Here is a 72,089-nt window from a genome sequence, read left to right as displayed (position 1 = left end):
GTCAGCAGCGTAAACTTTTGGCCTTGCAGGTAATGGTTAAATTTCTTATCTCCCCACACGAGGCTGAGGGCCTCCCTATCTATCTGAGCATAGTTGCGCTCAGCGGAGGTCAATGATCTGGATGCGAACGCGACTGGCCTTTCCGAGCCATTTGGAAACTTATGTGAGAGCACTGCCCCGATACCATATGGAGAAGCATCACAAGCTAAGCGAATAGGCAGCGTTGGGTTAAAGTGAGCCAACACTTCCTTAGAAGTGATCAGTGCCTTGCTCTTTTGAAAGCCCTCTTACAATCATCGCTCCACTTCCATGGTATTCCCATTTGCAAAAGAGTGTTCAGCGGGTGTAACACCGTGGATAAATTTGGAAGAAACTTGTGGTAATAGTTAACCAACCCAAGGAACGACCTCAACTGGGATACATTTTCCGGAGCAGGAGCTTTCACAACAGCTTCGATCTTGTCAGGTGACTTATGGAGCCCCTCCTGGTCAATGACGTGGCCACAGTACGAGATTCGCTTTTGAAAGAACTCACATTTCTGGTGATTAACTCTGAGCCCATATTCTTTCAATCTGATGAGCACCTGCTCCAAATTCGCGAGGTGATCCTTATCGTCATCTCCTATAATCAGGATGTCGTCCAGGTAGCATTGTGTGCCTGGGATTCCCTGCAATACCTGCTCCATGGCCCTTTGCCAAATCGCTGGAGCCGATGCCACTCCAAAAACCAGTCTATTATACCGATATAAGCCCTTATGTGTGTTGATCGTGAGATACTGGCGCGACGCTTCATCAACTTCCATCTGTAGGTACGCCTGCGCAAGGTCTATCTTGGTGAAGTGTTTCCCGCCAGACAGCGAAGCGAAGATATCTTCAATCCGCGGAAGCGGATATTGCACCGTGTGAAGAACCGGATTAACAGTGATCTTGAAATCGCCACAGATGTGAACCTTCCCTGGTTCCCGCGGCTTGTTGCTCAACGAACGCTTCATGACAGGAACAATGGGTGTGGCCCACTCGCTCCAGTCCACCTTGGACAGTACCCCTGAACGTTCTAGCCCTTCCAGCTCTGCTTCCACGGCAGGTCGTATCGCATAAGGTACCGGTCTGGCTTTGAAAAATTTTGGGTTTGCATGTTCTTCAACTTTGATGTTTGCTGTAATTCCTTTCAGTGTTCCCAGTCCCTGTTGGAACACCTCCTTAGCATCGTCTAATATTTTGGACAGTCGTTTAGGTTTGACGTCGTCCTCCTTACAGGCATCTACAGTCAGTGCTTGTATGGAATGCCAGTCCACATTTATTCTCCGGATCCATTCCCGCCCCAGTAGTGGCGGACCTCCGTCAGGTAACACATACAAGTCCATTTTCTGACTTTCTTTACCATTGTAGACCACGTTTACTTTTATCTTTCCTTTGGGGTATACTATTTGCCCCGTGTATGTTTTCAATACAATCTCTGTATCCCTCAGGGGAATGTGTGAGAATAACCTTTTGTAATCATGCTTATTCATGACCGTTAATGCCGATCCAGTGTCCAATTCCATCTTCACTTGGACTCCTGCTATCCGAAGCATAACCCAGATAGTCTGGTGGTCTGCTGTGTTACCTACATTATGTTTTTTTAGACAACCCAATTCCTTACTGCTGGAGTCTGAATCCATCTTCTGTTCATCCGAACTGTTCTCTGTCACCTTGTGTACTTTTTTGTACTTCTCCTGCGGCGACTTTTTGCTGCTGGTCTTCTTTCCTGACCGGCATACTCTCGCTATGTGATCAAGTTTGCCACATTGCCTGCATTCTTTATCTTTGAACCAGCACTGGTTCTGGTCATGCGTTGTCCTTCCGCAACGATAGCACTTTACTATGCCCAATGCCATTTCATTGGTGCTGAATTCCAATGGCCTTTGCTGTATCTCTGCAGCGCCTCGTGCGATGCTGCAATGCTGAAAGCTTTGTCCAGCGTAAGATCCTTTTCCTCTCGCAGTCGCTTCTGGGTTCCTTCCCTTAGGAGCCCACACACAAACTTATCTCTCAGTGCGTCTGCTAGTCCTGTACCGAACTGACAGTACTTTGATAACTTGCGCAGTTCGGTTAAGAATTCAGCGTTGCTTTCTTCTTTAAGCTGAATTCTTTTGTAGAATTTAAATCGTTCCGCTATCAGCAGCGGCGTGGGGTTTAAATGCTCTTGCAGGATAGTAACAATATCCGCGAAACTCTTTTCTACTGGTTTATCTGGTGTTACAAGGTTCCTTAATAACCCGTACGTCTTCGCACCCATCGAGTTTAATAGGGTTAGTGCTTTCTTATCCTCCGGTACCTCATTCGTTGTACAGTAAACTTCGATGCGTTCCACATAAGTGGCCCAATCTTCCACATCGCTATCAAAAGCAGTGATGTTACCCGTTTTTGGCATCCTTGTTGAGTTTCCTTTCCTTCGGATATGATTATTATTTTATTTAATTTTTTTTTTCCAAAATGGCGGCTTCCCGCGCTTGGCGGCTTTTCCCGCGCTTGGCGGCTTTTCCCGCGCTTGTCTTCTTCCGCCGCCGACTCAAAATGGCGATTACCGCGCTGTTGCCATTCACTCCTCCCAGCGGTCCTTTATTTTCCCCTATGCTGCTGCTCTTGTTCCCCGCCGCTCCCGCGGTCCTTGTGGTAATAAACGCTTTTCTGGCTGCTGCGCGTCTCTGCCCCAATTGCAGTCCGGCCCCTGACACCGGCTGCGGTCGTGTTCTCCGCCCTTTTCGTCGTTTCCCTCCCCTTCTCTTACTGACAACTCGGCCGACTTCCCCCCCGTGCCGCTCGATTGGGCTTGCCCGCCGCTGTCGTCGAAGGGATGCTCACTGATGCTTGACTTCGTGGTCAGCAAACCAACCTGGGTTTCCGATGGCCTCCCGTGCGATGCAGGATGTTGAGGGCGGATGCCCTTTTTCGATGCCCGTTCCTGAGGACGAAGCTTCCTTTGATGCAAAACTGCCGCAAGGTAAGATCAGACTCGTCGCCACTGTTGAGTCTGTGTTTTCAAATGTAGTTATGCTGAATAACAGGACACAGACTACAGAAATAATTAAACAGGTCTTTAGTGAGTGAGGGTCAGGGCTGAACTGGGATACAATTTGCTCCGCAGGGTTTATATACCGGTGTGGTCACCACCGGTACTACAATGTACAGGAGCCATCAAAAGGGAGTCCATCACCTTAAGGTATCCTCTTAAGGTGGTACAGGTTACATACACTACACTAGGGTACTTAAGGAAGTGGCCCTAGAAATAGTAGATGCATTGCTGATCATCTTCCAACATTCGATGGAATCTGGAACAGTACCCATGGATTGGAGGGTAGCTAATGTTACCCCACTGTTCAAAAAAGGTGGTAGAGAGAAAACGGGGAATTACAGACTGGTAAGCCTGACATCGGTAGTGGGGAAAATGCTAGAGTCCACTATAAAAGATTTAATAGCAGAGCACTTGGAAAACAGTGACAGGATCGGACAAAGTCAACATGGATTTACAAAAGGTAAATCGTGCTTGACTAATCTACTGGAATTTTTTGAGGATGTAACTGGTAAAATAGATAAGGGAGAACCAGTGGATGTGGTGTATTTGGACTTTCAAAAGGCTTTCGATAAGGTCCCGCATAAGAGATTAGCGTGTAAAGTTAAGGCACGGGCAAGGTATTGACTTGGATAGAGAACTGGTTGGCAGACAGAAAGCAAAGAGTTGGAATAAAAGGGTCTTTTTCCGAGTGGCAGGCAGTGACTAGTGGGGTACCGCAGGGACTGGTCCTTGGACCCCAGCTATTCACAATATATATTAATGATCTAGACAAGGGAACTAGATGTAATGGCCCAGAAATTCGGGTTGGGGGCTGTAAAGTCTGTGGGTTGTTTAGTTAATTAATACACAGACTACCAGAGTAACTTAAAACAGGACTTTACTATTCGAAGGTCAGGGCGAATCTGCCCAATAAATCCTGACACAGCACTTATATACCGGTGTGGTCACCGTCGGTATTACAGTATACAGAAGCCAACAAAGTAGTGCAACACCTAAAGTAGTTCTCTTAAAGGTGGACGGTTACATACAATAGTTCTCTTAAAGGTAGACGGGTACATACACTACAATCCTCCCTTTTTAGCTTACAACATACTGATTCCCCATTAAACATACATTATAACATATATACAACTTTATGCAAGACAGTTCACAGATTCAGTCTCTCTGGAGGTTTCCGGACTCTGTCCGGATAACGCCTCGGTGGTGTCGTAACACCCGGCGGGGTAGTAGGTGCTTCTGGCAAGGTCGATTCGGCTTGAAGGACAGTGTCAGGTTCATCTGATTCCAGTATTACCAGATCGGAGGTAGGTGTTCTGGGTATCTCTGTCTCAACATTAACCGTGTAAGGTGGTGGAGTAGGTTGGCCATTTGTGGCTGACCCTATGATCTGGTCAACATGGCGCCTTATTATACTGTCCCCAATGTCCACCGTATACATCAACGGCCCTAGCCTTTTTCCAATAGTTCCAGGCTGCCATTTCTCGGTACGGTAGTCCCGGGCCAAAACTTGTTGACCTATCTGAAAAGATCTAGTTGGCCTTTCATTCATGCCCTGGAATTGCCGGTTCTCTACGTCCCTTCTGACGTTTGGCTTAAGCAAATCCAGCCGGCATCTTAGTCGTCTATTAAAAAACATCCTGACGGGAGTTTGATTTGTGACCGCATGTGTTACATTCCTGTACGCCAACAAGAAGCTATCCACCTTATGTTGTAAGTTAATGGCTTCATTACCCATGGCCTTTATGGCCTTCTTGAAGGTCTGGACAAACCTTTCAGCCAATCCATTGGAGGCGGGATGGTATGGGGCTGACGTGTAGTGCTTAACCCCATTGCTCTTTAAGAATTTCTTGAATTCTTCGGACACAAATTGCGGTCCATTATCAGAACAGATCTGTTCCGGCAGCCCATTCCTAGCAAACATGGTCCTTAACACTGTGATGGTTTTTTCCGTGGTGGTGGTGGACATCTTTATTACCTCCGGCCACTTGGAGTGTGCATCCACCGCTATTAGAAACATTGAGTCCATAAATGGACCAGCAAAGTCGATGTGTACCCTTTGCCAAGGAGATGAGGGCCACTCCCATGGATGCAGAGGAGCCTGTGGTGGCGCGTTTTGGACCTTCTGGCATCCTAGACAGCTCTTAGTGATTTCTTCGATGTCCCCATCAATGCCTGGCCACCACACGAACGCTCTTGCTAGGTTCTTCATTTTCACTCCACCCAGATGTCCCTCGTGCAGCTCCTTTAACACCTTCTGTTGAAGTTTGGGTGGAATCACCACTCTAGATCCACACATCAGGGTTCCTCGACACACTGACAGCTGTTCTTTTCTCTGCGAAAATGCTGGCAGCGTTGGTTCGCCCTGTGCTGGCCATCCCTCCACCGTTAAATCATAGACTCGTGAGAGAGTCGGGTCATTTCTTGTTTCGTTTTCGATCATCGAATTTGTTACTGGTAGACATTCCACTATGGATGAGTGGAACATCTCTACCGGGTCCACTGTAGTCGCTTCTTCTACTATCGGCAATGGCAAGCGCGATAACCCATCAGCATTTCCATGCTGTTTGGACCTTTTGTATTCGATGTCATATTGGTGTGCCCCAAGTAACACGGACCACCTCTGTAACCTTTGCGCTGTCATGGTGGAAACGGCCTTGTTAGGGTTGAATATGGACACCAACGGCTGGTGGTCTGTCAGTAATGTGAACTTCTTGCCCTGCAGGTAATGATTGAATTTCTTTACGCCCCACACAAGGCTGAGGGCCTCCCTATCTATTTGAGCATAATTTCGCTCCGCGGAGGTCAATGATCGGGACGCGAATGCCACTGGCCTTTCCGAGCCATTTGGTAACTTGTGTGAAAGTACTGCTCCAATCCCATAGGGGGAAGCATCACAAGCTAGACGAAGAGGTAACGTTGGGTTGAAATGAGCCAACACTTCTTCAGAGGTAATCAACGCCTTGCTTCTGCGAAAGGCCTTTTTACATTCCTCACTCCACTTCCATGGTACTTCTTTCCGCAACAGAGCATTCAGCGGATGCAGCACCGTGGATAGATTCGGCAGAAACTTGTGATAATAATTAATCAAACCCAAGAATGATCTTAACTGTGATACATTTTCTGGAGCGGGGGCCTTCACGACAGCTTCTATCTTGTCAGGTGACTTGTGCAGCCCCTCTCGGTCAATGACATGACCGCAGTACGAGATCCGTTTTTGGAAGAACTCACATTTCTTGCGATTAACTCGAAGGCCATATTCCTTCAACCTAGTGAGCACCAGTTTCAAATTTGTGAGGTGTTCTTCCTCGTCTTCTCCCGTAATCAGGATATCGTCTAAGTAACACTGCGTGCTTGGAATTCCTTGTAATACCTGCTCCATGGCCCTCTGCCAAATTACTGGAGCCGAAGCTACCCCAAAAACCAGTCTATTATAACGATACAAGCCTCTGTGTGTGTTGATGGTGAGGTACTGACGCGACTCTTCCTCGACTTCCATTTGTAAGTATGCCTGTGCCAGGTCTATCTTGGTGAAGTGTTTCCCTCCAGCCAACGAAGCAAAGATATCTTCAATCCGCGGAAGCGGGTATTGTACCGTGTGAAGCACCGGATTCACTGTGATCTTGAAGTCTCCGCAGATGCGGACCTTCCCCGGTCCCCCTGGCTTGTTACTTGGTGAAGACTTCATGACGGGAACAATGGGCGTGGCCCACTCACTCCAGTCCACTTTTGACAGTACCCCTGATCGTTCAAGTTCTTCCAGTTCTGCCTCCACAGCAGGTCGTATCGCGTAAGGTACCGATCTGGCTTTGAAAAATTTTGGGCTTGCATGTTCTGCAATCTTAACCTTTGCTTTAATTCCTCGCAGTGTTCCCAGTCCTTGCTGGAATACCTCTTTAGCTTCGTCTAATATTCTGGACAACCGTTCAGGTTTGACATCTTCCTTTCCGGAATCTACCGTCATGGTGTTTAGTGAATGCCAGTCTATCTTTATTTTCCTGATCCACTCCCGTCCCAGAAGTGGTGGACCTCCCTCAGGCAACACATACAGGTCCATCCTTTGGTGCTCTTTGTCCTTGTATCTCACCTTGACTTCTATCTTTCCGATGGGGTATACTTTGTGCCCCGTGTATGTCTTCAATACTAGTTCCGTATCCCGTAGGGGAATATGCTTGAATAACTTTTTATAATCATGCTTATTCATGACCGTCAACGCCGATCCGGTGTCCACTTCCATTTTCACTTGGACTTTTGCAATCTGTAGTGTGATCCAGATAGCTTGTCGGTCAGCTTCATTACTCACATTGTGAATTCTCAGACTATCCAGTTCCTTGCAGTTGGAGTGTGAGTCCGAATTCTGTTCTTCCGGACTCTTCCTAGTCACCTCATGTACCTTTCTGTACCTCTTTTGTGGTGACTCATTATTGTTGGTCTTCTTTCCTGACCGGCATACCTTAGCTATGTGACCGAGCTTGCCACATTTCCTACATTCCTGGTTTTTAAACCAGCATTGGTTCTGGTCGTGTGTTGTCTTCCCACAACGATAGCATTTCGTTGTACCCGAAGTAATTTGCTGCACCCTGAGTGCCGCTGCCTTTAGCTGCATTTCCGCCGTTCCTTTCGCTGCGGCTTCGTTCGATGCAGCAATAAGGACAGCCTTCTCAAGTGTAAGATCGTTCTCTTCGAGCAGTCGTTTTTGTGTTTCTTCCTTCGACATTCCGCACACGAATTTGTCTCGCAATGCCTCTGTCAGATTCCCTCCAAACTGGCAGTGTTTCGCTAGTCTACGCAGTTCGACCAAGTATTCTGCGTTGCTTTCGTCTTTCCTTTGCGTTCTCGCATAGAATTTGAATCGTTCCGCCAACATCAACGGTGTGGGGTTCAAGTGATCCTTCAGAACAGTCACAATATCATCGAAAGTCTGATCCGCCGGTTTAGCTGGTGCTAGTAGATGCTTCAAGAGCCCGTATGTCTTCGCGCCCATCGAGTTTAGCAAGGTTATAGCTTTGTCATCTTCTTCTATTTTATTGGCCTCACCATAGATCTCAATGCGTTCCACATACGTGGCCCAGTCTTCTACCTCGGAATTAAAATCGTTGATGTTACCACGCTTAGGCATCTTCCTCTCTTCCTGATAACACCACGGATTATTTCTTTAAATTTTCTTTTTTTTTCAAGATGGCGGTTCCCGCGAAAATGGCGGTTTCCCGCGCTTATCTTCTCTCCCCGCCCACTTCAATGGCGGTTCCCCGCTTCTGTCTTCTTCTCCGCCTAATGGCGGCTTCCCGCGTTTCTTCCCTAGCGGGAGGGGTACACTTTCCCCACGGGCGACGGCCGCTGGCTTTCAGGTTCACAGCCTGCGCGTCGGCTTCAGTGCTTTCCCTTTTCTCGGCAGGGCAACCGGCGCTGGGTACACCCCGTTGACGGCGAACAGTTTCAGCCGCTGGACTGGCTCTCGCTCAGTCTCCCTTGGTCGGCTCTGCCTCTCCCGCTCGCTCGGCTCCCAATCGCGCCTCCCAGCCCTCTCGCAGTCCGGAGCTTCCCTCCCCGGCTGCGGCTGAGTTTTTATATCTTCCCGCGCCTACGTTCCCGGTCGCAGCGCTTCGTGGCTTCGGTCGCTGCCCGGCCTTTTTCGCCGGTCACGGTCTAGCTGCCTCACGACGCCGTTGCGTCCCCAGCCTGTCTGTACCGCGGCTTCCTTGCTCCACGCTGCCCCAGTCTCAGCGCCTCTGGGCCCGACTTCTCTCCGGCTCCTTTCCCCCTCGACCGTGGTCGAGTGCACCGCCCTTATCCTCCGGTTATTCTTTTTACTTTTCCCTTACTCACAGTCACCGTGGCCGGCTTGCTTCTCGTGCTGATCGGCTCACTCCTCACCGTGGCAGAAGGGACAGTCAGTGCCTGTTGCTGATGGAAGTCTTTGTCTCTGAATTCTTCCTCCTTTCCAGCTCAGCAGACTCGAGTTTTCTCCCAGCAGAATGACGAGGGCGGTTGCCTCTTCTCGACGCTCGTTAACTGCTTCGGAAGTATTGTTGCCGCAGGGTACGATCGGACTCGTCGCCACTGTAAAGTCTGTGGGTTGTTTAGTTAATTAATACACAGACTACCAGAGTAACTTAAAACAGGACTTTACTATTCGAAGGTCAGGGCGAATCTGCCCAATAAATCCTGACACAGCACTTATATACCGGTGTGGTCACCGTCGGTATTACAGTATACAGAAGCCAACAAAGTAGTGCAACACCTAAAGTAGTTCTCTTAAAGGTGGACGGTTACATACAATAGTTCTCTTAAAGGTAGACGGGTACATACACTACAGGGGCTTCCCGCGGGTGCAAGCCCCCGACCTACACTTACATATCACGCTGACATTTGAAGACTGGGCCTGCTTGGATTTCCGGTCTGTGGCCCGGTTCAGCTCCCGGCGCGCTGTGCGTGCGTGATCCAGCGGCGTACTTAGTGCGATGAGCCGGCTGGGATCACGTGAGCACTGGGCAACCAATGGGAGTTTACAAAAGTCCATTCATGAGTTAGACACAAGACCTGTCAAACTCATGAAAAGTACGGGCGCCCAAAAAACTACTTAAACTTTAAATAAAAGTTAAAAAAAATTCCAATAATTAAATTAACTATTAATAACTTTAAAAAACTAATTTAAACAATTATTCAAATTTCTGCCAAAAAATTTTTTTCAATACATCGGGTCCAAAAATACACTTACCTTACTGTAAATTCTTTAAAAATAATAAACCTGTGGAAAAAAAATTTCTAACTTTAATTCTTAGACCACTTACCTTATAAAACTAAGTCCTTACGTCTGCTTTTTACATTCGTAAAAAGTGGAGGCCTTCACGCACAGAGAAACGTGTGAAAAAAACCGAAGTTCAACGCGTACGCGCTGCCTCCAACGTCGCAAGGGAACCGCCTCTTAACCCCTTGGTTCAGAGGAGAGGAAATGCCGGTTTTCCGCGCATGCGCTGCGCATGCTGAAATCCGGCACTTCCAATGGGCCCACGCGTGAGTACCCCGTCCGTACTCATGCGTTGGGACCGGAATTACTGGGCCAATATCTCCAAGTTTGCAGATGACACAAAGTTGGGTGGGCGTGTGTGCTGTGAGGAGGATGCCGAGAAACTCCAGGATGATTTGGACAGGTTGGGTGATTGGGCAGAAGCATGGCAGATGCATTATAATGTGGATAAATGCGCGGTTATCCACTTTGGTGTCAAAAAGAGGAAGGCAGATTACTTATCTGAATGGCAATAGATTGGGAGAAGGGGAAGTGCAACGAGACCTGGGTGTCCTTGTGCACCAGTCGCTGAAGGTAAGCATGCAGGTGCAGCAGGCGGTTAAGAAGGCAAATGGTATGTTGGCCTTCGTAGCGAGAGGGTTTGAGTACAGGAACAAGGATGTTTTGCTGCAGTTGTACAGGGCCTTGGTGAGACCACATCTTGAGTATTGTGTGCAGTTTTGGTCACCTTATCTGAGGAAGGATGTTCTTGCCATGGAGGGAGTTCAGCGAAGATTCACCAGACTGATACCTGGGATGGCAGGAATGACGTATGAGGAGAGATTGGGTCGATTGGGCTTATACTCGCTGGAGTTTAGAAGAATGAGAGGGGATCTCATTGGAACTTATAAAATTCTGACAGGACTGGACAGACTAGATGCAGGAAGGATGTTCCCGATGGTCGGGGAGTCCAGAAGCAGGGGTCACAGTCTAAGGATAAGGGGTAAGCCATTTAGGACAGAAATGAGGAGGAATTTCTTCACCCAGAGAGTGGTGAACCTGTGGAATTCTCTACCACAGAAGGCAGTAGAGGCCAATTCATTAAATATATTCAAGAAGGAGTTAGATATATTTCTTAAGGCTAAAGGGATCAACGGATATGGGGAGAAAGCAGGGACAGGGTACTGAGTTTGGATGATCAGCCATGATCGCATTGAATGGCGGAGCAGGCTCGAGGGGCCGAATGGCCTACTCCTGCTCCTATCTTCTATGTTTCTATGTTTCTATGAGAGGTGTCATGAGCCTAGCTAATAAAAATAAAGGGGATAGAAGGGATCTGAAGAATTGGAGGCCCATCACATTATTAAATGTGGATTATAAGATCTTGGCGAGGGTTATGGCAAATTGTATGAAGGAGGTGTTGCCGCAGATAGTTTGGTCCTCTCAGTCCTATGGAGTCATAGGCCGGGACATCGCAGACTCTGTGGTCTCAATCCAAGATGTGATAGAGCTGACGGAAGAGAGTGGGAGGGAGGCTTATGTATTTAAGATAGATCAAGAGAAAACCTTTGATAGGGTCTCTCATGAGTTTTTATTGAAGGTTTTGGAAGCATTTGGTTTTGGGAAAAATTTAATTGAGTGGATAAGGATTTTTTATTCAAACATATTTAGCTGTGTTAAATGTAATGTTTTTTTATCCAAGTATTTTCCGATACAGAGATCAGTGAGACAGGGTTGTCCCCTGTCCCCATTGTTGTACACATTGGTAGCAGAACCATTAGGTTACATGATGCAAAAGAAACAAGGTGTAGTTGGGATTGTGGTTCCCAGTTCCTGGCTGGTGTCGGTGATATACCAATATGCAGATGACACAACCTTAACAGTGAGAAATGGGGAGTCAGTGAGGAAAGCTATGGATGTAGTGGAGGAATATTGTAGAGCTTCAGGAGCCAGAGTGAATTATAGTAAGTCCCAATGCCTGGTTGCAGGAAGGGGTAGAGGGGAATGGTTGGAGGAAAGTCCCTTTAAGGTGGTGGAGGTTTTGGAAGTTCTGGGGGTGCATATGGGGTGCAAGAAAGACAGGGATGAAGTGGATCGATTAAATTGGGAATCGAAGGTTATGAAAATTAAAAAGATTTTGGGTAGATGGGAAAGCAGGTGGTTGAAAGTGCAAGGAAGAGCGACAGTGGTGTCTGCTCTCCTGCTATCTAAGCTATGGTACTTATTGACGGTGGAGGATATTCCTGAGTGTGCGGAAAAGTCCATCCGAGAGGCTTGTGTGAGGTTTTTAAGGGAAGGGAAACCAGCTTTGGTGGCTTACAATACCATCATTGGATGGAGAAATCAGGGAGGACTCAATTTCCCAGATATTGATTTGAAGAAAAAATCCTTTAGAATCAAATGGGTGAAGAGATTTCTTCAGAAGTCAAATACAAGTTTTTGGAAGATTTGTTTTGAGCATTTTTTTAAATGAAGTGGGATAGGAGGGCAGGGGATATTGTATATGGAATACAATAATATGTATTTGAAATCGATTAAACTTCTCCCTAGGTTTTATAAGGGGGTTGTAGAGACTAGGGCCCAATTTTTGAAAAGTGTGCAGTTTATGCCCAAGGGGGCTGAGGATTTTCTAGAACGGCCCTTATTTTTGAACAGGTGGGTCAACATCAAATGTGAGGTTTTATTTAATTAAGCTTTTATAAAAGCTGGGATTATATGTGTGAAAGATGTATTATATGAGGTAATTCCAGGTTGGTTGTCGGAAGTGATAGTGAGGGACATGGTGTGGGAGGAGGATCAGGAGGTCGAGGAAAAAGCAATAGGGATCATGTATGAGTAGATTGTGAGGGCAATGTCACAGGATTGGATGGAAGAAATAAATGTGGAAATCTCCAAAGGAAGTAAAATGCGTCCAGCTTTTCCAAGCTTTCTGCTGGAGAAAGGGGGAGAGTTGGTCCAATTTGACAACTGTAATACTCGAGATTTCTATGAGGTATTTAGAGAATGGAGATTCAAGACACCTGCTGGTCAGGAGTTTTGGCAGAGTATATACCTGTAGTGTATGTACCCGTCTACCTTTAAGGAAATTATTGTATGTAACCGTTCACCTTTAAGGGAACTACTTTAAGTGTGGCACTACTTGTTTGGCTTCTGTATACGGTAATACCGACAGTGACCACACCAGTATATAAGGGTTGTGACAGGATTACTCGGGCAGATTCGCCCTGACCTTCGAATAGTAAAGACCTGTTTGTTTGTTACTCCTGAAGTCTGTGTCGTTATTAACCGTACAACCCACAGACTTTACAGTGGCGACGAGTCCGATCGTACCCTGCGGCAAGACTACCAAAGCAACGAAGAGCGTCGAAGAGAGGCAACCGCGCTCGTCGTGCTGCTGAAAGAAAACACGAGGCTGCAGCAGGAGGAAGGAGGAAGACTTTAGCAATAAAAGCTTCCATCTGCAACAGGCACTGACTACCCTTCTACCACGGTGCGGAGTGAGCCGATCAGCTGGAAACAAGGCGGCCGCGGAGACTGTGAGTAGGGGAAGGTGTAGAGAATATCCGGAGGATAAGGGCTGTGCACTCGACCACGGTCGAGGGGGAACGGAGCCGGTCAGAAAGTCGGGTCCAATGGCGTCGTGAGACAGTCGGACCTCGATCGGCGGGAAAAGCCGGGCAGCGACCGCAGCCACGAAGCGCTGAGACTGGGAGTAGGCGCGGGAAGAGAAACCCAGCTGCAGCCGGGGAGGGAAACACCGGTCTGCGAGAGGGCTGGGAGGCGAACAGGAACCGTGCGGGTGGGAGAGAGAGACAGAGCCGAGCAAGGGGAGAGAGACTGTGCGAGAGCCAGTCCAGCGGCTGAACTGTTCTCCACCAACGGGGTACCCAGGGCCGGTAGAACCGAACGTGCGGGAGAGAGAGCGACAGAGCCGGGTACGGAGAGAGAGACTGCGCGAGAGCCAGTCCAGCGGCTGAACTGTCCTCCGTTAACGGGGTGTACCCAGCGCCAGGAGAGCCGTGCGGGCGGGAGGAAAAGACAGAGCCGAGTAAGGGGAGCTGGGCGAGAGCCAGCCCAGCGGCTGAACCTGTCCGCTGTGGGGAAAGCGTACCCCTTCCACCAGGAAGAAACGCGGGAAGCCGCCATTAGGCGGAGAAGACGACAGAAGCGGGAAACCGCCATTGAAGTGGGCGGGGAGAGAAGGAAAGAGCGGGAAACCGCCATTTTCGTGGGAAAAGCCGCCATTTTAGAGAAAGAAAAAAAAAATAATACATAAGAACTTAAAGAAATACTGGTGTTGTACCCAAGGAAAGGAAGATGCCTAAGAGTGGGGACATCAACGATTTTAATTCCGAGATAGAAGACTGGCCCACGTACGTGGAACGTATTGAGATACATTGTAAGGCTAACAAAATAGCTAAGGAGGAAAAAGCTGTAACCTTACTTAACATGATGGGTGCGAAAACATTCGGGTTGTTAAAACATCTTCTCTCTCCAGCTAAACCGGCGGATCAGACTTTCGATGATATTGTAGCAGTACTGAAGGATCACTTGAACCCCACACCGTTGAAGCTGGCTGAACGATTCAGATTCTATGCAAGAACGCAGAAGAAAGACGAAAGCAACGCGGAATACTTGGTCGAACTGCGGAGGCTAGCGAAACACTGCCAGTTCGGAGGGAATCTGACAGAAGCACTGCGGGACAAGTTCGTATGTGGATTGTCCAAAGAAGGGACGCAAAAACGACTACTGGAAGAGAACGACCTCACACTTGACAGGGCTGTCCTTATAGCCGCATCACACGAAGCCGCAGTGAAAGGAACGGCGGTAATGCAGCGGAAGGCGGTGGCACTAGGGGTGGACCACATCACCTCGAGGACAACAATATGCTATCGTTGTGGGAAGACAACACACGACCAGAAGCAATGCTGGGGAAAAAACCAAGAATGCAGGAAATGTGGCAAGATCGGGCACATAGCTAAAATGTGCCGGTCAGGAACGACGGACAACAATAACGAGTCCGCACAAAAATGGTACAGGAAGGTACAAGAGGTGACTAGGAAGAGTCTGAAGGAACAGAAGTCGGACTCACACTCCAAATACAAAGGACTGGACAGTCTAAGAATTCACAACGTGAGCAACGAAGCTGACCGACAAACTATTTGGATAACGCTACAGATTGAAAAGGCCCAAGTAAAAATGGAAGTAGACACCGGATCGGCGTTGACGGTCATGAATAAGCATGACTATAAAAAGTTTTTCAAGCATATTCCACTACGGAATACGGAACTAGTACTACAGACATACACGGGGCACAAAGTATTCCCCATCGGAAAGATAGAAGTTAAGGTGAGATACAAGGATAAAGATCACCACCGGTTGGATCTGTATGTGTTGCCTGAAGGAGGTCCACCACTTCTGGGACGTGAGTGGATCCGAAAAATAAATATGGACTGGCATGCACTAAACACCATGACGGTGGAGTCCGAAAAAGAGGATGTCAAACCTGAACGGTTGTCCAGAATATTAGACGACGCTCAAGAGGTATTCCAGCAAGGACTGGGAACGCTGAGAGGTATTAAAGCAAAGGTTAAGATTGCAGAACATGCAAGCCCAAAGTTTTTTAAGGCCAGATCGGTACCGTACGCAATACGACCAGCAGTGGAGGCAGAACTAGAAGAACTTGAACGATCAGGGGTTCTGTCGAAAGTAGACTGGAGTGATTGGGCCACGCCCATTGTTCCCGTCATGAAATCCTCACCAAGTAATAAGCCAGGGGGACTGGGGAAGGTCCGTATCTGCGGAGATTTCAAGATCACAGTGAATCCGGTACTTCACATGGTACAATACCCGCTTCCGAGGATTGAAGATATTTTTGCTTCGTTGGCTGGAGGGAAGCACTTCACGAAGATGGACCTGGCTCAGGCATATTTACAGATGGAAGTTGAGGAAGAGTCACGCCAATACCTCACCATCAACACTCACAGAGGCTTGTACCGCTATAATAGACTGGTCTTTGGGGTAGCTTCGGCGCCAGCAATTTGGCAGAGGGCCATGGAACAGGTGTTACAAGGAATTCCAAGCACGCAGTGCTACTTAGATGATATTCTAATCACGGGAAAAGATGAGGAAGAACACCTCACGAATTTGAAACTGGTACTCACCAGGTTGAAGGAGTATGGCCTTCGGGTTAATCGCAAGAAGTGTGAGTTCTTCCAAAAACGGATCTCATACTGCGGTCATGTCATTGACTGAGAGGGACTACATAAGTCACCTGAAAAGATAGAAGCGGTCGTGAAGGCCCCCGCTCCAGGAAACGTGTCACAGTTAAGATCATTCTTGGGGTTGATTAATTACTATCACAAGTTTCTGCCAAATTTATCCACGGTGCTGCATCCGCTGAATGAGCTGTTGCGAAAAGAAACGCCATGGAGGTGGAGTGAAGAATGCAAAAAGGCTTTTCGCAGAAGCAAGGAGTTGATTACCTCTGAAGAAGTGTTGGCTCACTTCAACCCAGCATTACCCGTTCGGCTGGCTTGTGATGCTTCCCCGTACGGAATTGGGGCAGTACTTTCGCACAGGCTACCAAATGGCTCGGAAAGGCCAGTGGCATTTGCGTCCCGATCATTGACACCCGCGGAGCGAAATTACGCCCAGATAGACAGGGAGGCCCTCAGTCTTGTGTGGGGCGTGAAGAAATTCAACCATTACCTGCAATGTAAGAGGTTCACATTGCTGACAGACCACCAGCCGTTGGTGTCCATATTCAACCCAAACAAGGCCGTTTCCACCATGACAGCACAAAGGTTACAAAGATGGTCAGTTTTACTTGGGGCACACCAATATGACATTGAGTACAAAAGGTCCAAACAGCATGGAAATGCTGATGGGTTATCACGCTTGCCATTGCCGATGGTAGAAGAAGCGAGTACAGTGGACCCAGTAGAGTTGTTCCACTCATCCATAGTGGAGTGTCTGCCGATAACAAACTCAATGATCGAGAACGAGACAAGGAATGACCCGACTCTTTCACGAGCCTATGATTTAACGGTGGAGGGATGGCCAGCACAGAGCGAACCAACACTGCAAGCATTCTCACAGAGGAAAGAACAACTGTCAGTGTGTCGAGGAACCCTGATGTGTGGGTCTAGAGTGGTGATTCCGCCCAAACTCCAAAAGAAAGTACTCAAGGAGCTGCACGAAGGACATCTGGGTGGAGTAAAGATGAAGAATCTAGCAAGAGCGTTTGTGTGGTGGCCAGGCATCGATGGGGACATAGAGGAGATCACGAAGAATTGCCTAGGATGTCAGAGGGTTCAGAACGCGCCACCACAGGCTCCTCTGCATCCATGGGAGTGGCCCTCATCTCCTTGGCAAAGAGTACACATCGACTTTGCTGGTCCATTTATGGACTCGATGTTCCTAATAGCGGTAGATGCCCACTCCAAGTGGCCGGAAGTAATTAAGATGACCACCACCACGACGGAAAAAACCATCACAGTGTTAAGAACTATGTTTGCTCGGAATGGCCTGCCAGAACAGATCTGTTCTGATAATGGACCGCAATTTGTGTCCGAGGAATTTAAGAAATTCTTAAAGAGCAATGGGGTTAAGCATTACACGTCAGCCCCATACCATCCCGCCTCCAATGGATTGGCTGAAAGGTTTGTCCAGACCTTCAAGAAGGCCGTAAAGGCCATGAGTAATGAAGACATAAGTCTACAGCATAAGGTGGATAGCTTTTTGTTGGCATACCGAAATGCAACACATGCGGTCACAAATCAAACTCCCGCAATGATGTTTTGTAATAGACGCCTAAGATGCCGGCTGGATTTGCTCAAACCAAACGTCAGAAGGGACGTAGAGAATCGGCAATTCCAGGGCATGAATGAAAGGGCCACTAGATCTTTCCAGATCGGTCAACAAGTTTTGGCCCGGGACTACCGTACTGAGAAATGGCAGCCTGGAACTATTGGAAAAAGGCTAGGGCCGTTGATGTACACCGTGGACATTGGGGACAATATAATAAGGCGCCATGTTGATCAGATCATAGGGTCCGCCACAAATGGGCCACCGACTTCACCACCTTACCCGGGTAATGTTGAGATTGAGATACCCAGAACACCTACGTCCGATCTGGTAGTTCTGGAATCAGCGGAACCTGACACTTTCCTTCGAGCCGATTCGACTTTGCCAGAAACACCTACTAGCTCGCCTGGAATGATGACACCAGTGCGGCGTTATCCGGACAGAATCCGGAAACCTCCAGAAAGACTGAATCTATGAACTGTCTTACATAAATCTGTATATATGTGATAATGTATGTCCACTATGGACTCAGTATGTTGAAAACTAAAAAGGGAGGATTGTAGTGTATGTACCCGTCTACCTTTAAGGAAATTATTGTATGTAACCGTTCACCTTTAAGGGAACTACTTTAAGTGTGGCACTACTTGTTTGGCTTCTGTATACGGTAATACCGACAGTGACCACACCAGTATATAAGGGTTGTGACAGGATTACTAGGGCAGATTCGCCCTGACCTTCGAATAGTAAAGACCTGTTTGTTTGTTACTCCTGAAGTCTGTGTCGTTATTAACCGTACAACCCACAGACGTTACAATACCCACAGCTGGACTTCAACAGGATTTGGAAGGGAGTGTGGGTGAATTTTAAATGTCCAGAGTGGATTGAACTTGATTTCAAATTGGCTCATAACCGGATTTTTACCATGATGTTCTTGTGCAAGATTGGACGAGTGGAGGGGGCAACTTGCCCAGTGTGTGGGACACGGGATGAGACTCTGTCCCATTTACTGGTGTTATGTCCACAGTTAAATGATTTTAAGTACTATGTTCAACAGTTGTGTGAAGTTTTTTTGCTGGGTGGGGACCGAACAGCGAGAATGGGAATCCCGTGGGACTCAATTTTGGGATGGGGATTGCAGGAGAGTCTGCCCGAGTCTAGCGGAGCGGCAATTAATTTAATGTTCAGTTTGGTGCACGAAACTCAAAAGGTTAGTATGCAGGTGCAGCAAGTGATTAAGAAGGCCAATGGAATGTTGGCTTTCATTGCTAGGGGGATAGAATATAAAAATAGGGAGGTATTGCTTCAGTTGTACAAGGTATTGGTGAGACCGCACCTGGAATACTGCGTACAGTTTTGGTGTCCATACTTAAGAAAGGACATACTTGCTCTCGAGTCAGTACAAAGAAGGTTCACTCGGTTAATCCCGGGGATGAGGGGATGGACATATGAGGAGAGGTTGAGTAGATTGGGACTCTACTCATTGGAGTTCGGAAGAATGAGAGGCAATCTTATTGAAACATATAAGATGGTGAAGGGGTTGGATCGGGTGGATGCGGGGAAGATGTTCCCGATGATGGGTGAAACTAGAACTAGGGGGCATAGTCTTAGAATAAGGGGCTGCTCTTTCAAAACTGAGATGAGGAGGAACTACTTCACTTGGAGGGTGGTAGGTCCATGGAATATGCTGCCCCAAAAAGCTGTAGAAGCTACATCATTACATAAATTTAAAACAGAAATAGACAGTTTCCTAGAAGTAAAGGGAGTTAAGGGTTACGGGGAGCGGGCAGGAATTTGGACATGAGTCTAGGTTCGGATCGGTCATGGCCCTGTGGGTAGCGGAGCGGGCCCAGGGGCCGTGTAGCCTGATCCTGCTCCTATTTCGTGTGTCTAATTCTGTTAGATTCAGGAGATGGTTCTGTGATAGTGGATTGGCGGTTAGGATCAGATCAGCCATGATCTTATTGAATGGCGGAGCAGGCTCGAGGGGCCGATTGGCCTACTCCTGCTCCTATTTCTTATGTTCTTATGTTATGTTCTTATTGGTTAGATTCGTGATTGTGCAAAGAAGGAATGCTCTGTTTTTTAAGGGGAGGAGAATCAATCTAAAAGAGTATTTTAAATATAAGCTAAAAGATCATTATAAGGCTCTGTGGATGTTTTATTCAGAAACGAATTTAAAGATAGTATTTTACAATCAATTTTTAAAGTACAATCAATTAATATATGTTACAGGAGACAAACTAAACTTCAGGATTTGATGTTAAAATGCGGTGGCGGAATGGCTGTGCAGAGCGGTGGAATTGATTTGTATGATACAATGAAATGATCACGATGTTGTAAATGTTCCTAATGTTCAATAAAGTATATTTTAAAAAAAAGTGGGTAGCACTCTCGTCTCTGAGTCAGGAGGTTGTGGGTTCAAGTCCCACTCCAGAGACTTGAGCACATAAAGCTAGGCTGACACTCCAGTGCAGTACTGAGGGAACGCTGCACTGTCGGAGGTGCCGTCTTTTAGATGAGACGTTAAACCGAGGCCCCGTCTGCCCTCTCAGGTGGATGTGTAAGGTCCCCTGGCATTATTTCAAAGAAGAGCAGGGGAGTTATCCTTGATGTCCTGGCCAATATTTATCCCCGAATCAACATCACTAAAACAGATTATCTGGTCATTATCACATTGCTGTTTGTGGCTGCCCCGTTTGCTACATTACAACAGTGACTACACTTCAAAAAAGTACTTTGTTGGCTGTAAAGGGACGTCCGGTGGTTGTGAAAGGTGCTATATAAATGCAAGTCTTTCTTTTTTGTTCCGAATTAGAATGATTTGAACTGAGAGCAGCATTGGGAACAATACATTTGGCATCAGTGTCCCTCCACTAGGGAGTGGGAAGAATCAGCCAACGTTCGCTGGCTGATTACAACCCACTTATTGGCTACTGGGAACTAAATGTGTGTGGGTGGGCGTTTAAAGTGAGGACAAAATTGGGTTTGCTTTCCCCCTCACCGTTGAATAGCCTGCTGACTCTCACTATCTAGGCACTTACATGAAGAATGGTCACCAGATGTGGTATCGGGATATGTTACCAGAGGGTTGTCACAGTGCCTGGGGAAGAGTCCATAACCTTGAGAAGAAGAAAAATGGGGGATAAACAATTGTGCCATGGTGGAGGAGGTGGAGGGAGGGGGGAAGGGGGGGGCAAAGAATTTCCAAATTTTTCAATTAATATAAAAATAAAAAAACACTTCAATGCAAACATTACAGAATGGCACTACATGTTGCAAGAGGAAATCAGTGAAATCAATATTACACTAGAAGCTCAGGTTCATACTTTCAAAGCTCATCCTCCCGAATCCACGTATAGCATGGAATTAACTACAGACTCAACCATCTGAGAGGAATTTTAACTGGCAGTGAGAGATCTACAGAACCCAATTAGATAATAGAGCAATAAAATGGTTAGGAATGTGAAAAAAAACTTGAACCCGTTTGGAACAAAATCAAACAACTGAAACAAATGAGAAAAGGCACAAAATCAAATGCTGCAAATAGACTGTCACAAAGTATTATTGACAAGCTCCATGAACAGCAGAAATTTGGCCTTTACTTCTGACTCAATCTGTCATTAGCAGTTCCTGGCTTTCGTTCATGAAAGGTGTTAGAAAACTGAACAGTACCAAATGAAATGGGGAGATTGCATTGAACTTAAAAAAGAAAAAACACTGTATTTACAGTATTCTACTGTAAAGGTGAGTTTTATTCAGATTGAGGTGGGTTTTATCTGATAACAGTGAGCGGATTGCAACTGCCAGTATAGCAAATTGAGCAAATAACTCAAATTAACAACTGCCTCTGAGTCAGAAGGTTGCGGGTTCAAGTCCCACTCCAAGCACTTGAGCACAAAAATCTCCGCTGATACTCCAGTGCAGTACTGAGGGAGTGCTGCACTGTTGGAGATGCCGTCTTTCAGATGAGACGTTAAACCGAGGCCCCGTCTGCTCTCTCGGGTGGACGTAAAAGATCCCATGGCACTATTTCAAAGAAGAGCAGTGGAGATATCCCCAGTGTCCTGGCCAATATTTATCTCTCAATCAGCATCACTAAAAAAGATTATCTGGTCATTATCACATTGCTGTTTGTGGGAGCTTGTGGGAGCTTGCTGTGCGCATATTGGCTGCTTTGTTTCCCACATTACAACAGTGACACTTCAAAAAGTACTTGATTGGCTGTAAAGTGCCTTAGGCCGTCCGGTGGTCGTAAAAGGCGCTATATAAATGCAAGTCTTCCTTTATTAACTCCACCATGGTATTAATAGAATGTTCCAGCACAAGAACAGGACACCAACGCCCTCCGGAACCTTCTTCCCCTTCACTTTCCTCTGACCCCATCCCTTTTTCCAATCTCACCCCCTACCATGTTTTCACTATCTCTTCTGACCTTCCCCTCTCTGGCCCCCAAACGATCAGTCCTCAGCAAAGGCCTGAGCTTCATCCCCTTATGCCCCCAGCTCAATGAATTTCGAGCTTGGCACGATGCTGAGCTCTTTTTCCGTCGCCTTCGTTTCCGTGCCCACTTCTTTGGCCAGGAGTCTTCCCCCCGCACAGCTGATCCTTTCTCCTGCTTTCAAAATTCTCGTTCCACCTGGACCCCTCCCTCTAGCCTCTTACCCTCTCTAGATCTTTTCATTGCTAACTGCCGACATGACATCGGCCGTCTCAATTTCTCTGCTACCCTCTCTCACTCCAACCTACCTCCCTCTGAACTTGCAGCACTCCGTTCTCCCTGATCCAACCCTAACATTATCATTAAGCCTGCTGATAAGGGTGGTGCTGTTGTTATTTGGCGAACCGACCTCTACCGTGTGGAAGCTGCACGCCAGCTCTCCGACACCTCCTCCTACCTCCGCCTGGACCATGACCCCACTAGCAAACATCAGGCCATTGTTTCCAAGACTGTCACTGACCTCATCTCCTCTGGAGATCTTCCCTCCATGGCCGCCAACCTCATAGTCCCCCAACCCCACACAGCCCGCTTCTACCTCCTTCCCAAGATCCATGAACAGGACTGCCCTGGTAGACCCATCGTTTCAGCCTGTTCTTGCCCCACGGAACTTATTTCTTCCTATCTCGACTCTATTTTTTCTCCCCTTGTCCAGTCTCATCCCAACTACATTCGCGACTCTTCCGATGCCCTCCGTCACTTTAACAGTTTCCAGTTTCCTGGCCCCAACCGTCTCCTTTTCACTATGGACGTCCAATCCCTCTACACCTCCATCCCCCACCAGGACGGCCTGAAGGTGCTCCACTTCTTCCTTGAACAGAGGCCCAGCCAGTCCCCATCCACCACCACCCTCCTCCACCTGGCTGAACTTGTTCTCATATTGAACAACTTCTCCTTTGACTCCACTCACTCCCTCCAAATTAAAGGTGTTGCTATGGGAACCCGCATGGGCCCTAGCTATGGCTGTCTTTTCGTGGGATATGTGGAACATTCTTTGTTCCAGTCCTACTCAGGTCCCCTCCCTCACCTCTTTTTCCGGTACATCGATGACTGTATCGATGCTGTCTCCTGCTCTTGCCCTGAACTTGATAAGTTCATTCACTTTACTTCCAATTTCCACCCTTCCCTCACCTTCACATGGTGCATCTCCGACTCTTCTCTTCCCTTCCTTGACTTCATTTCTGGCGATCGGCTTTCGACAAACATCCACTACAAGCCCACTGACTCCCACAGCTACCTGGACTACACTTCCTCCCACCCCGCTTCCTGTAAGGACTCTATTCCATTCTCCCAGTTTCTCTGTCTCCGCCGCGTCTGTTCTGACGATGCCACCTTCCATACCAGTGCTTCTGACATGTCTTCCTTTTTCCTCAACCGAGGATTCCCCTCTACCGTGGTTGACATGGCCCTTGACCGTGTCCGTTCCATTTCCCACACTTCTGCTCTCACCCCTTCCCATCCCTTCCGGAAACACGATAGGGTTCCCCTTGTCCTCACCTTTCACCCCACCAGCCTCCACATTCAACGGATCATCCTCCAAATTTCCGCCACCTCCAGCGTGATCCCACCACCAAAAGCATCTTCCCCTCACCTCCCCTTTCAGCATTCCGAAGGGACCGCTCCCTCTGCGACACCCTGGTCCACTCCTCAATCACCCCTAACAGCCCTTCTCCTTCGCCTGGCACCTTCCCGTGCAAGCGCAGGAGATGCAACACATGCCCTTTTACCTCCTCCCTTCCCACTGTCCAGGGCCCCAAACACCCCTTCCAGGTGAAACAGCAATTTACTTGTACTTCTTGCAATTTAGTATACTGTATTCGCTGCTCACGATGCGGTCTCCTCTACAATGGGGAGACCAAACGCAGACTGGGCGACCACTTTGCGGAGCACCTCCGTTCAGTCCGTAAGGGTGACCCTAAGCTTCCGGTCGCCTGTCACTTTAATTCTCCACTTCACTCCCACTCTGACCTCTCTGTCTTCGGCCTATTACATTGTTCCAAAGAAGCTCAACGTAAGCTCGAGGAACAGCACCTCATCTTTCAATTAGGCACTTTACAGCCTTCTGGCCTCAACATTGAGTTCAACAATTTCAAACTATATCCCCTGCCCCTATTTTTCATGCTGTATGATTTTGCCATTCCCATTAGCAACATTTTATCTTTCCTGCCTCTTTCAAAAACACAGTATATTCCTTCAATGCCCTCCTGTCTCTGCACCTGCTTAATAGCTGTTACATCTCCAGCTTTTTCCAGTTCTGATGAAGGGTCCCAGACCTGAAACGTTAACTCTCTTTCTCTCTCCACGGATGCTGCCTGACCGACTGAGTTTTTCCAGCGTTTTCTGTTGTTATTTGGACATTTGGCCAATCAAGTCTGTAGCAGTCACAGAAATCACAGAAACCCCACAGTGCAGATAGAGGCCATTTTGGCCCATCGAGCCTGCACCGACATGTATTCCACCCGATCCCCGTAACCCCTACACCAACACATATCCCACCGTATTTAATCCCCCTAACACTAAGGGTCAATTTATCATAGCCAATCAACCTAACCTGCACATCTTTGGACTGCGGGAGGAAACCGGAGCACCCGGAGAAAACCCACGCAAACACGGGGAGAATGTGCAAACTCCACACAGACAGTCACCCGAGGCCGGATTCGAACCCGGGTCCCTGGCGCTGGGAGGCAACAGTGCTAACCACTATGCCACCGTGCCGCCATAGCAGTGTTTTTCTTCACATGCACCTCCTCGTCTAATCTTACTCTCCTGCTCCTTTACCATCCCCTTTAATGGTCCTCTGTTTTAAGTAACTGATACCTTTTTGAAAGTACTTCTGGACTCTGTTTCGACAAGGATTTGTGACAGACAATCCTGCATTCTAACCATCTTCTACCTCAAGAATTTTTTCCAACCTCCATGTTACTTGTTTTTGTGATTAGTGCCATCTTGTTACTGCCTTGTCAACTAATAGAAACAGTGTATCATTATTTACCTTATCACAACCCTTCATCACCTTGAAGATTTCTTAACGGGTCACCCCTTAAACCTCCCTGCTTCATTTTTTTGACTGCACATAATGTAAAATAGGTACAGGGTGCAGAAGAAAGGGAGAAAGCAAACAACAACAACAACTTGTATTTATATAGCACCTTTTGCATTGTAAAACATTCCAAGGCGTTGCACAGGAGTATTTTAAGACAAAAAATTTGACACCGAGCCACATAAGGAGAAATTAGGGCAGGTGACCAAAAGCTTGGTCAAAGAGGTAGGTTCTAAGGAGCGTCTTAAAGGAGGAAAGAGAGGTAGCAAAGCGGAGAGGTTTAGGCAGGGAATTCCAGAGCTTAGGGCCTAGGCAACAGAAGGCAACAAAATAGTAGTAATAGAAGGGCAGCTGTCACCCAAAAACATGCCTCATTTTCAGGTAGGGTTGGCTCTTTTTGTCAAGTCTAAACTGGAGCGAGAGCGGAATATGGATGGGGCAGAATCATTACTTGATTCTGACACAAAAGCATAACACTGCGGGTGCTGGAAATCTGAACTTAAAAACAGAAAATGCTGGAAACGCTCAGCAGGTCAGGCAGCCTCTGTGGAGAGAGAAACAGAATTAACATTTCAGTTCGGTGACCCTTCGCCAGAACTGAAAACTGTTAGAGACGTAACAGCTTTTAAGCAAGTGCAGGGGCAGGGAAAGAGGGAGGGGAGGAAAGAACAAAATGGAAGGTCTGTGATAGGGTGGAGGGAGGAGAGATTAAAAGACAAAAGGGATGATGGTGCGAGGCGAAAGGAGATGGTAATGGGAAAAGTAAAGGAACAAAAGACGGGTCTAGAAGAGGTGTAAATGTTTGCTTTACTGCTAATTAAAATTAGGTATAGATTCACAAATCATTAAAAGTAGCAGCGCAGGTAAAAAGAGCCATAAAAGTGCAAATAAAGCACTGAGGTTCATTTCTAGAGGAATAGAAGTCAAAAGCAGAGAAGCTATGTTAAACTTGTATAGAACCTTAAATTGTGAAGGAATAAGTCATAAAACCTATTCAGAAAAATAGACTATCTTATGAAATAATTCTGGGCTTATTAAAACATGACAAACTGGGTTTGGAAATTTAGAAACCTAACTATGAAATAGCTGTGAAAGCATTCTGGCTATTGAGATAAGACAGTTGTTGACCCTGAATAAATAACCTTATTGAAACAGAAGGTGAAGGGCTCCGACAAGCTGAACTTTTGGGAACGAAATAATGGTTCACCCTGGATAAGGTGTTCTAATTTACACTTCGTAAAGAAGCACATAAGATAAGGAACATCTGCCCTCGTAAAGATGACATGAAGTAAGTAACACCTGCCATCTTACCATTTTTATAAGGTAAATTTAGAACACCTAGAGATGAGACGTGATTCTGGCTGAGGTGGCAGTAAGAGTTGCAGAGGTTGGCAGAAAAATGACGAGATAATTAGCTTGCATCAGCAGAAGACCTTAAAGGAAATACCACTGGAAAAGGGTATAAATATTGAACTCTCAAATGGGATAACAGCCTCGCTTTAATCGGGCAAAGTGATTCTCGGCTTCAGAGGCGGCTCTGTAGTCTCCAACTCTTTGTACTTCGGGGATCAAAGGTATTTGATATTGGTGGATATCCTGCCTGTATACGAACTTTAAGAACTGTAATACTGTAGTGAAGTTAAGATTGAAAAGTAAGTTTCTCTGATAATAAAATCGTAAGTTTTCTCTTTTTGTTGCGATTGACTCACCAACTGTAAATTGTATGTCGGTTCTTTAATAAATCTATATATTTTTAGAATTGTCTTACATAAGACTTCTGTATCAAAAACTCGCAAGCTCAATCTCTGTACACTCTTTGGTGGAGAGTTACAGAATTCTGGGGGAGTTTTCCAGACCCTCATAATATCCGGAATGTTACAGTCTAGCTAAACTTATTAAAAGCGCTATCTGGAGGACGGTAACATTCTCGGGTTGTTCCTTTCCTTTAGGGAGAGATAACCCGGACCTTTAGACCCAATTAAGCATCTTTAGGATTCGGCTACCTCAAACTTTAGTTGAAAGAGAACGCCTGAGAAATACGCCTGATCCGGGGTAGCACTAAAGGGGCTAGGACTAGTAAATATCCCTTCAAAATAACAACAGAAAATGCTGGAAACACTCAGCAGGCCAGGCAGCATCTGTGGAGAGAGCAACAGCTTATATACTTTAACCTGGATTTTAATCTACCCCCGCCTGGCGAGAACAGGGCCGGTTCAGGCCAGTTGAGTGTAAAATCCGCAGTATTTTGCTATTGTATTAGTGTTGTATAGAACCTTGTCGGATTGTCTCATGATTTAAGATGGTGGGGGGGTGGGGGGGGGGTTGGGAATATGTCATTACAATATGGCACACACATACTTTGAAGTGGTTGCAGTTGCTGCCGTTGTTGGTGTAAAAGTTGTTGGTGTAAAAGTTCTTGTTGGTGTTGTAAAATTTGCCCATAGATGAAAAGGTCACGCTCAAAGGAGTTCGTGGCCCTCTCAGTATAAAAAAAAGAGGGTCCATTGGTGGTGAGCCGCCTTCTTGAACCGCTGCGGTCCCTGTAGTGAATGTGCTCCCACAGTGCTGTTAGGGAGGGAGTTCCAGGGTTTTGACCCAGCGACGATGAAGGAACGGCCGATATATTTCCAAGGCGGGATGGTGTGTGACTTGGAGGGCAATTTTAAGGTGGTGGTGTTCCCATGTGCCTGCTGCCCTTGTCCTTCTAGGTGGTAGAGGTCACGGATTTGGGAGGTGCAGTCGAAGATTTTAACCTAACCCCTCCAGCGAGAACGAGGTGGGTTCGGGTCGGACGCTCGATTTAGGCCTCACGCGATTTTACACTCCATTGCTATTGGCCTGAACCAGCCCCGTTCTCGCCAGGCGGGGTAGATTAAAATTGAGGTTAAAGTATATAAATGCTTCACTTTTCATTGGAGATGAAGAAGGTTCGCATTTCAGTGCTGTCACAGGCAAGTTGTTTAATTGATTACAGGTTCATAAAAATCTATAAGAAAAATGCAGAATCTTCCATTAATTCCTTAGCAGAGAGATCAATAACCAGGAGGCATGTATAACCAGGAGGCATATATTCAAGTAATTGGTAGAATGATTAGAGGGGAGTTGAGGAGAATTTTTTCACCCAGAGGGTGGCGGGGGTCTGGAACTCACTGCCTGAAAGGGTGGTAGAGGCAGAAACCCTCATCACATTTAAAAAGTACTTGGATATGCACTTGAAGTGCCGTAACCTACAGGGCTACGGACCAAGAGCTGGAAAGTGGGATTAGGCTGGATAGCTCTTGTTCGGCCGACACAGACACGATGGGCCGAATGGCCTCCTTCTGTGCCATAAATTTCTATGATTCTATGATTTGTTACCATCTTACAGCAAAGAGTAGCAAATAGGGGTGCAACCGTTTGCCTTAGCACCTCTAGGACAGGGAAGGTGAAAATTAGTGAGTGTTCCTGCTTCTGATCGCTCGTCCATACTCCTGTTGGAACGTGCATTAGTGTGGACATCAGGAGACAACAACGATTAGGCTTGTCTGTCATTTACCCGTCCCCCTAACAGTCATGGTGTTGACTAGGAGGGAGCGGTGGGCCAGGCCACTGTATGAGTGGTGGTTTGTTGACATTGGAGATTGTTAGCTCTCCTACGCGTATTGCTGTAGTGAAACCTCCGGCAGTGCTGGTATGCTCGAGTTCAGTGCAGCCTTCGATGCCTTGTTTGATATGGCACGCCAGGCCATATTTGGGGTGGTTATTGAAAGCGACTAGGTCAAAACCTGTGATACGTCCTCTTGTGTCGAACTGGTGGATGTGTGCAATTTGTGTTTCTTGAAGCACCAGGACATCGACGTTGTGTTTCTTCAGTAACCTTTCGTGGTATTCACATTTTGAGCTAGAGATGCCTTCAATGTTAAGTCGGCATATTCGGATGGCTGGCCCTGCGTGTAGTTTTCTTTGGTCCTGGAGAGGACCGTTCAATTTGCTTGGTTTGCTACTGTCACTGGGAGGTCGATTTAACAACAAGTTCGGTGTCCTGTGAGACAACATTAGTTGTGATCTAAGGGCCAAGATCAAGTAACAGGATGGGCTGCGAGAAGGCTGTCATCATCCACCATGGAAGCATGGACTGCTTTTCAAGCTCTCCACCATTTTACCCTGCAGAACATCGATCCATCTTCTCAACTCCATGCTTAGCAACCGACGCTTCCGTGTGTACTCTGGCACCCAGAAGAGCAGATATAGGACATTGAACAACGGACTCCCATAGGGCTCTGTTCTGGCACCCATGTTATTCAACATTTACACCAGTGACCTGCCCAAAACAGAGTCCCACAAGTTCGTGTATGCTGATGACATTGCCTTGGCCACGTAAAACATGAATCTGTCCATCACCGAAGAGACCCTAACCAGTGATTTACAGAGGATAGAGGCCTACTTCTGCCAATGGCGACTTCGGCCAAACCTGCAAAAGACCATCACCTCGACATTCCATCTCAACACCCATCAAGCAAACCAAGCTTTGAAAGTCTCCTTCTCCGACGCAGAGGTAAACCATGCCAAAAAATACCCTTGTTGAGATACCGCGGCAAACGTGGGAGTCGAGACAGAGCTATTGAAAACACAACTGCTTTATTCTGACCACATGGCAAACAGGAACTAGAAAAGCCCGCACATCCACTTAAATACTTCCCAGACAGGAAGTGCTCCCGGCAGCCTGTCCCTGCGGGAAACAAGTTGCTGGAGGAAAGGGCCCCCGGCTGGGGGCTTCTGCTTAGACTGTCTGTGCCGCCGTGAGCGGATTATGTCCAGTGGTGGCGTGTCGCCACAGAGCTCCCCCCAGAATCCGCTTAGGAGGAGTGGACGAGTCGTGACGGTGGTCTAATGGTTCTGCCGCAGCGGCTCTGAGTGGTCGCCGGTCTGGTTGGTTGGGTCGGGCGGTTCGCCGCCGGCTGTGCTGGCTTGCCGGGGGGACGGCCTCTGGCTGGAGGCTGGGCCACGGGGACCTGTTCCCCTGGTTCTGTGTGTGCTGGTTTGAGCCGGTCGATGGAGACTGTCTCGACCCTGTCGCTGAGTCGCAGCTTGAATACCTTGTCCCCGGTTTGTAGTACCTCGTACGGACCGTCGTACAGGGGTTGCAGGGGCCCGCGGTGCGCGTCGTGTCGCACAAAGACGAAGCGCGCCTGCTGTAAATTTGGCGGGATGTGAGGTGCGAGTTCGCCGTGTCGGTTGACCGGAAGTGGGGCGAACTGCTGAGCGGAAGAGAAAGAGTCGAGCCGCTGCTGTTCGGCCAACCAAGACTTGGTAGGCTCCGGAAGGAATTCGCCTGGGCCGCGCAGCGGTTGTCCGTAGACTAACTCCGCTGCCGAGGACTGGAGGTCTTCCTTGACCGCGGTGCGTAGGCCGAGTAGCACCCACGGTAGGCGGTCAGTCCAGGTACTGTCCTGCAGGCCGGCGCGGAGTGAGGCCTTGAGTGACCTGTGGAAGCGTTCACAAAGTCCGTTGGCCTGCGGGTGGTACGCCGTGGTGCGGTGGAGCGTCACCCCGAGGTTGCGTGCTGTGGCCGTCCAGAGTTCGGAGGTGAACTGGGCGCCTCTGTCGGAGGTTATGTCGGCCGGTACGCCGAACCTCGCAACCCAGGTGTTAACGAACGCCCTGGCGATGTCGGCTGTGGTGGTGGAGGTCAGCGGCACTGCCTCAGGCCAGCGTGTGTAGCGGTCGACCATCGTGAGGAGATAAGTTTGGCCTTGCGATGGCGGCAGGGGACCGATGATGTCGACGTGTACGTGGTCGAAGCGGCGGCTGGGTACCTCGAAGTCTCCCAGGGGTGCTTTGGTGTGCAGCTGTACCTTAGCCCGTTGGCAGGCGAGGCAGGAGGTGGCCCAAGTCCGAACATCTCTGCTAAGGCCGCGCCAGACGAAGCGCTTGGAGAGGAGTTTGACGGATGCGCGGGAACCCGGGTGAGAGAGCCCGTGGAGCGCATCGAAGACGCGGCGGCGCCAGGTCTCAGGGACGACCGGCCTGGGTTGGCCGAGTGAGACGTCGCACGTGACTGCCGTGGCTTCGGGCCTGTGCGCGACCTTGGCTAGGCGTAGCCCTGGCAGGCTGGTAGCCGCCGAGAGGAGGTCTGGGTCCGTGAGCTGGGCCGCTGCTAGTTGTGCATAGTCGACCGCGAGGTGATTCGCACAGACGGCGGGACGGGAAAGGCAGTCGGCGACCACGTTGTCTCTACCGGAGACGTGCTGAATGTCCGTAGTAAACTCGGAGACGGCCGCGAGCTGGCGTTGCTGCCTAGCGGACCAGGGTTCGGTGTGCTTGGCCATCGCGTATGTGAGTGGCTTGTGGTCCACATACGCGGTGAAGGGGCGGCCTTCCAGGAGGAACCTGAAATGGCGGACCGACAGGTGGAGTGCGAGAAGCTCGCGGTCGAAAGTGGAGTATTTGACCTCCGGGGGGCGCAGTTGGCGGCTGTAGAAGGCAAGTGGCTGCCACGCGCCATTGACCCACTGCTCGAACACGGCCCCGACCGCGTGGTCGGAGGCGTCGGTGGTGAGCGCGACCCGGGCATCGGCCCTCGGGTGTGCGAGCAGAGTGGCGTCGGCGAGCGCATTTTTGGTGGCGTCGAAGGCGGCTGCCGTGTCAGTGGTCCAGGCTACGTCCATCTTGCCGGATTTTCCTCGGAGGGAGTCGTATAGGGGCTTCATAAGGGCTGCGGCTCTGGGGATGAACCTGTTGTAGAAGTTCACCATCCCGAGGAACTCCTGGAGGCCCTTGATGGTTGTGGGGCGGGGGAATTGCTGGACGGCCTGCACCTTGTTGGGCAGGGGGACGGCCCCAGCAGGGGTGATGTGGTGACCGAGAAAATCGATCTCGGTTAGGCCGAATTGGCACTTCGCCGGGCTGAGGATGAGCCCGTGTTGGGCTAGGCGCCCGAACAGGATGCGAAGGTGTTCGAGGTGTTCCTGTTTGGAGGAGCTGGCCACGAGAATGTCGTCTAGATAGACGAATAGGAAGTTCAGGTCCCGGAGGACTGAGTCCATAAGGCGCTGGAAAGCCTGTGCTGCATTCTTGAGGCCGAAGGGCATCCTCAGGAACTCGAACAGGCCGAATGGGGTGATGACGGCCGTTTTGGGGATGTCCGCGGGGTGTACGGGGACTTGGTGGTAACCGCGCACCAGGTCGACTTTGGAAAAGACGGTTCGTCCGGCCAGTCGGACCGAGAAGTCCTGGATGTGTGGCACCGGGTACCGATCGGGGGTGGTGGCGTCGTTGAGGCGGCGGTAGTCCCCGCAAGGGCGCCAGCCTCCGCCGGGCTTGGGGGCGATGTGGAGGGGCGAGGCCCAAGGGCTGCTGGAGCGGCGGATGATGCCGAGTTGTTCCATGTTGGTAAACTCGGCCCGCGCGATTTCCAGCTTGGCCGGTTGAGTCTGCGGGCGTGGGCAGAAACTGGGGGGCCGGTGGTGGGGATATAGTGTTCCACACCGTGCTTGGCGGCTTTGGCCGAAAAGGTCGGGTTAGTGAGGGCGGGAAACTCAGCTAGGAGTGCCGAGTAGTCGTCCGTGGCTCTGGCGAGGCAGTAGGTCGTCGGGCCGGCCGAACGGGCCGGGGTAAAGGCGCCGGGGATGGGGGCCATAGTGTTGATGTCGACGAGGCGGTGCCTCGGAATGTCGACAAGGAGGCCGTGGGCGCGTAGGAAGTCGGCGCCAATGAGTGGGCAGAGGACCTTGGCTGTCAGGAACTCCCAGCGGTAGCGGCGGCCCGCGAGGTCGAGCGTGACCATGCGGGTGCCATATGTGCGGATTTCAGAGCCGTTGGCTGCAGCCAGTGTGATACCCCGTGTGCCGCGTTGGATCTCGAGGGCGGAGGCGGGGGTGATGCTGTGCTGGGCCCCTGTGTCGCACAGAAATTGGCGGTTGGTTCTGTCGTCAGTGACGTACAGTAGGGGCTCCTTCTGCCCCGCGGCCATCGCGGGGGCCGGTGCGGGGGGGGGTTTGAAGGAACACGGTGGCGTGCAGCGTTGAGCCCTAGCGCCAAAACGGGTGTGGTAGTAGCAGTGACCCGGAGTGGTAGGGCGGTCGGGCCTAGCGGCCCGGGAAGACCGCGTGGTCGTTGCCGTGAGGTCGGGCGCGACGTCGCGAGCGGCCTGTGCAGAGAGCAGCCGGTCGGCCTTTTCGGCTATCTCATTCAGGTCCATGGAGTCAGACTCCACAAGGAGCGGGCGGATGCTGGCGGGGAGCTGCCGAATGAAAAGCGTGCGAAAAAGGGCGCCGGGATTTTTGTCGTCTGAGAGGGACAGCATGTGGGAAAGCAGGTCTGATGGTGAAGCGTCACCAAGGCCGGGGAGGTTCAGGAGTTGGCAGTGGCGCTGGTAAGAGGACGTTTGAAATTTTTTAAGTAGCGCAGCCTTCAGATGCTCGTACTTGCCCTCCGTTGGTGGATTCTGCAGCGCTGCCCAAACCTTGGGGACTGTAGCGTAGGTGAGCGAGGCGACGAGGTAGTCGTACTTCGTGGCGTCGACTGTAATGCCTTTCAGCCGGAATCTGGACTCAGCTTGAACGAACCAGGCTTCGGCGAGGTTCTCCCAAAAGTCAGGTAATTTAACCGTGACTACGTTTGTATCCGCCATGCTAGCTTAGGATTCGTCCTGAGCGTCGGGGTCACCAGTGTTGAGATACCGCGGCAAACGTGGGAGTCGAGACAGAGCTATTGAAAACACAACTGCTTTATTCTGACCACATGGCAAACAGGAACTAGAAAAGCCCGCACATCCACTTAAATACTTCCCAGACAGGAAGTGCTCCCGGCAGCCTGTCCCTGCGGGAAACAAGTTGCTGGAGGAAAGGGCCCCCGGCTGGGGGCTTCTGCTTAGACTGCCTGTGCCGCCGTGAGCGGATTATGTCCAGTGGTGGCGTGTCGTCACACCCTCCTATTTAGGAGTCACGCTTGATTGCACCCTGTCATATAGACAACATCTCCAGAACTTTGGGAAGAATCTAAAGAGTAGTGTCAACTTGATCCAGAAACTCGTCGGGTCCACATGGAGTGCAGACGCTCAAACCCTGGTGTACTTTACAGCGGAGTACTGCTCTTCGGCATGGCTATCAAGTCCGCAGGTCAAATCCGTTGATGTCCAGCTGAATTCTACTATGAGAATTATCACTGGTACGTTTTTATCGACACCAACACCTTGGCTGCCCGTGCTTGTAAACATCGCACCACCACACCTACGCCGTGAATATGCAGTCTCCAGAGAACACAACCGCTGCACCAGCAAAGACATGCCGATCCAGGCCGACTTGAACAACCTACCACCAACCCATCTCAAATCTAGAAGACCACTCTGGACCGTCACCAAAGCCCTTCAGCGATCTGCCCTCGGCCTTGATGACCGGTGGCGAAATGTTTGGAAGAACTGCGGCATACGGAATGGATTCCTCATAGAGGACCCCACAGGACAACCTGAGGGATCAAACTTTCCTCGCAAACAGTGGACAACCATCAACCGCCCCAGAACCAGTCATGGTAGATGCTGCCACCTCCTCCATAGATGGAAGATGGAAGATTAAAGCATCCCCATCACGCGACTGTGGAGCTCCTAATCAGGCCCTGGAGCACATCATTGAGCACTGCCCTCGGAGGAAAGTCACAGGCAGCCTACAAGATATCCACGCTGTTACACCGGAAGCTTTGGCCTGGATATTCAACTTAGATATTGACATTTGATTTGCTTTGTTACCACCATATGAAAGAAGAAGACAATCATGGTCAAAAACCCGACTAACATTCACTGTCTAAGTTAACACATCAGGGTTAATTTAACAAGCCCACACTGCTGGTGGGGACCCTCCTGTTACACCAGCATGAATCGAGACTTTGGGTGTGCACTGCCCATAATTGCTTGAGAAACCATGGGCAGTGCAAACCTGAAATTCCGATTCGCAATTCCAGTGTGCAAGGCTCCCTCATCGGAGCACAGACTTGGGAGGTTACCCCCTGTCAGGAACGTCCAGTTTGGTTGAGGTACTGGGCAATGTCCAGCAACCTTGGAAGCACTTCCTTGAAAATAAGCGGGGGGGAAAAAAATAACAAATCAGGCAACTCGGTACTTTCAAGTAATCTTTTTCAAAATTTTAATCAACGCCCACCTTGTTTTTCTGAAGAATTTGTATCAGAACTTTGATGTTTCTGTAAATGGAGAGTGTAACGACAGAATTAAGATTGTTGTTGACGCTGACTTGTTTTTCCTAGTCCTTCAAGTGTACTTTTGTTAAAAAAATATATATTGCGGAAGTTCAGCGGAAATCTTGTCACACAATCTTCAGCCCACCTGACATCATGGGCTTCGATAGGCTGAAGATGGCGCAACAAGATTACAAACAATTCTACAGCTGGAGGAATAGAAAAAGGAAGTATTAGTATCAGCAAATTTAACATCTCAAACTCTGGCGTCCTGCTATGCACGCCATAAAAGCATGTCATTTCCTGTAGCTAAAAGGCAAACTCAGTGAATGCTGAAAATGAAATAAAAGCCAAAATACATTGCTGGCAGGGCACAGCAGCTCAGGTCACGCCTGAATCAGAAAGATTGGTTAACATTCGAGGTGGGAGCACATTAATAATTTCTCACACAATCTTAACAGGATGCTTGCAGAATTCAATATAAAATAATAAACCCCCTATTTTGTCCCTGTTTTATTTGACCTCTCCCAGGATGTTACATGATTATAGGGTGGGGGGTAAGGGGGAAGCGGGGGTGGGGAGGTGGGAGTTGGTGGGGGGTGGTGAGTAGGAGGGGTAGGGGGTGGTTTGAAGGGGTGGGGAGGTGGAAGGTGGGGGTAGCGGTGGTGGGGGTTGGAGGATTGGAGGGGTAGGGGTGCATGATGGGGGTAGGAGGGGTGGGGTAGGGGAGGTGGGGAGTACGGGTAGTGGGGGTAGGGGAACTGGGGGTAGGGTAAGGTGAGGTAGGGGTTGTGGGGGTAGGGGATGGGGTTATGGTGAACTGGGGGTAGGGGAGGTGGGGAGTAGGGGTGGTGGGGGCTAGGGGAGGTGGGTGTAGGGGGCTGGGAGTTGGGTAAAGTGGGGTGGGTAAGGTGGGGTAGGGGAGGTGGGGGTAGGGGAGGTGGGGGTAGGGGAGGTGGGGGTAGTGGGTGGGGGTAGGGTAAGGTGGGGTAGGGGAGGTCGGCGTGGCGGGGTGCAGGTAGGGGAGGTGGGGGTAGGGTAAGATGGGGTTATGGTGAGGTGGGGGATGGGGAGCCGGGGGTAGGGGGGTGGGGGTAGGGTAAGATGGGGTTATGGTGAGGTGGGGGATGGGGAGCCGGGGGTAGGGGGGTGGGGGTAGGGTAAGGTGGGGGATGGGGAGGTGGGGGTAGGGTAAGATGGGGTTATGGTGGGGTGGGGGATGGGGAGGTGGGGGTAGGGGAGATGGGGGATGGGGAGGTGCAGGTTATGGTGAGGTGGGGGTAGGGGAGATGGGGGATGGGGAGGTGGGGTTATGGTGAGGTGGGGTTATGGTGAGGTGGGGGTACGGGAGGTGGGGGTCGGGTGAGGTGGGGTTATGGTGAGGTGGGGGTACGGGAGGTGGGGGTAGGGGTGGTGGGGGTAGGGGAGGTGGGGGTAGGGTAAGGTGGGGTTATGGTGAGGTGGGGGTACGGGAGGTGGGGGTAGGGGAGATGGGGGATGGGGAGGTGCAGGTTATGGTGAGGTGGGGGTAGGGGAGATGGGGGATGGGGAGGTGGGGGTAGGGTAAGGTGGATTATGGTGAGGTGGGGGTACGGGAGGTGGGGGTAGTGGTGGTGGGGGTAGGGGAGGTGGGGGTAGGGGAGTGTGAGGGTGCCAGTCAGTTCCTTTTGTAACCTCTAGATGGCACCTTCACTGTTCCTTTTGTTAATTGTTTCTCGTTCTCTGGTGTTAATTGTTCCTAACCTTGTGTTAGTTTTTAATCAGCCTGTTAGCTGTTTATGGGTGGCACCTGGTTTTCTTGGTATATAAGTTCTGTTGTTGTTTCACTCAGTGCTCAGTCCTCACTAGGGTGAACCAGGGAGTTAGTCTTGACAATGTTCCTTGTCTTGACTAGGTTCTCTGTGTGACTAGCCTTTCCTCTATGGCAGCTTGCCTTCACAAGCTGGCTGCTATAGTTCTCTTGAGCTATGTATCTAAGTCTGTGTTCTAGTTCTCTCGAGTTATGTATCTAAGTCTGTGCCATAGTTCTCTCGAGTTATGTATCTAAGTCTGTGTTCTAGTTCTCTCGAGCTATGTACCTAAATCTGTGTTCTAGTTCTCTCGAGCTATGTATCTAAGTCTGTGTTCTGGTCTCTGGATTTAAGATGTATTTAAGTCTTGTTCTGTTGAGCTGCTTGTCTTGGTAAGGTGCTGTTTGGACTGGCGTGTTGCCATGTGGGAACCGTTGGGATCTTGTCTTGAGCCTTGCATTGGTAAGCCGATTACCCTTGGGGTAGCTTGTCTGGAGTTGTGTCTCGGCAAGCCGGTTGCTCCTTGTGGTAGCTTGTCGCAAGCTCAGTATAGACAAGTGGGCTTCCTCATGGAAGCTGTCCTGAGTTCCTATCTTGACTAGCCGTCTTGTAACTTGTCTCTAGTTCTTATGTATATTGCTGTGTCCCTTGTGTTAATCTGGTTATGTGTAAATCTAGTAAAGTTCAAACAAAGTACTGTATATTTGTCTCTTGTCTGGTTTCTGCACTTGGGTCCAGAACCTACCTCGCCCGGAGAGCACGGCCTCGTATTTATACGGCCCCGTGGCTCCCCAACCCTGACAGGGGAGAGGGTGTTTGGGTGTGTGGAGTGGCGGGGGAGGAAGGAAGGAAGCGTCTAGTCCTGATTCTCCAGCCACTATGGTATGGGGCAGGCTTGATGGACCAGCTGGTCTTTTCCTGCCGTCAGTTTTGTCTGTTCGTAATTGCAGCCATCTCAGTTCCCCCACAGCCATACTGTGGACCGCATTTTTCTTTGTTCGCTAATCTTAGGGGAAAATTGTAGACAGTTGTGAACACTGTTGTATACCAGCTGAAAGAGTGAACAGTTGCCATTCACTTTTCTGAGGATCTCCTGCTTCCAAAAATAGGTACACAATAATGAAAAGGAATGTCCCTGAGTTGTTTTATTCCTAAATTCACCATTGTTTTGCCTATTCCAGAAGATTATGTGACTGGGGGTGGCAGGGAGGGGATTAATGGTGCATACAGGCAGCAGTATACCTGGATGGTACAGTATAGGCTCAATGGACCAGTTGGTCTTTTCCTGTTCTTTTTCATATTTGTGCAGAGGTAATAAATATTTTTAAATTACTATTGAGAATCCTGAGTCTAGGACCGAAGCTCATTCTGTTGGACACCACAACAAAAGAAAGAAAGAAAAGAAAGACTTGTATTTCCACAGCGCCTTTCATGACCTCGGGTCGTCCCAAAACGCTTTACAGCCAATGAAGTACTTTTTGAAGTGTAGTCACTGTTGTAATGTGGGAAACCCAGCAGCCAATTTGCACACAGCAAACTCCCACAAACAGCAATGTGATAATGACCAGATAATCTGTTTTTGCTACGTTGATTGCGGGATAAATATTGGTCAGGACACCGGTGATTACTCCCCTGCTCTTCTTCGAAATAGTGCCGTGGGATCTTTTACATCCACCTGAGAGAGCAGACGGGGCCTCGGTTTAACGTCTCATCCGAAAGACGGCACCTCCGACAGTGCGGCGCTCCCTCGGCACTGCACTGGAGTGACAGCCCTGGATTTTTGTGCTCAAGCCTCTGGAGTGGGACTTGAATCAATCCACTAATTATAATAATAATAATAATGAACACTACCAAGGGTGAACAGAAGGTAGATATGATGTAAATTGAGAAGCAGCAATTAGGGAATACCAAGCTCATGCTTTAAAAGCCTGTAAATTGCAGGAAGAAAAGCTGGCAGGGTGGGAAAAAAAGAGATTCCACAGCTCTGAGGTCCTGTGAAAGAACAAATTAGTGCAGAAAATGGTACAATAGGAATGATTTGGTGCTCCCAGCAGGAAGTATAATCCCTCGAGTATAGAAGGTCAAGGGGTGATATAATTGAAGTGTTTAAAGGATCAGATAGAGAAAAATGATCTCCTCTGCTGGGGGAGCCCAGAACAAAGGGATGTAACCCTGAAATTAGAGCTAGGATGTTCAGGGGTGATGTCAGAAAGCATTCTTCACACAAAGGGTAGTCGAAATCTGGAACTCGCTCCCTCCAAAAAGCTGTTGAGGCTGGGGATTAATTGAAAATTTCAAAACTGAGATTGATAGACTTTTGTTAGGTAAGGGCATTAAGGGTTACAGAACCAAGGCGGGCCAATGGAGTTAAGATACAGGTCAGCCATGATCTAACTGAATGGTGGAACAGACCCGAGGAGCTGAATGGCCTATTCATGTTCCTATGTTACTAACTGCACGTCGAGAAATTGCGTGATTTTCCAAGATGCGCGTGGCATGGGGAATGTCAGACCATGGAATCACCCCGCACAAATCTTGCCTTCAATAGAGTGAGGCGTCAGGGAGGAGAAAGAACACGTATTTAGAGCTTGGGTGAAAAAAAGAGAAGCGGAGAGGACTTTATTACCAATTAGCATTATGATTTATGATGTTTGTTTATTTCTAACAGTGGCCCAGATATTCCGATCGCAGATGGAGGACTGCGATCTGGAAAAATCTGCGCCCTTACCTGAGGGCTCCCGGGAGGTGCACAGTTCCGATGCTGTGCCTCTCCAAACTGCCGGTGCGCAGGGCCCACGTATCCCAGAGACGCAGGTAGTTCGCAGTGTCCCTGGGATCACGTGGGCCATGGGGAGCCATTCAAAGAAGGGAATCTCCCTTCATACATTTGACAGGAATACCTGTCAAATATATGAATGGTCCCTTCATACATTTGACAGGAAGACCTGTCAAATATATGAATGGAGATCACCCCCAAAACATAGTAAAACTTTAAATAAATTTTTTTTTAAATTACATTTTTAAAATGACTTGAAAGTACAAACAAACAAAAGTTTAAATTTTTGAAAAAAATAATTAAAGTTTTTTACGGGGCTAAAAATGAACTTACCTTTTTAAAAGTATTTTTAAATGATAAATCAGTGGAATTTTTTTTTATTTTACTTTTTTCAACTCTTATCCTGGTAAAAGCAGGCCTTGCACCTGCTTTTACCAGGCGCAAGAATTGTAAGTGTTTTCTGTGGGCGGAGGGTCTCCAAAAAGCGGAACTCCCCCCCCCCCCCCCACAGAGGCCCTTCGCCAGGGCAGCCGGAGGATCTGTCCAGAGCTTTCTTGACAGATTGGAAATGCCGGTTTTCAGCGCATACGCTGTACATGCCTGAAACCGGCATTTCCAATGTCCCTACGGGTGGGTACACAGTGCGTACACACCCGTAGGGATCGGAATATCCGGCCCAGTGTTTCTTAGTGAATGAAAGAGCCTCAAGTGGGTTTCACTTTGCTCACATTCGGTGCGATCATTGGAAATCTGAAATACTAATCAGAGAGTAAGCAGTTCATTGAATCTGTGGGCTAATTGACATGGCAGTAGAATATTAGGAACAGCTAATGGTCACTCATTTTTGGTTACAAGGTGAGACAGAGGAAAATTTGAAAATGTAACCCTAACTAAACTGTGGAGGTTAAGAATCTTCATTTACATACCAATTAGACACCTTGAACTGTGTCAATGCATTTTCTAACAAGATCTTGGTTTTGCAATGTGATGTTGTCATTACAGTTTCCATGGTTACAGTATTCGGCTGAAGGGTGGGTTGGATCCAATGTGCAGGGTTAAATTTTGCCTCGTTAACAGTATTACACCTGCGAGGGCTGAAAGCCCTCCACAGGTTTTAAACTCGGCACTTTTTTCTTTCAGATCAAATCTACATAAATTATTTACTGGAAGTGTCTAATGTTAACTACAATAGGTATAAAATGGAATTAAAGGAATGCGCAAGATCTCTTGTGTAACGCACCTCTCTCCAATTGGAAGGCTGCACAAAGCAAGATGTGTTAAATTCTAATTAACTACTTTTCAGAAAGAGAGTACAGTGGGCAGTAAAAGACAAAACTATTACCCCGAGGCACATTAATCAAGTTAACTATCTACAGATTGAAACATATAAACAATGGCCCAGATTTTGGGTAAAGGTTAATGGTGAGGTTATCGGCGCTCACTGTTATTAAGGAATAAATTGGACAGCAACGTCTGGCGTCCACACATGCGCAGTTTTTTTTATTTGTTCATGGGATGTGGGCGTCGCTGACAAGGCCAGCATTTATTGCCCAATCCCTAATTGCTCTTGAGAAGGTGAGCTGCCTTCTTGAACCGCTGCAGTCCGTGTGGTGAAGGTCCTCCCACAGTGCTGTTAGGGAGGGAGTTCCAGGATTTTGACCCAGCGACGATGAGGGAACGGCGATATATTTCCCAGTCAGGATGGTGTGTGACTTGGAGGGGAACTTGGAGATGAGCTTGGAGGTGATGGTGTTCCCATGCGCCTGCCGCCCTTGTCCTAGTTAAAAGCGGAAATCAGGAAGTTGCTGTCCGAGTTGCCTTGCTCCGGCAGTATCTCGCTGAGAGACTTGCATTCAAATACATGCAACGGCGTGAAGTTGGGGAACTTGCCCGCTAGTTACCCACTAAACACGCCAGAAAAAGTTCGGGCTGCTGCATTCAAGTGTAAGTGAATTTTTAACAGCGTGATAAGTCTTAATTACTGCCAAACAACCTCTCTGGCACTGAAAATTCCAGGTAGCGTTAACCTCCTAGGTGAACCCAGACTTTGGGAATCTCATTGTGGGTAATGTGTGAGTGGGATTAAGGCACAGTGGGATCAATCCTAACCCAGGTTTCCTGCTGGACTGCAAGTTGCATTTTTTTTTCTTTACTTCCTCCTCGGTGTGTAAGATTCGCAAAATTGAACATTGTCGTATAAGGGTCTATTGGCAGAAAAGACCTTGGGCTAGATTTTCAGTTGCTTGCGCCAGCAGTTAGCGCCTTAAGAGAAGTGATTTTCGGGCGCTATGCGTGTAGCGCCCGGGCGCAGCGCAGTTTGCGCCCCGCCCCAAATTAAGTTGCCCGTTAGCGCCGGCGCAAAGTTTAGCGGCCGCCCGGATGTGCGCGCAGAAAATGACGTCACATCCTCGTGCAACGCCCTTTGGCCGCCCCGAATCCAAACTTCAGTCGGACCGCCCCATTGTGCGGCTGGCGTCCAGAGCGTTTGTAAAATGGAACGCAACACACTCTGGGGAGCGCAAATGAAAGGGCACTCCTCCTGCACTATAAAAGGCAGTCTGCATGTGTTGTGTGGAAGGATCCAGTGTGTTGTTGTGAACGGTGTATTTATGTTTTCCTCCTCCTCCTCCTCCTCCTCCTCCTCCTCCACATGCACCCTTCCCCTTTAAGAGCTCACTGGCACCAGAGTGTCTGCCGTGCGCTGCGCCCGAGCTCGGGCGTTGCGCTCTGCACCGCCGGCTTAGCGCCTAAAGATAGTAGTGGAACGCCTCTTTTAGTGCTCCACCAACCTCTTAGGGCGAAGCCACTGAATTTCCGGCAACGGGGTGCTACTTTGGGGCGGGCGCTAAGGTTAGTGCCCCAAAACTGTCTATACTGAAAATCTAGCCCCTTAACTTTTAAAGACTGTTTTAAAAGAAGCCCAGAAAAGGGACACACAAAATGGCTGCCAGACCCCGTGACCAGCTTTTGGGACACTTTAAAATGGTTCCTGCAGTCCCCAGACAGCTTTTTGTGGATTCAGCCCACAGTAGGTTCTGGAAGGCAGTTTCAGGGAAAACGAAACCAGACAGAGCCCCATACATATAGATTGGATGCAGATCCGATCAGATCGGCCTGTAGATAAAGGCCATCAAAATGTTTACCCAGACAAAGGGAAACAGTTTCATATTCATAGGGGGAACATCAAGGACCGTTTAAGACATCAGAACGACATTAAAGACAATACAGGGTCGTTCCAGACCAGAGATGGCCATTACCAGCCATTCGAAGATACTTTAAAAACAAAGACTACCCCGCTGTGCTACAAGCGCGCCAAAAGTTAAACAAAGACTAACCTTGATTTGGCGGGAGATAAGGGCCTCCACGGAAAAGTATAACTGGAGTCCCGGGGTAGCCATCGGTAGCTTTTCAGCTTGGAGCTTGTAGCTGGTAGCTTTTTGAGCTAGCTTGCTTTTTCGAGAGCCGTGGAGGAACGTCGATCCGGAGACCAGCCAAGAAGGTGATTCGAGTCTGCGTCCCACCCCGGGGTAACCATCGGGAGATCATCAACAAACCCCGGGCCGTTGACGAGACGGGGGACAGCAGCCCTTCAGAAGAAACCTATCTGAAAATGGTAAACCAGCTGGGCTCTGCGAAGAAACCTATTTGACCATGATCAAATAGGTGGTCTCCGTCCACACCGCCGTCCAGGCCCGCCAGCATCCAGCCCGTCCGTGACCTTCACCTTGAGGAAGAAGAGAGAGTGTCATAGCCTGCAGCGTTGACCACGTGGAGACAGGACGCCTGAGAGGATCAAAACGCAGACCTTTCAAAATCTTATACTTTCTCATTGGATTGGTGAGCATGTTTCTGGCCCCTCATAATCTGATCTAGCTAGGCTTAGGGGGTGGGCATTTTGGGTATAATTAATTATGAGTTGTTGTCCCTCGATGTTCCGTGTGTTTCCCCATTTCGAGATGACTTTTGTAAAATATAACATGCCTGTATATATGTTGGTTAGTCCTGTATTATGATTTGTTTTTCCCTCCCATGTACCTTATTGGCTTACATTCAATTTTGTTCCTTTATGCAATAAAATTTCATTTTGTTTACATTAAACTTGGTCTATAGAGTATTCTCTGCATTGTAGTTCCTGCCTCAAAGTCCAGTGTATAGAACCTAAGGGGCGAGTGGGTCGAACCACTCAAGGTTTTACTGTGCAAGAGAGAGAGGCCACTAGAGAGAGAAACCTCTGCGATCTAAAAACCCCTCACAGAAGATTTACTGTGGCTTAACCTAATTCCTTATTCGGCCTTGCTGTCTTCTACCCTCATCAATCGTGCACAGTTCTAATGGCCGTTGCTGCAGAAAAGTGAGATGCTGTGGAAAAAAAAGAGGCCAGGGTGTGAAATTGCATCAATGGTTATTACTGTGGTTGCTTCCATTAGACAGTTGTCAATCAAACTCTACGAGCAGAGCCTCGAACATGGTTTCCTCCTCCCTGCAACAAGTGTCAAATTCCATACGATGGAGTGAGGCTGAACCAATGTACAGATAATCGACATCATGGCGTTAATAGCAAACAAATCTATATTTTAGGGTGACCATATTTTCTAAACCGAATCCGGGGACACACAGGGTGAGAACGCAGCAAAGTAGCCAGGACAGAAACTGTAGGTTGCGCAGTGCAGCGAGGCAAATTTTTTTTAGCAGCCTATATTTTAAACGGTTGTATGTATACACTACAAATGCAAAAACAAACGTGCATGCAATTACCGCAGATGTGGCGTCGCACTACTGAAGCACATTCAGACACCGTTTATAAATAATACAGTATCGCTGTTCAGTCCATTGACCTGAAACTGTGATTATGTCTAATGGTATAATATGCATATATTCCAATGAATACGGCTCTAGTCTATTCGGGGACGGGTTTCGTGAACCGGGGACTCTAGGGGATATTGTTTGCCCGGGGACACAGCACCTCATCCGGGGACTGTCCCCGGAAAATGGGGACGTACAGTCACCCCCACTTGATTTGGCTTTTTGACCCAATTGGAAAAAGGCAGGATTTCTGGTTTATCCGTGAACTCTGCTTTATAGCCAAGTTGGCATTTTATTCTTTGGCATTTCTCCATCGCTAAATGGATTAATTGACCATGAAGTTTTATGGCTCTGCCCTCAGCGTGGAGCCTTGTTTTGACAGGAGTACAACCAGAGAATCTGGCTTCGAGGTCAGCGTGCCTGACTGATAGTCTGACGATCATCTGTCCATTCGACAATACCTGCTCCAATAGCATGAAGCTCTGCGCTCAGAGTGTTCGATTGTTAAATTTACCCTGCAAGTTAAGAAGAGCAGCGATGATCTGCTACATTTGAAGCTAAACATAACTAGCAGTGAAATTTAGCAGACATACTGAAACCTCACTGCAGCACACCCAATGATGACTGATATAGCGTGCGCTGCTATTCACAGTGACCTCTTGAAGAGAAACAACAAGAAGTGCCCTAATTTGTGCCATGCCTTTTAAGGAAAGCTGATTAGTTTTTTTCCTCTGGGGCGGCTCCACTGCCAGTGGTGGGTCGGCCCAGACCTTCTGCCCCGCTGCTTCATTTAAAAAAGACCCAATTTCTTGATTTGGGCCTAATTGGTCATGCAGGGCAGGCTTGCAGTGGCATCTCCACCACAGGGAGCAAGCATGCCACTGTGGATGAGGAAAAGGCTGGAGCGCTGCAGTGGGACATGCAGTTCAGTGTCAGACTGGGCAGGACGATGGCTTAAAGGGGGCAGTCACTAAAAGGTTGTTTTGGTAATCTTAGAATCACGGAACAGTACAGCACAGAAGGAGGCCATTCGGCCCATCGAGTCTGCGACGGCTCTTTCGAAGAGCAATCCAGTTAGTCCCAATTCCCTCCTACCCCCGCTCTTTCCGCATAACACTGCAATTTGTTCTTCTTCAAGTATTTATCCAATTCCCTTTTGAAGGCCACTGTTGAATCTGTATCCACCCCCCTCTCAGGCAATGCATTCCAAATCCTAACCATTCATTGCTTCCTAAAGTGTGGTGCCCAGAATTGGACACAGTACTCCAGCTGGGGCCGAACTAGTGTTTATACAGGTTTAGCGTAACTTCCTGGCTTTTGTACTCTATGCCTCTATTTATAAGGCCCAGGATCCCGTACGTTTTATTAACTGCTTTGTTCACCTGTCCTGGCGCCTTCAAAGATTTGTTCACAATCACCCCCAGCTCTTTCTGTTCTTGCACCCCTTTAAAATTGTACCATTGAATGTGTGTGGTCTCTCCTCATTCTTCCTACCAAAATGTATCACCTCACACTTCTCTGCATTGAATTTCTTCTGCCATCTGTCTGCCCATTCCACTAGCCTGTCTATGTCCTCTTGAAGTCTATTACTATCTTCCTCACTGTTTACTAAACTTCAAAGTTTCGTGTCAGCTGCAAATTTTGAAATTGTGCCCTGTACCCCCAAGTCTAAGTCATTAATGTATTTGAGGAGAGGGTCTCCATGAGATGCGGACCCTGCAGGGTAGAGCTAAGGGGCTGGATTTTGCCAATGGGGAGCTTTTGGAGGCGGGACTCCCACTTGTCAGGTTTCAGTCCCACCTCCATCGACTTCTGGTCAACCCATGCTATTTTCCCTTGATTGACCTTGTTAAACCCACCCAGCGACCTTAGCAGGCCAATTATGGGTAAGCCGGTTACAGAGAACGTCAGCGTATGATGTTTTATCTGTCAAAAATTTTTAGACAGATGAATTGTCATCCTTTGACAGCTCTGTGAAGCTGTCAAACATTGACATTTTCTGTAGTTTGATGAGGTCTTGAATTCAGGACTCATCAAACCTATCTGCTGAGCAGAAATTAGATGGCTGTTGCATCGGAGAATGCAGCAGCCATCTGTCATCTCTGCCGGTGAGATGCGAGAGTCTCCGCATCCCCAACGCTTGAAGCCTGCAGGAAGAAACAAAGGTAAGTAAACTTTTTCTATCATTATCACTTTTCACTCACCTCACATACTTACCTCTCCACACTTGCACCCACCACTCACCTCCACAGTGCACTTTTGGACCCCTCTGACCCCCGCAGACCCACTGCTCGCCTTGCTGACCCTGGCGGGATTTCCCGACGTCGGGAAGCCTGCGCTTGCAGGGGTGAAAAGGGGATAATCCTCTTAACTGCCTGTTAACAGGCAGTTAAGTGACTATAATCCCCTTCCCGCCTCGGGGAGGTGGCTCCCAGCGCGGGTCGGCTGCCCGCCTCCTGGGAAGATGGCACGGAGGCAGGTTGGGGCGGGCGAGATGGGCACCCGCCCCCAGATTCTGCCATTTTCCCGGCAGTCCCGCCTCCAAACCCGCCTCCCCAGGGCTGGCAAAATTGCCCCCAAGGTACCTGAAGAGAAGGAGAGAGGTGTTGACTGCTCGCTCTCCACTGCCCAACATTGCCATTAGCAGGATTCCAGCTGCAGCCCCAGGATGTGCTGCCATCTCTCTCCTGGCACATCCTGTGGTTGGTGGCAGTAAAGGTGGGAGATGGGAGAAGTGTCCATTTTCTATGGCTCCACCCCCTGCTGTCATTCAAATGCAATGGGGGGGGGGGGTCAAGTATCAGGCAGCGTTATTTCTGATTGGCGGTGTGGGGGGAGGAAAACTTTAGGATTGTGCTGGCAGAGGTGGGGAATCCGGCGGTAGGCCTCCCCACCCCATTTCCCTTCATTTCCTGCTGCTATCCTGCCCAAACCTAGCCCAAGAGGTCGTAGACTCCCAGTCGTGACTTTGTAGTTCCTTCTTCAACTACCCACACCAGCCACAGAAGCCAATTGTCCTTTAACTCAAATTTTATGATTGTTTCAACTACTGTATCAGCATAGTTAATACTAAACCTTATCTTAATATAATGTGGACATCTGGGTTGATGCTGAGGTCAAATTTTTTTTATTGTAGTGGCACACAAATTATTTCAAATATTTTTTGAATAAGATACACAATTAGACGGCAATTGTTCTGAATTAATTTAAATTGGAGAGAAATTTAGAGAAATCAATCTTTATCAACAATTACTGTTCCGATTCAGTTTTTTTACAGTTTTTCTTTCAGTTTTGCAGCAATTACTGTACACGGGTCTTGTTCCCTATGATTTGCATTTTAGGCGATCTGCCTTTGCAGTGTTTACATAACAAAGGACCAGCAATGACCCTGACATGAATCAGTCATTCATGGAAGAAAGACTTATGAAATAATACTGAGCGGCCTACAGGTGGCGGTGTCCAGGGAGAGTATAAATACTCGGGCACGGGCCCAGTTTGGGCAGGACATTCTTAACAGGAACTAGTGAAGGATACAACTAGATCTCCGTGTTGTAAAACAGTTGATTAAAGCTTTGTTTAACGCTTAGACCAAGTGCCTAGTAGTTATCTTACATCAGACCCCAAAAGCAATAATGTGCATACTGCAACAATCAAAGACATGCACAAAATTTTTAATCACCTTAATATTGTAGAATATCAAAACGCAGATCAGAGCTTTTAAAGGCAGAAATAACAACAACAACTGGTATTTATATAGCGCCCTTAACGCAGTAAGACATTCCAAGGTGCTTCACAGGAGCGATAAAAAACAAAATTTGACACCGAGTCGCATAAGGAGATATTGAGGCAGGCGACCAAATACTTGGTCAAAGAGGTAGGCTTGAAGGAGCGTCTTAATGGAGGAAAGAGAGGTAGCGAGGCGGAGAGGTTTAGGGAGGGAATTCCAGAGTTTAGGGCCCAAGGCAGCTGAAGGTATGGCCGCCAATGGTGGAGCGATTAAAATCAGGGGGATGTTCAAGAGGCCAGAATTAGAGGAGCGCAGAGATCTCGGAGGGTTGTCGGGGCTGGAGGAGGTTACAGAGTAAAAAAGGATTCATTTACAATTTAAATATTACAAAAAAAAAAAAATTAGGCAATGCAGTACTAGAACGGTTCGATAGTAAATCATCAGTGTCCTTAGCAAAATGGACAAATGATTCTTGATCCTTTTGCAGAACAAATCAAAATAACATGTAAAATTCTGTTGCACAGTTTCTTCATAAACTTTGAGGAAAAATGTCTATTTTTTTTCTCAATCATTCCAGACCAGTCTTTCTTAGAGATGGAATCTTCCAGAATTCGGCAGTAACTCAGCTGCAGCCAGTCAGTTCTTCAACTCAAATTTTCTTTGCCATCAATATCTAGCGACACACCAAAGCAAGTTTCAACTCAAAGGTACAATGGACTAAGGAGGACAATTTGACATTTAACCAAGACACTCGACTGTCCAAATATTACAATTTAAATACATTACGAAAAACACTCTAGTATGCAAATATGGATCTCTTCAGGGTCAGTTTAGGATTAGGATCCTAGCTAGATCACATGATTCTTTGCTCACCTGCATAGATTAGCACCTCACCCCCAAGACTGATTAACACATATGTTAAAAATGAATTGTAGACAACTCAGAGAGGACTTTCCTCCATTTTTCTGCTGTTTTTTTAAAATATGTTTATAGTTTTTCCTCATGTCGGCTCTGGTTCGTTTGACAATCACCTTAAATCTGTGCCCTCTGGTTATCGACCCTTCAGCCATTGGAAACAATTTTTTCTAACAGATCTGCCCCCTTACCAAGGATCATGGCCTGGGTTGGGGGCCTTGGCAAGTCCTCTGCCCTGTGAGGCGGCCGGCAGGCAGGGCCAGAGATGTAAAAAGAAGAAAAGAAAGGCTTGCATTTATATAGCGCCTTTCACAACCTCAGGACGCCCCAAAGCGCTTTACAGCCAATGAAGTAATTTTGAAGTGTAGTCACTGTTGTAATGTCGGAAACGCGGCAGCCAAATTGTGCACAGCAAGCTCCCACAAACAGCAATCTGATATTGACTAGCTAATCTGTTTTAGTGAAATAAAAACAGAAAATGCTGGAGATACTCAGCAGGTCAGGCAGCATCTGTGAAGAAAGAAACAGAGTTAACGTTTCGGGTCGCTGACCTTTCGTCAGAACAACAGGGGAGAATGAACAAGCACAGACGACCACACTCCAAGGTGTCTTGTTCATGTTTATTAACGAAGAAAGAATACATTGAAAGAACTGGACAAATCCAGTGACAGGACTACTCTTCATGGATGCTGCCTGACCTGCTGAGTATCTCCAGCATTTTCTGTTTTTATTTCAGATTTCCAGCATCTGCAGTAATAGCCCAGAACTTCGGGTCTCCATGGGTGAGTACGCATGGGGTACTCCCCCGTAAGCCCAATGGAAGTGCTGGTTTCCTGCATGCACTGCGCATGCGCGGGAAACCGGCACTTCCATTCCCCTGAAAGCAGGGGTTAAGAGATCGAACACGTGCGCAGGAGAGGCTGCGCGTGCGCATCGAACTTACGTTTTTTTTGCAGGTTTTCCCGAGAGGGTAAGTCTGCAGGAGTTAGACATTTAAAAAGCAGTCGTAAGGCTTACTTTTTACAGGGTAAGTGGAGAATTAATTAAAATTAAAACATTTTTTCCACAGGTTTATTATTTTTAAATACTTTAAAGAAAGGTAAGTTGATTTTTAGCCCCGTTAGAAAATAAAATTATTTTTTCAAAAATTTAAATTATTGGTTAAAATAGTTATTTCATGTAATTTATAGTTCATTTAAAAAATGTGATGTTTTAAAAAAATTTATTTGAATATTTAGTGATGCTTTGGGGCTCGTAGTATTTATAAGTTTGACAGCACTTCCTGTCAAACTTATGAATGAAGCATTCCCTGCTACCATTGATTCTCCATGGCCCACGTGACCCCAGGGGACGCTTCGAACTAACTGCGCCCCGGGGATACGCAAGCACTGCACGCCGGCAGTTGGAGCAGGCCCAGGATCGGAATTCCACGGGGGCCCACAGCTCAACGGCCGGCGCGCAAGGTAAGTGCAGGTCGGGGGCTTACACCCACGGGAAGCCCTCAACCCGAATTTCTGGGCCATTTTCTTTTTGTATTACTGTTTTGGTGATGTTGATTGAGGGATAAATATTGGCCAGGCCACCGGGGAGAATAGTGCCTCATCCAAAAGATGGCACCTCCAACAGTGCAGCACTCCCTCAGTACTGCACTGAAATATCAGCCTAGATTTTTGTGCTCAAGTCTCTGGAGTGGGGACTTGAACCCCCAACCTTCTAGAATCAGAGGCAAGAGTGCTTTCCACTGAGCCACAGCTGACAGTGAACATGTTAGTGATGTTTCCACTGAAGTAATAACACCAGTTTATTACAATCTCCTGGTTTGCTGATTTTGTAACCAAAGTAAATCGGTTTTGCTTAACTTAAAAATATAATCACATACAGAGTAATTATGGAATTGCAGATACACTGATGTACCTGAACTGGTGCTTCTGTCCACCTGTCCCATGGTAATCAGGTGCCCTCCCACTGACCCTGCAAGCTCTGGTGGGGACAGAGCTGAAGAGCAACATCCTGTACACCCGCTGCGATTGTGACCTGCAGATCGGGGCCATTGCATCCTTTCCTACTGATGTTCAATTTAATTTAACACTCACGGTTTCAATTTTAATTGCTGAATATTTTTTTAATTGAAATGCCAGCACATCGAAGAAACAGACCTTCAAGGCAATGAGAAAAAGAGCACATTTTCGAGAAAAGGATTCACTGTCCGCTTTATATACTAGAAATTGTTCTATATTATAAATGAAAAAGAGCCTGAAATTATTTTTAAGACAGCAATCTAATCAAAGGGTCTAAATGATGCCTATAAACTGTCCAAGCTTCAATCTCATGACTTAAGGTGTCATCTGAACTAATTGATTGGCCTGGTACCTTGTCATTTACTCGAGTATAGGAATCCTGCCCCAACCGCGGTTTTGCCATACACGGATTTCAAGTATACACGGTTTCCTCTCCGCGGCAGTGAATTTTGCGTATACGCGGTTTTTAATTTAGAATTAAGGTAAATAACATGATTTTATTGTTTTTATATTTTTTTTATTGTGTTATTTGAACATTTATACTGTATTTGTCAACCACGGTTTTACTAACCACGGGGGTTTTCAGGGACATATCCCCCGCGGTTGGGGAGGGATTACTGTACATCTGCAATTCCATAATTACTCTGTTTTTTTTACTCTGTGTTTACTATGTGTTTTTTCCTAAGTTAAGCAAAACTGACTTATTTTGGTTACAAAATCAGCAAACCAGGAGATTGTAATAAACCGGTGTTTTTACTTCAGTGGAAACTTCGTTAACATATTCAGCGGAGAATGAAAAGTAGCTCTAAATTTAATTTGTGGAGCTGTCACACACATGCAATAAAATGTTACGGCTAAATTAGATGTTCTGGCCCACTGGGGACAGAACGTCCAACTGTAGTCCTGTCACTGGATTCCTCCAGTTCTTCCAATGCATTTTTTCTTCGCTAATAAGCATGAACAAAACACCTTGGAGACAAAAAGAAAATACTGCAGATGCTGGAAATCTGAAATAAAAACAGAAAATGCTGGAGATACTCAGCAGGCCAGGCAGCATCTGTGAAGAGAGAAACAGAGTTAACGTTTCAGGTCGATGACCTTTCGACAGAACTAGAAAAAAGCAGGAAATGGAACAGATTTTTAAGCAAGTGTGGGGGCTGGGAAAGGGGGGGAGGGGATGAAAGAACCAAAGGGAAGGTCTGTGATAGGATAGAAGGCAGGAGAGGTTAAGAGGCATTAAGAGATATTCAAGGCAAAAGGAGATGGTAATGGGACAGGTTAAGAAACAAAGGATGGCTCTAGATGGAGGGTAAATTGTGCTGGCAGAATGAAAGACAGTTGCCGTGTGGGAGAGAAGAAAAGAAGCACAAACAAAAAGTGTGGATAAAAAATATATATATGATAGGGGCCGAGGTTATGATCTGAAATTGTTGAACTCTATGTTGAGTCTAGAAGGATGTAAAGTGCCTAATCGAAAGATGAGGTGCTGTTCCTCGAGCTTACGCTGAGCTTCACTGGAACAATGCAGGAGGCCGAGGACGGTGAGGTTCAAGACACCTTGGAGTGTGGTCGTCTTGTGCTTGTTCATTCTCTCCTGCTGTCTGTTGTTGAGTTCCAGTTCTTCCAGTACCAACACTAAGGCTGGAATTTTCTGGGGTCCGTGCGGGCGCGATTGGAGGCAGGCCGGGCGGGAAATTTGAAATATTTTGCAGCGGGTCAGGAACCGGCTGTCATCCCGCCCCCACGCGCCTTTCCCTCCGACGCCTTTGCCGGCGTGGCGGACACCCGAGCGGCAGAGGCGGGCGAGCTAATTTAATTCATTATGAGGTACTTGTCAGACCCTTAAGTGCCTTTTTCACCTGACCTTTCAAATTTCACTAGATGAGCACGGGAATCACGCAGCTCGGGCACCACGTCTGTGAACTGGAGGCGGAAGTTGAGTGGCCATTGATCCAGCTCATTAGTGCACAGCATGAAAAGTACTATAAAAACTCCCACCTCACAGCTGATCACTTTCCTCAGGCAGATGCTGTTGCTGAATGCATTGTCAGCACAGATTTAGCTTTCTAGAGGTTGCAATTGTTTCCAGCGCGGCATCCAGTGTCACCTCATTGGTGGAACCTATCACACCATTGACAGATTGCTTCTGTCATCTCTACTTGACCTACCATCTATTCCATCAGCATGGGTGGCATTTATACTATCTCACCTTGGTCCTCAGAATCAGACCACGATGAGCCTCAACACCAGGGACACCAGCAGCACCAACATCAACACCACCAACCTTCTCCTCAACCACCTGATGCTGCACAGGACAGAGGGCATCAGCGCAGGGCTGCACCGCGCCGGAGGCAATGCCCCCAACACAGGGTATACAGGCAGAGAATAAGCTTGTGTCAAAGGAGGCTCAGGCTATTGCAGCAGGTTGTCGGCGACATTTGCACATTGCTGGAGGAAGACCTGCAGCCCAGAGGAACGGGTGGACAGGCCTTACCAGTGGCTGTCAAAGTCACCAACGCCCTCAACTTCTTCGCCTCAGGCTCCTTCCCGGGATCTGCAGCAGACATTTGCAGCATCTCACAGTCGGCCACCCAAAGATGCATCATACAGGTCAGCGATGCCCTCTGACAAGTCAGTCAATTATATCAACTTTGCCACTGTTGAAGCCTTTGTTACTGAGTGTGTGCTCGACTTTGCCGCTCTGGCTGGCTTCCCACGGGTGCAGGGCATCATCGACTGCACACATGTGGCCATCAGAGCACCCCATCATCACCCAGGAGTCTTTGTCAACCGCAAGGGCTTCCACTACCACAATATGCAGCTCGTCTGCAACCATAGGAAGATCATCATGCATGTGCGTGCCAAATTCCCTGGCAGCTGTCATGACTCTTTCATCCTGCGCCAGTCCACCCTCCCTCAGCTCTTTGCTCCTCCAAACATACTTTCCGGCTGGCTGCTTGGAGACAAGGGCTATCCACTGAAGACGTGTCTCAGGATACCCTTGAGGAGGCCAAATACTGAGGCCCAGGAGAGATATAATGAACGCTACATTTCCACCAGATGTGCCATAGAGCAGACAATAGGTATGTTGAAATTGCGCTTCAGATGCCTTGACAGGTCTGGAGGAGCCCTTCCGTACGCACCAGCCAGGGTCTCCAGAATCGTTGTGGTCTGCTGCGCCCTGCACAACTTAGCACAGCAGCGAGGATTAGCGCTGCATGAGGAGCAAGGCATTGAGCGCACAGCCTCTCCAGAGGAGGAGGAGAAGCAGGAGGAACCTGCGGTCCAGATCCCACCAGCACCCGAGCACATTGCTGCCCGCCAGGCCAGGGCTGGGCTCATCATGGCCAAATTTACTTAACTTTACGCATTGCACCCATATGGCTGCCACATGCTGCGCCAGGTTGGCACCACCCCACAGCAACACCATGACCAAGCTATTTTTTCTGCACTGACCACCATTGCTGGAGGTAACGTTATGTCTCACCATTCACTCCAACTCACTAAGCCACTTCCAAAGGTGTACACAAATTTGTCCATGACCGCAAAGTGGTGAAAATAAAGGTTTTTATCTGTGACATCACAGTAACAGAAACTTTACAGAAACATTTAATAAAACACCCAAGTGGCTACCCTTGTGAATCTACTTGTGTTTCACCTTTCTCTTACGTGTGCTTCTATGAGGTGCTATCCCTGTGGCTTCAGCAGAGATAGAGGCAACCTGCTCATTTCCCTGCTGTGACTGCACAGACCCCTTTGGTGGGCATCCTCTGGGTTTTGGAGCCTGCGATGGCCCCAACAAAGTCTGCTACTCCTGCGACTGTGTAGGGGCAGACTCAGCCATCGTGATCTGAAGAGGCATCTGGGGCTCTGACTGAGGGGGTGCAACGGGGGAGAAGTGGGAGTGCTTTGTGAGGAGCCCGCACTTGTATGTCCCCTCTCACCATCATCTCTCTCATGAGCCACCCGCATTTCCCTGCTAGTAAGGAGATGGAGAGCACCTTGCTGCACAGCAGTGGGGCCATGAGGACCCACTTCTATGTTGACATCCCTCCTAGAGAGGACATCTATGAGCCTCTGCCATCTATTCTCCATACATAGCCATCTATTCTCTATAGAGACCATGTGCTCCTGTGAGTGGCGCGTTAGCTGCTCCATGCAGGTGGCCATCCTATCCATGGAACATGGTGGTGCTCATGTTGCAGATGGACTCTTCCATTCTCTGCACATTTGAAAACATCACAGTTGCAAAACTTGTCAGAGCCTCCTACATTTCTTCCTGCACCTCCAGGATCGCCCTCTTTCTAGATGGACCCCTGAGGCTCAGCATCTGCATGCAGCTGAGCAGAGCTGGGAGCGTCCTGCGCCCTCCAGCGAGGAGTCTCCACTGTAGTTCCTGTCTCCACCATCTGCTCTTGCTCACTTTTGAGTTGTGAGACACCAGGTGACAACACTACTCTATCTCGCATGGGACCCACTGAGGTGTGGGTAACTGCGCTGGTGCTGGGTGCGCTTATGTCTGGTGATGGTGCGCCCTCAGAGGCTGGAGGCTCCTCTGAGGAGTTGTCTTCCTCTTCCTCCTGGACAGTTGGGGTGGGGGGGGGGGCTCTTGATGGACCTGTGGGAGAGTAAAGAGATGAGTTAGATATACCATATGAAGAATGGGTACAGATACAATTATGCATATGATGAACTTTCACTGGCTGCTGACATCAGTCCCCATATGAGTGACTGGTGTATGGCATGTCACTGTATGATATGTAATTCTGTCACCAGGTTGCTGAGATGTCGCCCTCTCTCCGTCTCCCACCTCCAGCTGCTCGGCGACTCCAGAGACTTCCAAGGCAGCCTCCTCTGCTGAAGTTAGGGTGGCCAATGATGGAGTGCCACCTCCGGTTCCCTCCCTCCCCCTCTTATTGTGGGCTCTCTTTTCCTGCAGGGAGGGAAAGAAGAGAAGGTTGAGTGAGAGTGATGGAATGAGTGTAAGGAATGAGTGGGTTACATCTGTAGAGGGAGACTATGATGGAATGGGGTGGCAATGCCAAGTGGCCTCCTTTAAAAATTTTTTTTTTTATTCATTGATGGGATGTGGGCATCGCTGGCTAGGCCTGCATTTAGTGCCCATCCCTAATTGCCCTTGAGAAGATGGTGGTGAGCCGCCTTCTTGAACCGCTGTAGTCCATATGGTGTAGGTACACCCACAATGCTGTTAGGAAGGGAGTTCCAGGATTTTGGCCCAGCGACAGTGAAGGATCGGCGATACAGGTCCAAGTCAGGATGGTGTGTGGCTTGGAGGGGAACTTGTAGGTGGTGATGTTCCCATGCGTCTGCTGCCCTTGTCCTTCTAAGTGGTAGAGGTCGCGGGTTTGGAAGGTGCTGTTGAAGGAGCTTTGGCGAGTTGCTGCAGTGCATCTTGTAGATGGTACACACTGCAGCCACAGTGCGCTGGTGGTGGAGGGAGTGAATGTTGAAGGTGGTGGATGGAGTGCCAATCAAGCGGGCTGTTAGTTGGTATGATTGCATTAGGATGAGGTGAGTGTGAGGGGTGGCTAGTCAGCTGGTGGATGTGATAATGTGATAATGGGTGGGCATGCAAGGTATGTTGGTGTGAGTAAGGATGTGCAGGAGCAGGGTTGGGAAGGCAGAGTGATGGGGATGTGATGAGCGGCGCAGCAGGATGAAGGTGAGTGCGGCTTTGCACTCACCTTTCCTGATCTCACAAGATCATTGAAGAGCTTGTGGCCCTTCACTCAGGTCCTCATCACCACATCCCTGCTGGTCACCTCCTGCGCTATCTGGAGCCAGGGTGTCTTGGAGAGGTCTCTTGCGGCCACTGGCCGGGAAGAGGACCACCCTGCGTGCTCGGACTCACTCCACAAGCACATGGAGGGAGACATCGGAGAACCTGGGTGTAGCCCGCTGCCTCTGGGAACTCTTCTGTCTTTATCCTCAATACACCGAAGGGTCAAAGATAGCGTCCACACTCCTAGATGAACCTTCAAATGCTATGTGGCCATGGCCCCTTTAAATATACCGGCACCAAATGTGTCATTGCTGACGTCACCAGACCCGTACCTTTGAATTGGGCCGGGTAATGCGCTGGGTGGGCTTAACAAGACCCCTTACTGGTAATTCATTTTTTTGCAGCGGGATGCAGGTAGCAGTGGGCTCGCGGCCCGCCACGGACCCCGATGGCACCAGATCTGCCGAGGTGATGAAAATCCAGCCCTAAGTCTTTTCAATTCCTTTATTAGGTTTGGTTTTTTAACAACCTCCTTCCAGCCCAACTTCAGGACAATGCCGAATCCCAGGAACTGAAGTGATTCGGGAGGAAGTCTGTAAACTGCGGCACCCTCTCTTTCGCAGTTCTCCTGTACCATAGGAGCATAGGAACAGGAGGAGGCCATTCATCCCCTCGAGCCTGTCCCACCATTCAATGAGGTCATGGCTGACCTGTATCCTAATTCCATTTCCCCGCCTTGGCTCCATATCCTTTGATACCCTTGGCTAGCAAAAAAATCTAGCAATCTCGGATTTAAAATTATTAATTGAGCTAGCATCTAATGCTTTTTATGGGAGAGAGTGCCACACTTTTACCACCACTTGTGTGAAGTGTTTCTAACTTCTCCCCTGAATGGCCTGGCTCTGATTTTACGGTTATGTCCCCTTGTCCTTGACACCCCCACCAGCAAAAAATAGTTTCCATCTACCTCCCCTATCAATTCCTTTCAAAATCCTAAAAACCTCAATCAGGTCACCCCCTCAACCTTCTATATTCCAGGGAATAAAAGGCTAGTTTATGTATTCGTTCCTCATAATCTAATTCTTGGAGCCCTGGTAACATTCTGGTGAATCTGCACTGCACTCCTTCCAAGGCCAATATATCCTTTCTAAGGTGGGGTGCCCACTTCTGAATTTACTCTATTGGGTCCTCTGTAAACACAGGGTTTAGTTTTGTAAATGGTTCTCCAACACAAACCAACGTACTGTTGACATTTGTCGCATTGCCGCAAACAGTTGTTAGCTGATAAAATGGAATATTTCCCTTTATTTACTTTGCCCTGTTTACTTTGATTACTCATTCCTTTACTCCAGAATAAGGCCCAATCTTGTATCTGAAGATTTTGGCCTCGAATTTAACATCCTCCATCACTGATCTCGAGAGAAGCCCCCCCACTCCGCCCCCGATCGTGCATAGCCCTGGAAGCCCTTATCCCACTGACTGCCGGGGACCGTTGTCACGGGTCCCCGGCTGCGGCCTCCTGCTGCTAAATTGCCACTCCAGGTCACGAACCTGCCCAGTGTGTCGGGCGGGACTCCGGGAACTTTTATTTAAATGAGGGTTTGACGTTAAGATCGGCCGGGCCGCCACGTCCCTGAACTCTCCGGTTGCGCCGCCCTCTACTGGGCTGGCATGCACCGTTCCCACCACCCCACCCCACCCCTCCCCACCCTCTCCCTGGTAAAATTGGAGGCCATTGTCTTTTATGAATGAAGCCCGAGAAGGCCTCATGGCATCACATCACAACAAAATGTTCCACTTTTCTCCTTCAAATGGGTTCATTCAATGGATTGATCCATGGGACCCTGTGGCATTTTGTCCAATTGATGGGCTATTAAGTCCAACATAATAGATCACATGAGCCATTTGTACAGAAAATATGGTGAAATTAGGGAGTTATATTTATCAACCATTTCAAACTAACATAATGGGCTGGATTTTCTCAGCCCCTAGGAGGCAGTATGGAGGCGGGACTGCCGGTAAAGTTGCAGAATTTGGGGGTGAGTGGCAAGCCCGCCCCCAACCCGCCTCCGTGCCCTCTTGCCAGGCGGCGGGAAGCCGTCCTGCCCCGGGTCCTATCTCCTCGAGGCGGGAAAGGGATTAAATCCTATTAACTGCCTATTACAGGAAACTCCCTTTTAACCGGCACCTAAATATCCGGAAATCTCTCTTAACCGCCAAAATTCAGGAGTAGGTTCAGGTAAGTTTTACTATATATTAGTGGCTGTGTAACTGGGGTTCCTGGATCTGTGGCCGTGCAACCGGGGTTCCTGCACCTGTGGCCGTGTAACCGGGGTTCCTGGATCTGTGTCCGTGTAACCGGGGTTCCTGCACCTGTGGCCGTGCAACAGGAACTCCTGGGTCTGTGGCCGTGTAACCGGGACTCCTGCACAAGTGCCGTGTAACTGGGGCTCCTGCACCTGTGGCCGTGTACGGGGCTCTCGTACCTTGGTAAGTATACCTCTGTGTAATCCGGACTTTTTGATCATCCGGCACCACGCTGGTCCCGTTGGTGCCGGATAAAAAAGAGTTTCCTGTAACAGGTAGTTAACAGGCAGAAAATAGGATTAGTCCCATTTTTCCATCTGAAGTGCAGGCTTCCCGACCTCGGGGAACCCCACCAGGGTGTAGGAGATGAGTAAGAGGTCTGCGGGGGTCAGAGGGGTTTGTACGTGCGACGTAGAGGTGAGTGATGGGTGCAATTGTGGAGTGGTAAGTATGTAAGGTGAGTGTAAAGTGTTAAAAAATGTTCACTTACCTTTGTTTCTGCCTACAGCCTTCAGCCGCTGTGGAGCCAGAGTCCCGACATCTCCATTTTAGATTTCACAGACTGACTGTTGGATCCTCCAAACAAACAGCCAGGTGATTTCTGTAAACTTGAAAGGTTTGATGAGTCCTGAACACAAGGACTCATCAAACTATACAGAATGTCAGTGTTTGACAGTTTCACAGAGCTGTCAAACGCTGACATTTCTTCTTTCAAAAAATCTTGACAGATAGCACATCATACGTTGACGTGCTCTGTCACTGACTTCCCCCTAATTGGCCTGCTGAGCCCGGTGGGCGGGCTTAACAAGGTCAATTAGGGGAAAATCCCGCTGGTTGGCCAGAAGCTGATGGAGGTGGGATTGAAAGCTGGCAAGCAGCAATCCCGCCTCCAAAAGCTTTTCATTGAGAAAATTCAGCCCAGAATATTTGTAATCTATTGACTTGTTATAATCTTATAGCTCAGATTAATTAAGAATCAAATAAATAATTTGCTCATAAGAATAATTGAATAAAATCTTTGTGAAGTGCTTCAGTTATTTATTTACTTCCCCTGGCCCTTTGGTTTCTCTGTACCATGCACAGTTCCCATACTGAGACAGTGGGCCATCAAAACACTCATGGATGCCATTTTACTATCTGTTTGCCCGCTTGGAGATGCACAAACCATCCTGATTTGACTTGACCTTTAGCTTTTCCTCTCTCCCTATGTGGAATTTTCTTGCCTCTATCAGACCTTCCTGATCGTTCGCTTTGATCAGGAAACTGACTGTGTAGTTAATCCAGGTTGAATAGTGTCACACCTCCTGGCTTCAGTGCATTTGGGAGTTAGATCAGGACCTAACTCTTGAATTATACCATTGCTTTGACTTCCCTGTGCGTCTAAAGCTGCTTTGCATCAACACAAACGTGATAATATAACGGCAGCCTAAATTACATAGAATGTACAGAACAGGCCATTCGGCCCAACTGGTCTATGCTGGTGTTTATGCTGCACACGAGCCTCCTCCCACCCTATTTCATCTCACCCTATCCGCGTAACCTTATATTCCTTTCTCCTGCATGTGTTTCTCCATCTTCCCCTTAACTGCATCTGTGCTATTCACCTCATCTACTTTCTGTGGTAGTGAGTTCCACATTCTAACCACTCTCTGGGTAAAGAAGGTTCTCCTAAATTCCCGATTGGATTTATTAGTGACTACCTTATATTCATGACCCCTAATTTTGGTCTCCCCACAAGTGGAAACATATTCTCTACGTCTACCCTTATCAAACCCTTTCATAATCTTAAAGACCTCTATCAGGTCACCCCTCAGCCTTCTCTTTTTGGGAGTAAAGAGCCTCAGCCTATCTTTCCTGATAGTTGTAACCTCTCAGTTCTGGTATCAACCTTGTAAGTCTTTTTTGCACCTTCTCCAGTTCCTTTATATACTTTTTATAATATGGAGACCAGAACTGTGCACAGACTTTTACTCATCCTCCAGCATTTCTTTGTATAATAGATACTTTTGTCTAAATAAAATGAAAACAATGCTACCGATAGATAAAAATAAGACTGAAATGACATTGATGAAAAACTGTAAGCAACTACTGTGATGCCGTCACTGAAATAATCACAAAGAATTATAAACAGAAGGGGTCGTGGGCAATGGGGCCGCGCAGCGCTCTCGGAGTCCCACACACTGGTGAGCCGGCTTTTAAATTTAAAAAAACCGCGCGTGCGAGGGATTTTGAATGGGCCGTGCAGCCCACAAAATAAATTACAGGGAACATTGGTCACGTGAGCAATATTTTCACAGGTGTGGAACTCATTATTGCTGGCTGGCCAAGAAATAATCTATTGTGCATTTTGAAAATTAATTTGTGCTCGTCAAGGTGAAGTATGTTGGTGCTATGAAATGGGATACTTTGTGATACTTTCCCATTTCAGACTGCCGCACTATTGCCTTGTTTTAGCTTTGTAGATCTTCCTTTAATTCAAGGAGTTTTCAAAATACAGTTGCATAACCACAGAACCTTCACTAACTCCATACAAATGTTGCGATGCTTTAGAAAGTAGCCAAACTACTTTTAAGCACTGATTGTGATTCATTCTGTGTACTGTAAGCCAATTATTTTCAAATGTGGTTGACAGCTATTCAAATCCAGGAAGTCCTGTAACTGTTCTCGGGGATACACTACGGGTATAATGTTATTGGCTGTTACTGGTGCTCAAAAGGACACATCATCTGCTAGGCGGTGTAAGTAACCAATGCAAACTACTTCATCAACAGAGGAGGCAGAAACTGGGACACTACTATTTAGTAAAGATGTCTCAATGTGATGCATAGTTCCTTAAGCAATGCAGTGAAATCTACAAATCAACATCTATAGGTCAATGTCGAAACTTCACACTGTGCTGTTGCATCATTTTCCCTTGGTCTTGCCTTCTTTTCTGGATGAAACTTTGTAATATATTTACTCCAAAGAATTTATACAACCTCTATATTTTATGTAGTTGAGAGCTATTGAACACTTCTCCCAATCTCTACTCCGTTTCTGACCCAACCCCTTTCTGAAATGGGTTCGGGCATTTCATTATGTTAGAGATTGTTGACTTAGACTGGAGAAAAAAATTAGATTAAACTTCATAATATATTTACTTTTCAGAATTTGTACAAAAAAAATTGAACTTTTTAAGGAACATATTATGTGACTAGGTGGTATTAATAGTCAGTTAGAATATTGCTCTTCCACTTTTGAGATCGAGGCTTGACTCCAGCCTAGACTGATTGGGTGAAAGTCTAGTCTGTCTGCTGGCTGTAACAGTTTTAAGGAAAATTAACTCAGGCAGTTTCAATCCAGTTCTTGGTTGGCATGAGCCCAATAGTGCAAGATGACACAAAATTCAGCACTAATTGGGTTTAAATTGGCATTCCCTCTCAGAGACACCAATTGGCGAATAGAAGCAGGACACTGGGGAGTGCCCTTCTACGAATGGATTTAAGGAATGCTTTGGGGCCGGGTACTCTCGTCTAAACGTGACTTGGGAATGCCTAATTTTGACACTTCACCGACTCTGGGCATGGCTCCAGGGTGGGAGTGCGGGATTAGTGAGTTTACCTTCAAGTGATTAAAAAATGGAAAGTTGCTTCTTTCTTTAACATTGATATTCTGCGACATGACAAACAGAAATAAATGGTGACTATCGTCCCACCCTTATTTAAACCCATTTCTGTGCCCATTCTCCCTCCGATGGGCCAGTGGAAAGGTTAAGGCCAAGTGCTTTTCCCACAAAACAATGATGACACGAATGGATGCCAGTTACTAACGCATGAAGGTATTTACAGTTTTCTGACTTCATATAGTTCTTGGTCCATTGACTAACTTGAAACATTTTACAGCAGATTCCAATTTAAAGGTTCTTGCATTTTCTTTCCTGATGGCTGTTGATTTTAAATAAAACAATATCAGCAGAAAAAAATCACAAAAAGAAATAATCATACTTGGCATTGCCAATGTAGCACTCATCCATACCCTGTATTACAACATGTTATGCTACAAATAAAGCTGAATCTCAGAGAAATCCTTTAAACACAATTTACTTATGAACACACATCAATTGTGCAATTAAGTGCTCAAATAATATTTATTTCTCACCATTGCAGCGAGTGGGAACAATTTGTACAATGACATTTACATGTCATATCTCAAAGCCCAGCTACCAGTGGATCTCTTCCACTTGTGAGTAATGTACTGTTCAACTATAATCTTCAGATCCTTGCTAAACCTGTCTGGAATTGCTCTGTCACTTTCCAGGGCCGTCTGCCTTCATTACAGTGCTGCAATATTTTTCCTGGTTGCAGACACAAGGATTTCTAGATATGTAAGGCAGAAGTGCCAGCCTTCTGGGTATCTTTGTTTGCCTTCTGGGCCCTTTTGAAGGGTAAGCCATGGTCGATGATAGCAGCTCGTTGAGGGGGCGATCAGCTTTGGCCGACTGATGCTCAGTAACTGCACTTAATACATAGCTGTAGGCAAACAATTTACACCACAACTTAATCAAGGGTCACTGAGAACTGACTGGCACAGCTGGGACCATTGACGCTCTGGGGTTTTAATGCATTCATATGACATCACGTTGTCTCGTCAATGGAGCCATTGACCACCCCACCCCCCTTTTAAAATAAACAGGCCAACACTTCTGTTATAAAGTAGATAAAGCACGGCAAGAGAGCCCCAGGTGGGCAGAGGAAACGCTTCAAGGACACCCTCAAAGCCTCCTTGAAAAAGTGCAACATCCCCACCGACACCTGGGAATCCCTGGCCCAAGACCGCACAAAGTGGAGGAGAAGCATCCGGGAAGGCGCCGAATGTATTGATTTCTATGTGGGTTCAATGATGACACATTGATGAAAGAGAATGTCTTTTAATCTAAAGTTTGTTCAACTATGTTAACAGCATTACAGGAGACACCATCTTAGAGATCCATCTAAAACAAAACTAAAACTAAACTAAACTAAACTGCCTCTCTCACATGCCCTCTGCTGGTCAGGCATAAATAATCAAACAGGCAAATATGCTGGTAAGGCATCATAATCAAACAGGCAAATACCATCACTATTTGCTGATATCATTACATCTCCCTTTTTTAAAACAAATGTATTTTACTTTTATCTAACAACATGTTTTCTTTGTATTACTCTGCATTTTAACTGTAACACTTAATGAACTTACATTATCATTATCATTATCAAGGTTTTTTAACCTTGTTTTGTGTGTTCACATCAAACATGTAAATACACTAGAACTTGAAGAGAGAATAAGATAACATTACTTCCTTCTATAACAAGAGTCCTTAAACTTGCTCAATGAGTCTCTCAGGAGGTTTCGCGTGTCTTGAGGATTTTCTGATTGATTGTCCTTGAATCTGAGTTGTTGCCTCAGATGATGATTTCTCAGCTGTGTGATCAGGTTGTTCAACAGTATCAGTCTTTTGACCTGCTGTGTGATCAGGTTGTTCAACAGTATCAGTCTTTTGACTTGCTGTGGCTGGTCTCATGAGAAGATCCCAACGATTTCTTCTCAGAACAGCACCCTCATCTGTCTGAATGGTGTATGATCTTGGTTGAACTTCACTCAGGACAGTTCCCTTCTGAGTCCATATGTTTGTTTTGTCTTTGAACCTTACTTGGTCACCAGTGTGGAGTTCAGGTAGGTTTTGTGTTCCTCTGGCATAGTAGTACTTTTGCTTTTCTTTCTGTTGTTCTTTGAACTTCCTCACTTTCTCCCCCTCTTTTGTTTTCAGGAGGTTCTCCGGGATGGGTAGGTTTGACCTTAGCAGACGTCCCATAAGGAGTTGGGCTGGTGACATACCACACTCGAGCGGCGTTGTGCGGTATACAAGCATGCTCTGGTAGAAGTCAGTTCCACTGTCTTTTGCCTTGTACATCAGTCTTTTCACTGTCTGGACCGATTTTTCCACTAGTCCATTGGACTGTGGAAAGTGAGGACTTGACATTGTGTGGACAAAGTCCCACTCTTTGGCAAAGTGTCGGAAACTTGCATTGTAAAACTGGGGTCCGTTGTCTGTGAAGACCTCGCTTGCCACGTCATGTCTGGAGAATATGGCTTTCATACATGTTATCACAGCATCTGCAGTGGTGGTGTACAGTCTACAAACCTCTGGATACAGGGAGTAATAGTCTGTGACTACAAGATAGTCCTTCCCTTGACATACGAATAGGTCAGCGCCTACCTTCTGGTAAGGTCTGTCTGGCGCTGGGTGTGGCTTTAGTGGTTCTACCGGATTGCTTGCTCGATATTTCAGGCATATTGTGCAGTTTGACACCTCATTTGTCACATCTTGGTTGATTCGTGGCCAGTACATCACCTCTCGTGCTCTTTTCTTACACTTTTCGATTCCCAGATGTCCTCCATGGATCCTTTTTAGCATCTCTTTTCTCAGACTCTTTGGGATAACTATTTTACTTCCTTTGTAGATGATGTCTTTGACCACTGATAGTTCCACCCTGCAGTTCCAGTACTCTGCCAAGTCAGGTGAGCAGTCTTGCTTCATGTTGGGCCATCCATCCAAGATACTTTTCCTCAGTCGTCTCATTGTTTCATCTTTGTTTGTCTCAGTCTTTATAAGCGCCATTTTTGCATCTGCTATGGGCAGTGCACTTGTGATCATGTCCACGTAGGCGTTCATTTTTTCATCCATTTTGGTGTTTGCGGGCTCTCTTGGGTCAACAGCTCTGGACAATGTGTCTGCTGTATACATCAGCTTACCCGGTGTGTACGCAACATTCAGTGTATAGTGTTGCAGCCTGATCATCATTCTTTGTATTCTAAGCGGACAGCTATTTAGTGGCTTTTGGAACAATGCAATCAAGGGCTTATGGTCAGTCTCTACACTGATTGCTTGCCCTGACACAAACTGGTGAAATCTTTCACAGGCGTATGTGATGCTGAGCAGCTCCTTTTCTATTTGAGCATATCGCGTCTCCGCGTCTGTCATTGAGCGCGATGCATATGCAATAGGTTGCCAGTAGTCATATTTTTGCAGAAGAACGGCACCGAGCCCACTCTGTGATGCATCTGATGATATCTTGATGGGTCTCGCTGGGTCATAAAACCTCAGAACTGGTTCCTCTGTGAGCAGTTTCTTTAGATCGCTCCATGACTTCTCAAGCTCATGATTCCATTCCCATTCTATGTTCTTTTCAGTTAGTCGTCTCAGTGGCGCCATCTTTTCTGAGAGGTTGGATATGAATTTACCCATGTAGTTGATCATTCCATTAAACCTCTACACGTCCTTTTTGCATTGTGGCTTTGGCATATTCTCAATGGCGGACACCTTTCTGGGATCTGGTCTGATGCCCTCACTGCTAAGGATATCTCCCACGAATGTCAGTTCTGTCACCCCAAGCTGGCATTTCTCTCTATTCAGCTTCAGGTTTGTTTTCCTTGTTGCTTCCAGCACTTTTTTCAGTCTCTCGTCATGCTCAGTTCTCGTGGTTCCCCATACTATGATGTCATCCATTGATGTATCAACTCCCTCCAGGTGCTCATAGATTATATGGATAGTTTTGTGATACACTTCAGGAGCTGAGGCAATGCCAAATGGTAACCTTAGGAATCTGTATCTGCCAAACGGACTGTTGAACGTGCACAGTCTTGAACTTGCCTCGTCCAGTTTCATCTGCCAAAATCCTGATGATGCATCCAACTTGCTGAAATACTTTGCATTTGCAAATTGTGACATGATTTCCTCACGTGTAGGAAGCTTGAAGTGCTCTCTCTTTATTGCTCTGTTTAGATATCTTGGATCCAGGCAAATTCTGAGCTTTCCATTCTTTTTGTCCACAACGATGAGGGAAATCACCCACTCAGTTGGCTCATCTATCTTCTGAATCACGTTCAGGCTTTCCATCCTGTCCAACTCTGCCTTCAGTTGCTTTTGAAGAGCAAACGGAACTTTTCTGCATGGATGTATGACCGTTGGCATACTTTTATCTACTCTGATCGTGTGTTCTCCTGGAAGGCAGCCTAGACCCTGAAATAGGTCATTGTACTCTTTCATGAGTTCATCATAGACTGTCTCTCCTTCGCTTTCCACAACGAGGACTCTCTTTACCAGGTTCAGTCTCTCACAGGCTTTTAAACCTAGTATGGCCTGCACATCCTTTGGCACCACGATTAATGCTAGCGTGTGCTCTCTGTCCTTGTGTGTCACTTTGACAATGCATCTTCCTTTCACTGGTATATCAGTACCTGAGTATCCTGTCACTTTCACTTTTATTCCATGTATCTTTGGTCTGGGTCTAATTTTCTTAAAATCAGTCTCTGATATCACATTAACTTGTGCTCCAGTATCCAATTTAAATGGAACGTGTATGTCATTCACTTTTGGTGTCAACATCCAGTCTCTTTTTTCTTTTTTGTTTTCAGACACAACATCCACATAGAACTCCTCTATCTCGCTTTCATCTACTGCATGGACCTTGCTTTGTTGCGCTTGGTTCTTACAGCAACGGGCATAATGGTTGTTTTTGTTGCAACTATTGCATGTTTTACCATATGCTGGACACTTTTTTGGTGGATGCTGTGTACCGCATCGACTACATGACTTTCGATTGCCCCTTTCATTTTTGTTCGCTGGCCACGCCTCTTTTTTCACATTGGCGCCCTTTTTGTTAAACGGTTTGTGTCCGTTCTTTCTCACTGCATCCACGTTGCAGCTACTGTCACTGAACAGCTCCTTTGCCTGCGACTTCACAATCTCTGTAGCCCTACACAGTGCTATGGCTTTTCCCAGGTCTAGATTTTGCTCTCTTAGCAGTCTTTCCCTTAGACCATTATCTGGAATACCACACACCAGTCTGTCTTTTATCAGAGAGTCTGTCAGTCCCCCAAATTCCCATGTTTTGCTTTGGTTTCTCAGTTCAGTCACATACTGATCAATAGTCTCTCCCGTTTTCTGTGCACATGTGAAAAATCTGTGCCTCTCAAACGTCACGTTACGTTTAGGTATGCAGTAGGCCTCAAACTGTTCCATTATTTTATCCAGCTTCATTTTGTCTCCATCAGCAGCGAATGTGAAGTTATTATACACCTCCAGCGCTTCATCACCCACGACATGTAAGAACACTGATGCTTTCATTTTATCACTTTTCTCGTCAGCTCCGATTGCCGCTAAATACAACTCCAAACGTTGTTTGAATCTCTTCCAACTTTCAGCCACATTACCTGTCAACTGAAGCTTCGCCGGTGGGTGTAAACCTTCCATTTTTCACTTCGTTAGCTATTCTCCAATAGTAAGTAACGATGTTCTCTTTTGGCTTGCTAATATGTGGAGAGCTGATTTCGCTGGATAGCTTGCTTGCCACTATCTCGTCGAGTTGCAAACTTCAGATTTTTCCTCTTCATCTCTTTCAATCACTTCTTCTGACACCATGTATTGATTTCTATGTGGGTTCAATGATGACACATTGATGAAAGAGAATGTCTTTTAATCTAAAGTTTGTTCAACTATGTTAACAGCATTACAGGAGACACCATCTTAGAGATCCATCTAAAATGAAACTAAAACTAAACTAAACTAAACTGCCTCTCTCACATGCCCTCTGCTGGTCAGGCATAAATAATCAAACAGGCAAATATGCTGGTAAGGCATCATAATCAAACAGGCAAATACCATCACTATTTGCTGATATCATTACACCGAACACCTCGAGTCTCTTCGCCGGGAGCAAGCGGAAGCCAAGCGCAAGCAGCGCAAGGAGCGCACGTCAACCCAAGCACCTCACCCACCCGCCCCTTCAACCACCGTCTGCCCCACCTGTGACAGAGACTGTAGGTCCCGCATTGGACTCAACAGTCACCTGCGAGCTCATTTTTAATGTGGAAGCAAGTCATCCTCAGTTCCGAGGGACTGCCTAAGAAAGTAGACATAATAATATCACACACGATAAGCAATTATATGCAAATATTACACACTATAATTGCTAGGATTGTATGCGTGCAAACATCGAGGTGCATGTGGAACTGCACCTGCAAATAAATAGCTAGGTACTAATTAAAAATGTTAATAAATAAATACCTTATTGAACAGATTGGTTCCGTTTTTAAAAATATAATTTATCTATTTCCTTTCATTTTACAGGCCTGCTGTCCCTTGGATGAGATGTTAAAGGTGGATGTAATGGATCCCATGGCACTATTCGAAGAAGAGCAGGTGAGTTCTTCCAGATTTCCTGACCGTAATTTATCCCTCAACCAACAGAGTTCAACAATTTCAGATCATAACCTCAGCCCCCATCATACATATATTTTTTATCCACACTTTTTGTTTGTGCCTTTTTTTCTTCTCTCCCACATGGCAGCTGTCTTTCACTCTGCCAGCGCAATTCACACTTCATCTAGATCCATCCTTTGTTTCTTAACCTGTCCCATTACCATCTCCTTTTGCCTTGAATATCTCTTAATGTCTCTGAATGTCTCTTAACTTCTCCTGCCTTCTATCCTATCACAGACCTTCCCTTTTGTTCTTTCATCCCCTCCCCCCTTTCCCAGCCCCCACACTTGCTTAAAAATCTGTTCCATTTCCTGCTTTTTTCCAGATCTGACGAAAGGTCATCGACCTGAAACGTTAACTCTGTTTCTCTCTTCACTGATGCTGCCTGACCTGCTGAGTGTCTCCAGCATTTTCTGTTTTTATTTCAGATTTCCAGCATCTGCAGTATTTTCTTTTTCTAAAAACAGATGGTCGGCTCTTCTATTTCATTGCTGTTTGTGGAACTTTGTGCGTAAATCGGCTGCCTGCGTTTCCTACATTATAACAGTGACTGCATTTAGAAAAGTACTTCATTGGCTGTAAGTTGCTTTGGACCGTCCTGAGGTCATGAAAGGCACTACGGAAGCGCAAGTTCTTTCTTTTCATGGATTCTGCGATCTTGCACATGCCTCATATGGGTTTCTCCATTCTCCCAGAAAGCGGACAAATAACCATGGTTGTGAGCCAAGGCCAATTGCAAACGGGTTTATTTTTGCATGACATGTATGACTTGAACAGATTGCTATTTTCACAGCAAGATTTACCTACTTCCCACTGCTCCTTGAAAAAGAAAGACTTGCATTAATAGAGCGCCTTTCACGACCACCAGACATCCTAAAGCGCTTTACAGCCAATGAAGTACTTTTTGAAACGTAGCCACTGTTGTAATTTAGGAAGCGCAGCAGCCAATTTGCACACAGCAAGCTCCCACAAACAGCATTGTGATAATGACCAGATATTCTGTTTCTGAGTTTTTCCAGCGTTTTCTGTTTCTTAGTGATGTTGGTTGAGGGATAAATATTGGCTAGGGCACCAGGGATAACTCCATTGCTCTTACTCGAAATAGTGCCGTGGGATCTTTTAGGTCCACCTGAGAGGACTTGGTTTAACGCCTTATCCGAAAGACGACACCTCTGACAGTGCAGCACCCTCTCAGCATTGCACTGGTGTGTCAGCCTAGGCTTTTGTGTTCAAGTCTCTGGAGTGGGACATGAACCTACAACCTTCTGACCCAGAGGCAAGGGTGCTACCCACTGAACCACAACTGACATCAGAAATATCCATGGATGACATCCACGGATGTTGCCTGGCCTGCTGAGTTTTTCCAGCATTTTCTGTTGTTATTTCAGAAATAATTAATTTCACAAACCTTGCCCTTGATATAGATCTACCATCACTTTACTGGTCAGTATGGCTGAACTGACTGGTGCTCACTTAGAAAGAAAGAGTTCTCTGATTGTTTTAAACTGAAACTTACCGCAGACTCCCTTTTTGCACCCAGCTAGAGGGAGAGAAAAAGCCAGCCTGCTTAACCTATACCCTCTTGTGTTGTGGATTGTCTCACTGAGCTGCCAGTCTGATGTGCCAAATAATGGCCTGAATCCGAGAGGTTAAAGCTTAAAACTAAAGGCTTTTATTAAGTAAGAACATGGCATCAAGTTAACACAGGGCAACCAGCATTCATCACTGACCCAGCCCTTATGAGTAAGACTCACACCAATCCGGAGGATCCAGAGGGGCGGGGCTAGGGAGGAGCATTAGTGGTTACACCGGTAGAACATTCCAGACATTAACAAGTACAACAACAACAGACAATACAAATGCCAGAACACAGAGTTATTTCATCACATTCACCCCCTGCTATAGATTCAGTCTGTCAAGAGGTCTGCTAATCCTCTGGGAACGACATAACTCTTGCTGAGGCTCCTCCCGGAGTACTAAGTCCGGTTCATTCGAATTCCCAGAATCATCAGTATTTTCCACACTGAGGGTTTGTTTCTCTGAAGGTCCAATACCACGATTGAAAACTCTACTCTCAGAGTCGAACTCTTTTCGAGCTCCAGCAGGTGCAAGATCTTTAATAGAGACCGTATCCTCTCGCCCATCCGGATATTGAATATATGCATACTGGGGATTAGCATGGAGGAGTTGTACTTCCTCCACCAGTGGATCAGTCTTGTGGCCTCTCACATGTCTGCGCAACAACACAGGGCCCGTGGTCGTCAACCATGTGGGTAACAATACTCCATTAGCAGCTTTTCTTGGAAAACTAAACATCCCTTCATGAGGGGTGGCATTCGTCGCTGTACACAAAAGAGACCTTATGGAATGCAGTACGTCTGGCAGGACATCCTGCCAGCGAGAGGTCGGCAGGCCTCGCGACTTCAGAGACAGTACGATAGCCTT

The sequence above is a fragment of the Somniosus microcephalus genome, chromosome 6 (assembly GCF_052327205.1).
Source record: "Somniosus microcephalus isolate GS21.2 chromosome 6, FLI_Smic_1.0, whole genome shotgun sequence".
In the NCBI taxonomy this organism is placed as follows: domain Eukaryota; kingdom Metazoa; phylum Chordata; class Chondrichthyes; order Squaliformes; family Somniosidae; genus Somniosus; species Somniosus microcephalus.
The sequence above is the reverse complement of the archived record's forward strand: the minus strand, read 5'-3'. Positions refer to the sequence as shown.